At 33.9% G+C, this 52,736-nt stretch overlaps 4 protein-coding genes and 2 long non-coding RNA genes across 10 annotated transcripts; 3 read left to right on the top strand and 3 right to left on the bottom strand.

Moving 5' to 3' along the window:
- Positions 1-1,032: 1,032 nt before the first annotated feature.
- On the top strand, positions 1,033-6,579 carry LOC149491687 (uncharacterized). 5 transcript variants are annotated; one of them, XM_089717124.1, is made up of 12 exons: positions 1,033-1,112; positions 1,529-1,574; positions 1,756-1,866; positions 2,122-2,203; positions 3,112-3,208; positions 3,300-3,360; positions 3,463-3,593; positions 4,187-4,304; positions 4,926-5,052; positions 5,659-5,766; positions 5,853-5,927; positions 6,190-6,579. In XM_089717124.1, the coding sequence occupies exons 1-12, from the start codon at positions 1,069-1,071 to the stop codon at positions 6,231-6,233; spliced, it is 1,044 nt and encodes a 347-aa protein (XP_089573250.1). In that variant the 5' UTR covers positions 1,033-1,068; the 3' UTR covers positions 6,234-6,579. The 5 variants fall into 5 exon arrangements, with proteins under 5 accessions (XP_089573250.1, XP_089573251.1, XP_089573252.1 ...); XM_089717125.1 differs by having other exon boundaries at positions 4,926-5,049; XM_089717126.1 differs by having other exon boundaries at positions 3,115-3,208.
- Positions 6,580-13,371: 6,792 nt separating this feature from the next.
- LOC105643883 (F-actin-capping protein subunit beta) lies at positions 13,372-17,922 on the top strand. Its single transcript, XM_012229124.4, has 8 exons — positions 13,372-13,677; positions 14,495-14,565; positions 15,108-15,221; positions 15,570-15,652; positions 15,734-15,807; positions 15,937-16,056; positions 16,951-17,046; positions 17,541-17,922. The coding sequence occupies exons 1-8, from the start codon at positions 13,549-13,551 to the stop codon at positions 17,619-17,621; spliced, it is 768 nt and encodes a 255-aa protein (XP_012084514.1). The 5' UTR covers positions 13,372-13,548; the 3' UTR covers positions 17,622-17,922.
- A 1,160-nt stretch (positions 17,923-19,082) lies between these two features.
- LOC149491688 (uncharacterized) lies at positions 19,083-20,086 on the bottom strand. Its single transcript, XM_089717122.1, has 4 exons — positions 19,850-20,086; positions 19,711-19,751; positions 19,558-19,609; positions 19,083-19,444 (listed from the first exon to the last, which is right to left on the bottom strand). Exons 1-4 carry the CDS (start codon positions 19,865-19,867, stop codon positions 19,250-19,252), a joined length of 306 nt encoding a protein of 101 aa, XP_089573248.1. The 5' UTR covers positions 19,868-20,086; the 3' UTR covers positions 19,083-19,249.
- Positions 20,087-22,854: 2,768 nt separating this feature from the next.
- LOC149491689 (uncharacterized) lies at positions 22,855-25,441 on the bottom strand. The gene is made up of 3 exons (XR_016319312.1): positions 24,913-25,441; positions 23,993-24,058; positions 22,855-23,107 (listed from the first exon to the last, which is right to left on the bottom strand). It is a non-coding gene; the product is annotated as an uncharacterized LOC149491689 (long non-coding RNA).
- A 10,282-nt stretch (positions 25,442-35,723) lies between these two features.
- On the bottom strand, positions 35,724-37,816 carry LOC149491690 (uncharacterized). Its single transcript, XR_016319313.1, has 3 exons — positions 37,750-37,816; positions 36,860-36,925; positions 35,724-35,976 (listed from the first exon to the last, which is right to left on the bottom strand). It is a non-coding gene; the product is annotated as an uncharacterized LOC149491690 (long non-coding RNA).
- A 1,163-nt stretch (positions 37,817-38,979) lies between these two features.
- LOC149491691 (putative inactive ATP-dependent zinc metalloprotease FTSHI 4, chloroplastic) lies at positions 38,980-45,852 on the top strand. Its single transcript, XM_089717123.1, has 11 exons — positions 38,980-39,339; positions 39,425-39,680; positions 40,295-40,670; positions 41,491-41,749; positions 42,504-42,635; positions 44,728-44,802; positions 44,876-45,001; positions 45,085-45,194; positions 45,272-45,350; positions 45,475-45,612; positions 45,709-45,852. Exons 1-11 carry the CDS (start codon positions 39,088-39,090, stop codon positions 45,850-45,852), a joined length of 1,947 nt encoding a protein of 648 aa, XP_089573249.1. The 5' UTR covers positions 38,980-39,087.
- The last annotated feature ends 6,884 nt before the right edge of the window (positions 45,853-52,736 follow it).

Below are 52,736 nucleotides of genomic sequence, written 5' to 3' on the forward strand. Positions count from 1 at the left end.
TAGAATTAGGATTTGTCCTAACTAATATAAATAGGACACAACAATTAGTTTTAGGTATTGTTTTTTATCTATGAATTTAGAATTTTAATTCTAAGGGTTTCTTTGAAACCAATATGCTATTTTGTTCCAACCAAATCATCCTATTCTAGCCTAATTATTGAGAATTAATTGCTCTATATTCTCCCCTGCGTCAAGAAGTCAATAATGGATTGAAATTCCCAAGTCCATGTGAAGTATAAATTAATGTCCTAAGGAAGCATGATAAACATTTTCTAAGGCAGATCCTTAAGGTTATTGATGATTTCATCATGAATTTAAAATGCTAATAAGCAAATGAGTTTGCTAATTGAAGTCATTCATTGAACAGAAAATTCTTGCCAGTTGTCAAAAACTTTAGAATTTCTAATGCGTTTTGCCTTGCATCATTGATTTTTTCTTTTAGTTCTGATGCTATTGCTGTCTCTTTGAATTTGTGTTACTTTTAAATCTTAATTCTTTTCTATAATTGAAGTATCACTCTCTTATGGTGAAAAAAGAATTGAATTTTGTTATGACATTGTGGAAGAATGTTGCATATGTAAAAAGTATTACAATAAAAGAGAACTAATTGATTATTGCAAATATTGGTATCTAGACTCGTTTATAATCTTGACAGTGGTCACTTCTGCCACTTTGTTCATTTTACCTTGAATAGCCTTACTGTCTCTGTATTGTGTGTCCATCTTTTATCTGACATGGAATTTACAAATTTCTTCACTCTAAATTTTGTTGCCAGTGTAAACTCATGTGAAGGAGGTGATCTATGTAACTTAACCCAACTAAATTGGGATTAAGGTTGAATCAATTATTCTAACTTATACATGTAGAAAAAGTCAAATATAAGAAAAAAATAGCAGTAGAAATAGAAATATATATAGGAAGTGTTTGTGTTACTGTATGTGCTGTATTGAATTTTATTTTTTGTACTCTCCTGTATTCATGTTTGCTCCCAAATTCCATTTGATGAGCAAGTTTTCTGGATTGTGAAGTATAGGTACAGGTTATCACACAAGGACCATAAATCACCATATGAGAAGATACGTTGCTCTAAAAGTCATGTATTTTGGTCAAAGGTCTTCATCTAGCTTCATTCCTAGATTGATCGATTTATATATGCTTTTAAACTGTACTCTCTTCTCACCTGGTTAAGGATAAATTGAAACTTTAATGTGGACCTGAATTTCATTTTGTTAAATATGCAGCTGTCTGTGGTCTTACTTTTTCTTACCATTTATATGATATATAAATGTGGGAAAAATTCATATGTGAACAAGATATTCCACATGCTTAGATTTAATCCTGAAAGCTGTAGATGTGTAGGGTTTGTTTGATAAGTATTTCTTTGTTATTTCTTAAATCTGCTTTAATGTTTACATGAAATTCTTACCTTTTTGATACAGTTGTGTTTACAAATTAGAAGAATCCATGCACTTTTTACAATGGACAGTAGAAAAATGAAGAATTTGTAATGATATTTGCTGTATTACAGGTTTTATGGTTTTTCTTCAGAGGGACAAATGGATCCAACTGTTGAGGTGTGAATTTTGGTACTTTTTTACTTTTTCTTCCTTTTATTATGTTATTTCACAAATGCTTGGCTGACTAGCAGATACTCCTTTGACAACAAAATCAGCGAAATGATGGTTTTGTAAAGTAATTTTCACTGAGTAAATATAACATGTGTTTTTCTTTTCTACAATTTGACATCTCTTACAGTCTGAGATTTTCAAAGCTCTTGAAAGGACAAGGCTTTTAATTGGTGAAAAGAAGGAGATACAATACTCACGATGTGGCAGAACAGATAAAGGAGTTTCTGCTGTTGGGCAAGTAAGCATGATTATGGAGTAGGTTTGCCCCATTGAAAAACTTGTTTGCACTTAGAAAAGGGAAAAAGACAAAAAATCTTTCTGTGGCTTCACAATTTTTTATTTTTTAGTCTATGATTTTTTTTTTTTTTTTTTTTTTGACAAAAAATTTCTTTGTATTTTACTCTGTTAACATAGTTAAACGGTGAGCATAGCCCCAGAAGGATTAAAAAGAAAAAAACTTGAAAATTGACAGCATGGAAAATGTCTAATGTAGGTGATTGCTTTGTTTTTACGATCCAAACTCAAAAATGTGGGTGCAGTCGACAAATTTTCAGGGGAATCAGAAGAACATAATGGTCAGCCACATTATCCTGTTCTGGGAATTTTTAAATGGATTTGAGCATTAGCTATTTGTAATATTTGTTAAACATGGAATTTACATGTTCAAATAGTTCAATGAAAATTCACTCATAGACTCATATCCTGTAATAACAAATCCTCTTTTCGAGGCGGCAAATTTGATTTCGTGGTTTAGAAATCCTGTCATGTGTTCATGTGTTACCTGATTTTTTAAATTTCTAAATATGTTGTAGAAGGAATGAAATATGAGAGTGTAGATCAATGATATCAGTTTTTAATTTGATACAGGGTGCACGTTTGGCCTGTAGTATGCGGCGAAAGGAGAACTGGATTTCTTGTGACATAATCATGTGATTAGCTTAAGTTGTGCCCACTAAAGTGTTCATTTGAGTGTGTTGAACTTAACCAAACTGGATCCACAATTAACCAAACTTGATCCACAATTAGTCTTGATTACTTTAATGAACAAACTTGAACATCTCTATACTCAGCTTGAAAAGTCAGGGGGGACAACTTGAAAAGGATTTTAGCATAATTAATTTGGTAGCAATGTTATTGAAAACTACACTTTGCATTCATGTTTCATATATGGAAAAAATTATTGTTTCTTAGATTGTTCTCATGAACAAACTTGAGCCTGCTTGAAAAATGTGAAGTCATCCATAAAAATTGTTTAAGCTCAATTTTAAGCTTAAGCTTGTTTTGAGCTCAATTTAACTGTAAATAAACTTTGGCTTAACTCAACTTGAATACTTGATTACTGTACTGGAGTTAGTTTTGTTGGGATTATGATTTGTGCTGACGAGGCATTTTCTCAGGTGAAAAATGAATTGAATTGATCCAAGTTTTTGGACTTAACTCATAAATGTTATGCTTATTATTATTTATCCTTTTTCTTTTCAAGAAGAAGAAATTGATTATGTGAGAGTACTGAACCGAGTCCTTCCAAACGATATCCGAATTTTAGGCTGGTGTCCAGTTCCAAATGATTTTAATGCAAGGTTCTCCAAACTGGCTCTATAAATTGTTAGCTTCAAGTTTCTAACTCCTTTGTGTGTGTTATCATAATCATCTGTTTTGATTATACCACAGGTTTAGTTGTCTGAGCAGGGAGTATAAATATTTCTTTTGGGGTGACAATTTGAATCTCTTGGTATGCTGCTCTGTTTTTCCATGAAGTTTATAGCATTTGACAAATCTGTTTCTACATTTCTCACTTTTTAGCAACATCTTTCATTGTTATGTGTTTTACCAGGCTATGGAGAGTGCAAGTAAGAAATTTATAGGCGAGCATGACTTTAGAAACTTCTGTAAGATGGATGCAGCGAATGTGCACAATTACAGGCGGCATATAACCTCATTTGAAATTTTACCTTGCAATATGAGGTATCAGAATTTGTTCATTCTCAATATCATTTATCTCCTTGTTGCCATTGGTGGGGCAGGGGCCTTGAAGTTAGCTGGTCTAGGCATACGTTATGATAATGAGGCTTCATGTTCATGTATAAAAACAAATTGGCCTTCTGTTTCAAAATGTTTATCGTGTCCAGTGGAGATTGGCAGTTGTCGTATTAAGTAGGCGTAATGCATTCTTGGTTGTAACAATCGTCAATGTTTTGGTTTGTTATCAAGTGATAAATTGATTGATTGGCTTGTGAGATCTTTGGATTCAAAAATCAGAAGAAAAGGTGGAATAACTAAGCAAAAAATAAAAATAAAGACAAGAGCAAATGGGGAGCATACAACATTTACAAACTGTAAACTATGTGATTATTTCTCAGATTTCATATTAAATACTTGGTGCTGTCTATTATTATCAACAATAGATAGGTTTGTTGGATGGATGAAGAGAATATTGAGATGAACTAATTGATGGACTCATTTGATTCAGTTCAAATTTCCACGTATCACAAGAAAACCATCTGATTCTGAGATTGCTTGATGGAATCTTATGCAACCCAGGTTTATTTCATCTACAGGTTTGAAGGCAATCAACTTTGTGAAATAAAAATCAGAGGTAGTGCTTTCCTGTGGCATCAAGTCCGGTGTATGGTTGCTGTTCTATTCATGGTTGGCCAAGGTCTTGAATCCCCTGATGTACGTACTAGTTATCCTTGTGACTAAATTATTTAATCTTTTTATAGTTTCACTCCTTTAGACACAAATTCTGCACACAGATGTATAGCATGTAGCCTCTAGTTTACATTTTCTTTGGTTAAGATGTCCATGAATAACTAAAATATGAGCTTGAGACACCTTGAGTACATGTAGAAAAGCAAAGAACAAAATTACTAAAAAATAATCCCATGAAATGCATCATTTTACTTGTTTTCTGAACCATCCATATAGTTTACAATTCTCCCGCCATGCACAGAAGTTTTTACGAACATGATAGCTCTTTTATGGCAATTTTCAGGTGAGGACCATTTGGATGCAACTTACCCTGCTTGTTTGTAGACAGTAGGAAGCATGATGATCCTCTAGGTGAGCTAGAAATATGCTTGTTGCTTTTGTTGATAAACTTAAGGGATTCTTGAAGTTTGAGTTCTTTCACATTAGGAAATGTAGGAAAAAGAACTATTAAGATTTGTTTAAGAGGTCCACGAGGTGCATCATTTAGATAGTTTAAAGAATGACTGCATTGTACATTATTCCTCTGCTTGAACAAATTGATTGTGTGATATAAAAGGAACTGATTTTAAGCATCCAAATGCACAGGTAATAGATTTGTTGTTGGATGCTGATAGGACACCAAGGAAACCCCAATATCCCATGGCTCCAGAAATTCCACTGGTTCTACATTCCTGTGAATTTGAAGACCTCAGGTTTACATGTTCAACAGGTAGTAGTAACATGAAAAGTAAATTAATGCAAACATTGTTTTAATATTTGCCAAATATGCTTAACTTTGGTACTCTATTGGTTTTGTCTTAGGCTGTTCTGTGATTAGGATTAACATGTAATCTTCTATTCCCACTCAGGAGAAAATATGGACCATAATTTCCTAGTGTCTGAAGGTATTTCTGCAAAACAGGAATACTGATACAATATGGATGATTGTTCTGTTTAATGACTGACTGTTGACATTAGGCATATCAGGGGCTATTTTTGGTGCAACGATTAAAGGCTTGGGCTTTGGATCAATAATGTTGAAGTCTTAAGAGCAGCCATTTCATGCAATAATGTTGAGTCATATGACTGTCTTTAAAGTCTCTGCTGTAGGACTTCATCTCAATGGGAAAATTACTGGGAAGGAATTGAGATGAAGTAAATCATGTCTCTTGAATTTACAGCTTAGTACTAGAATTTTGTGATCTGTGGTTAGATGTTGAGACAAGTCACGCACTTGAGCTCATAATCCTTTTTTTCCAACGTGCTAGCTAAATTTGTTGTCAAATTCAGTTGCCAATTCCAAAATAGTTCTTTTAATTTTTGGCTTCATTTTTAATAGATGCTGGCCAAGCTTTGCGTACTCACTTGGAGAATGAATGTCAACTTTACCAACTCCAAGCTGCCATCTTTCATGAAGCTTTACTTAGCTGTTTGCCTTTCTCAAATGGTGCGGAAGATAATTCTTTCAGTATCTCTTTTGGAGCTATAGCATCCGAGTTATTTGATACTTAGACTATACTTCCGACTTTGCAGATAGGAGCTCATTCAATAATGGAACAGTCAAAAAGAAAGCCTCTCATATTCCTCTCATGTTGAGGCCAACTGAGCGTAAGTCTTAACCCTAACCCAATTGCATCTGTCACAGGCACTGAATGGGAGTAATCTTTCAAAACAGACAGTCACACATGAATTAATTTCTCTTTACTGTTTCGATATTTTAGCTGGTTGCCAACAAGTTTAGTTACTATTTTTGAGAGAGAAAGATATGATTCCAATATATATTGGCAATTGACTTGCATATCAAGAAAATTCTTCCACTGTCTGATATTAGGGTTTCTGCATAACTCACTAATGCTTGAACTTCTGCTAGCATCTTATGGGGAACGTCGTGCTAAACTGGAAATGCGAAGATGAAAGGCTCATGGACTTGTCAACTAGAGAATTCAAGTGTTCGATTCATGGAGATTCAGTTGCATGCGTTTTGTCAATCAGGTTTATTTCTACTGTAGTAGTGATTTGTACTCCTTACCTAGCCATGTAGCTAAGAATGTTGTTTTATAGATGTAAAATCAACTCTTTTATCCGTTTTAGCTGACAGTGTCTCTGTAATTGTGCTTTATGTTATGCACTAATTTATGACGTTGGAGAAGGAGATGAAATATGTTGCTATTGTAAACATTAAATGTTTATTGCTGATTCTAAGACAAACAAAAATGATGAAGATTTATAGTGGATTATAAAATAGAGCCATTTTGCTTAATATTCAAATTATTATTTAGAGGCGTTCGATTTGTGGAATTCATTTGGAATCCAAAATTTGTGTTTGGAATGGAAAAAAAAAAAATTTAGATTTAAATTCTACGAATTGAATTCTATGGAATTGGGTATGCCTAATTCAAATTTTACTAAAATTGATGGAATTTTGTAAATGAATTTTACAAAATTGCCCATAAAATGTTTATTGACAAAATTACCTTCACTATAAGCTCAACTATTTTTACTTTTTTTTTTCCTTTCTATTTATTTTTTCTTTTTTTGGAAATTTTCAAACTATAACAAACGTTATTTTTTTCTAATCCAATAATGATATTAATTTATATTTTTTTTCCTTTTCTTTTTGGAAAATGCCAAACTTTTTTTTAAGTCCAGTAATGACATTTTTTTCAAGTCTAGTAATAATGTTAGTTATTATTACTATGAAACTATAAAAACTAAACAATAGTAACATTCTTTTTTTTTTTCCAAATTAATTACTTAAATCAACAAAATTATTACATCCATTAAAAATAATTATTATGATGAATGTTACTACTTATACAATTAATTAATTAGCATGAAATATTAGTATACTTATTTATATGAAATTTATTATTTAGATTTTAATAAAAAAATGACAAGTTATTATATTGTACATAATAAATATAATTGGTGTTTGTTATTTATTTTTGTTAAATTATTATGTCAAGGGTGTTATAAGAAATAAAGACAAATGAATTTTCATTTAAGAATTTATTCTAAACATAATTTTGTGGAATTCAATTAAATTCTTTATTTTAAATTGTAACATACCAAACATAACAAATTCATTTGTAAATGATTTCTACAATCATGATTCATTTGTTCCAAAAGAATTGTTAGTCTCCTAGTCATACGAAATATATAAATGGGAGACTAAGGACCTGTTTGGTTTAGCTGTCACACCAGCTAATTAATGATAGCGGGTATTGATAGTTGCTGATAGCGACAATGGTTAGTTAATGGATGTTTGTATTTGATAAAATTTTGATAGCTATTATTTGACATTAAGAGTATAATTGTTTTGTTTATTATGATGTATAATGTATGTGTATAGATATATAATTTTTAAGATGAATATATTATTTTTTATTTTAATGTATTATATAAATAAAAAATGTGAATTAAATTTGTAAGACAATATTTAATATAAAACTATAGAAAATAATCACAAAAAAATATTAATTTGAAGAGAGTAAATAGTAATTTTCTCTAATATTAATTGCACTTTGGTTTGATTTTGATATTCCTATTCAACTTCAATGTTTGTTAAATCGTGTTGGTTAAGAAGAGGGAAGAAGAATGGGAAAAAATCATAAGATATACTTTCTTTGTTTGTACAGTTTGTTGGCTCATGGGCTTTTACAACCTCTAATTTTGATGATAAAAAATAATAATAAATTGAAATAATTTATTATATAGTATTTTTCTTAGAAGTCTTTTGCAGAAATTAAATCGAGAAGATCTCATTGAATTAAAGTTTCAAGGCTTTCCAAATGAAGATTAACAGGGCTACTTGAAGACAATGCAATTTGTAAATTAGCCAAATTAGTTGAGTTTAGTTCATCTTGTTGAAATTGAAAGATAAATTATGCCTATTCTAGCTAAAACCAAAATTATTTTTCTAGCCTTTTTGAATAATCTACTTAAAGAAGATATTTTTGTTAAAATAATATTTCTTGAAATTTTAAGAGGAAAAAATATATTTCAAATCTCATCTTTCATAATTTAAAAATGTTTTCTCTTTGTTAAAGAGGTTTAGTGGGAAAATAAGATCTTAAAATTCCTTGGGCTTTTAAATTTGAAAAGATCCAATTTCTATAAAAAGGACTACAATCCATATCTTTCCATTTTCCAAGCTAAAACTTTGTCGCCACTTTATTTCTTCCTCTCTTTCTCTCTGACGTTAACTTTATCTCTCTAATGGGAAGAATAGTTTTTATGGGTATAAAAGGATGGCAGAATACTTGATCTATCATGAGAGTGAAAAATTATTCTTGGATTTTATTATTTAAATCCTCTCATCTCTCTTCCTCTTGCTTTCATGATTTTTTAAAAGAGAAGAGAAAATTGATTTTTATGAGAGAAAATTTGTGTTTACTCTTTTAAATTTCTAAAACTCTCATCATAAGCCTTCATCTTATTCTTCTTCTTTATGCTTCAAATGCATTATTTCTAAGAGAAGAAGATGAATCATATTTTGAGAGAGATTTTCAAAACTGAATTGAAAAATATTTTAAAATCTCTTTCCTAAGCTTAAATGGGCATAACTCTCTTTCTATTATAGGTTTTTGTTAAGAGTAGAGGAAAAACAAAAATGAAAAAATCTTGCGAGAATAAAGCTTGTGTTATTTGAGTAATCAAGCACCTCTCTTTGAGTAAGAACAAGTCTTGTAAGTTTTCTAATTCTTGATAACAACTAACGGGGTTAAGTTTTTATCTAGTTCTTTGCCAAAAACTAGAAAGGTTAGTTCTAGGTGTTGAACTATGTCATTATATTTGACTTTGCTTTTGCCCTTGCTTTTGCCCTTGAAAAGAGTATGATAGTGGAGAGTCTCAAGAGAGCTTCTTGAGGAGTGGATGTAGGCATGATAAGAGCCAAACCACTATAAAATTGATTGCGTTGTTTTCTCCTCTTTCATCTCTTGATTATTATATTCTCACACACTCACTTGATTATCTATTTATGCTTGATGAATCAACTCTGTTGTTTGTGCTGTACTGAATTTATTTGACTTTTGAGATTGCTTAACTTAGTTATTGAATTGCAGTATCTCTGCAGACTAATTTCAGTGAGCTATATTCAGTAATTGATTCTGCTATTTGTTCTAATCTTTATGATAAATCAAATTGAATGTTTTAACTGCTTTATGCATTATTATTATCTAATTTAAGTTGGTATATTTATTGCTTCTGCTGTGATTGTTATATTCTTAAAAAGGATTAATTTTTTAAAATATCAATTCACCCACCCTGGATATTTGCCTATTGGGATCTACACAGTTAAATTTGACCGTTTTTGAACTTTTACAAGAATTAAAAAAAAAATTGAATTATCTTAATTTTAGAAAAAAAAAAGTAAGGGTTAAATTACTCAATTAATGCTTGTTTGATTGAGTTAAAATTCAGTGTAAATATCCAAACAAGGTAAGGGGCTTTTGACAAAAATATTGTTCTCCATAAAATTATTCCCAATCTAATGTCATTTCAAAACTATTTACCAATCCAATGTTTGTCCTGATATAAAGTGAGGGTGTTGCACTAAAACCACCAAATGAGTTGGTAGGTGGTTTTAATGCAACAGAGAAAGTAACTCATATTGACAAGCAGTCAGCAAAAAGTAGTTATATGAATAAACAATAATCTTTATTTTGTATTGAGACCACCAATCTAATTGGTGGTTTCAATACAAAATGAAAATTTTAAGTTGTCAATTTGCCTTTTCACTAAAACACACAATTCGTTTGGTGGTTTTAGTGCAACTATGGGAAGTGACCACTTACAAGCAAAAAGTACATGGCGAAATAGTATTTTATTAATGGTCCACCAGATTAATTAGTGGTTTCAATAAAAAAATACTTATTCACTCAAATATTTTTTCACCAAAACAAACATATAATCTGGTGGTTTTGGTGCAATACATTTGATATGTGCAACGAACTAGACGTTGGATTTCATTTCAAGGTGCAAAAATTAGAGCTGTGGTAATTATTCAATATCTTTTTATCTTATCTTATAATTTCTTAATCTAATTGAATAATAAATTTTGCTCTTATTTGCATAGTATTTTTTTAATACATGTGAATGGCCTCCAATATATATATATCACAGTTCAACATCACCAACATGTAGAAATCCATCATTCCGTCGAAGATTATTTAGCCTATTCAGTGCAATGAATGAAGAAATTCATACCGAAACTCATCCTATGCTTCAACCTACCCCTCCATCGCGCTAATATGCCAACACATTATCTTTTGCACCACAACCTAAATGGAGTGTGCCATCTGCAGCATTAGAAATGCCGTTGCATTCATTACACTCCGATGATGGCAACCTAGTAAACCCATACTTCTTTTTCCAAAATAGGCGACGCAACGTCGTTTTGATATACAGTACCTGCTTTCAATACTTCTGTGGTGTATTTCGGCACACGTGATGAATTTACATCTCATGCTAGACACTCATTTAATGATTTCTTTGAGATGATGATGGTACCCGAGCAAAAGACTCATCTGACATTTTCTAGCCCACAACAACCACAAAAACCACTAGATCATACGCGTGTTTTGATGAAAAAATATTTTGAGTAGACAATTATTTTTTTATTAAAACCACTAATTAATTTAGTGGACTCTTAACAACACACTATTTTCCTATGTACTTTTTGCTGACTAATTGTCGCATCCTATAGTTGCACTAAAACCACCAAACGAATTGTGTGTTTTAGTGAAAAAGCAAATTGACAACTTAAAATTTTCATTTTGTATTGAAACCACCAATTAGATTGATGGTCTCAATACAAAATAAAAATTATTGTTTATTCATATAACTATTTTTTGTTGGCTGCTTGTTAGTACGAGTTACTTTTTCTATTGCATTGAAACCACCAACTCAATTGGTGGTTTTAGTGCAACACTCTCTCTCTATGTCAAGACGAACATTAGATTGATAAATAATTTTAAATGGCTTAAGATTGGGAAATAATTTTATGAAGAGCATTATTTTTGTGAAAAGTCCAAGGTAAAGTTGGAATAAAATAATTAATGTTATTTTAATTTTTTAATATTCTGATTGGTATAAATAGATTCAAAATCTAGAATGCATTTTATAAATGAATTTTTCATTACTAAAATACTCTTAATATAATAATTTTAGAAGGTTAGGAGCATGAAGAGTTTTGTAATAAATTTTTTGGTTGTTTAAGTTTGTAGAATTCATTTGGAAATTCCACTTTATTTTTGTATAATTTGGTTTTTTTTTTTTTGACTGAAATTTGGTTTAATTATATTCAAGTCTATAAAATTAAATTTGTAGAATTGAATTCTTCATTTTTCTTGTCACACCAAATATAAAAATTTGAATTTATAAATGAATTTCATAAATTCATTCGTTACAAACAAATGATAAATGTATTGTCTAAAAAAAAAAGTCATAAAAAACTATCAAATTTAACAAAATGTACGGAGTATTATATCAAAGTACATATTGCTGGAAAGGGGAGCAAACAAAGTAAAATTCGTGAAGGATGGTTAGCTGCCTCAAACCAGCGTCTTACTTATTTGGATTCTGGTTGAAGGTGTACTGTTATACTAGCCTCAAATATTAAATTAGTCAAAATCATGTTTCAAAATTTGATCTTGGGTGCTTCAGGTTCACTATTTTGACTCTGCAAGCTGTCAAGGACAGAAAAATTTATTTGACATCCTCAACGTGCCTGATTACGATTGCAATTATGTTTGCAAGACGAGGACTAATGCAGGAGGTCGAAAATTTGATCAGATAGAAAGTTGATAATTTTTTTTAATTTAAAATTTAACTTGAGCATTTGAAAAAGGAAAATGAAAAATGGCAAAAAAAAAAATAATAATAATAATGAATCAACTACATAACATGGCATAAATCTACTTATCATTTTGTAAGACATTTCGATTAGGTCCCACCATTGTGGCACCTAATTTTATACCTAATTGGGTCTAACTTTGCATATTTAAAGCAAAGATTTCTTGAAAGAAAAAATGAAAAGAAACTATACCAATTTAGGCTTAACGGTCATATCATATGATCCACTCGTATGGGCTGCAAGTGGGCCCAAGTTTAGCAAATGGAAATTCGCTAAACGATAAATACGTTCTATTGACAAATAATTATGATATTTAATAAAATAATTTTATAAATTAAAGCGTTTAACCAAAAAAAAATTTTGAGAGCAGCGATGAACTTTTCTAACTAGATGAAGTAACTATAAAATACCTGAAAAAACTCAAACCCAAAAGTACAACTTATTTTTGGTTGAGCATTTGATTGTCGTTTCTTCAAATCAACTTCTCAATGTATCCATAGATGTGGCAAAAGCAGGAACGAGAGGTTAGAAAGGTCCCCATTGGTAACATGCACCGCAACTCATGACCACTCAAAATTATTCAAATTATCTTGCTATGCAAATTATTACTATGATATGATGACCCACCACAAAAAAACACATGGAGTGGAAAAAGAAACAAATAGAAAAGATTTTTGTAACTCAAGTCACAATGATCACAGTCTATCATTCGAAATTTGAAAAAGTTGTGCTCTAGTTGTTATGATATTAAGTTTTCATTTTTGAATTTCCTTCGCCTTTTAAGAAAAATAAATTATTTTATTAATGTTGTATTTCAAAAGAGAATTTTACTTTTACAATTTTTTTCAAATTCATAAAAAAACCTTAATGGATTGAAATAATACTGCGGACTATACAATAGAATAGCTCTTTTCTTAATTCATTAAATTAGTAAAAACTCTTTTAATCGAAAGGAAAAATCACAATAAAAATAGCTTGTTCCGTAGCTCATAATAGATAGGCCGAAATACAATTTTAGTTTTTCCCCTCCTTTTCAGAAAAGAAAAAATAAAAATAAAAATAAAAATAAAAACAAATATACCAATAAAGAAGGAAAAACCAAAAACAAAAAAAAAAAATCAAATCAAATCATTATGTCACAGCATTACAATCTGTACCGCGAAGCAGCAGAAAATAAACTAAATGGAAAATTAGAAATACAGAAGAAGGGGGTGGGGGCTTCATTAATGCAGTAGCGGTTCCCGCGAGGGAAACTCGGATCAAACAACGCGCCTCTTTCATCTCCTTTTTTGTTTTTGATTTTGGAAGGAAATTGAATCCCTCCTTTTGTTTTTATTGCAAAAGGAAAAGAAAGGAAACGAACGGAAAGTTATGGAGGCAGCCATGGGATTGTTGAGAAGAATCCATCCAAGGCAAACGGAGACCGCTCTTTCCGCTCTCCTCAGCCTCCTTCCTCACCACTCCTCCGATCTCCTCTCTCAAGTCGATCAGCCGCTCCAGGTATTTTTTTTTTTTACATTTTTAAACTACATTTTTTTTTTGTTGGGGATATGGTCTGTTAATTGGTGCCTAGGCTGTATGTTTGGTTCAATTGTTTTCTATTTGTCTTTTTTCATTTAGGTTTTGTCATTATTTATGTTTGTTTGGTTGCTGAGAAAATGGAGAAAATGTGAAGAAGATAGGACTTGGTGGAAAATTTTGAAACTGCTTTAATGTGCTCGTGTAAGTTCAGAAGAAAGGAGAGCTAATATGCGTAGAAATTTGGAGAAGGAAAAATTTTATGAAAACTATTAATTCAGTTTAACTAAGAAGGTAAAATGAAGTTGGCAGAAAGAATTTTCATTTGTGAAATCTTGATTTTGGAAAAAAATCGTACAGAATTGGATCCATTTTCTTATACTGGATCTTAACATGGAAAAAAAAAAATAGTCCAATTGGAAGATTGCATTCAGTCTCAAAACTATAGTTGTCTTCCTGAGAAATATTGAGGATTGAAACCTCCAATTTCACTCCTTTTCAGTTTATAGACACTCTAAGAAATGATAAATTTGAATTCTTATCTATTTCCTTCAATGAATGATTTACTTCGTGTTCTTGGAGAGTATGTTCTGGTGATACAAACTTAGGACTCTCCATACCTCAAAAAGACAATGATATGAATTAGTTTTACTATTTATAGTGCTTTAAGTATGGTGTTTGGTTTTCTATTGAGAAACACTATATACACAATCTGCAATGAGTACAGAGATTATGTTCTGTACTTGTAATGTGTTTGTATAATCTCAAATATATTAAGGCATGAAACTTTTGGAAGCAGGTGTTATGTGATGTGGACAGTGGAAAGGAGTTCATATTGTGTGAATACAACAGAGATGCTGACTCTTACAGGTAAGCACTTTACCATTCTTATAATTGTACCAGGATAGATTAATAATGTAATATGCCTAAGAGGAGGTAACCTTAACTGATTATGTTGTCGTTTTAGAGATGATCTTTCATGAATTCATAGATGTGTGTATAGGATTTGTGAATATTTGCTGCTTCAAGGACTTCTGTTGCTGGAAATCATGGAAAGCACTGTTGGATTTTTAACAAAAGAAGCAATTATTACGCACTAGTGCTTTGCAATTTGCATGACCGTAACTTTTGCACATATATACTTTATGGTTTACACCATGCGCGCGCGTGTATGTAGTTTATTTTGCTGATATTTAAGTATACTTGTGAAGTTGGTACTGGTTTTGCTGGTGTCATTTGTATGGCATATGTTTTCCCATGTTATAGGGCCATAATTTCAAGTTGTATCGCATCACAGGGCATTGATTCTTTTGGGGTGTGTTTGTGATCCATGCTTATGCTTGTGTATGTATTTGTGTTCTCGAATTGAAATCAACCTTAAGTTTCGATCAGTTTCGCTTTTCTTCTTGTAGATCACCTTGGTCAAATAAATATCATCCTCCGCTGGAAGATGCACTCTATCCATCTATAGCGTTGAGGAAACTGGAATTGGAAGCAAATGAAGTCTTTTCCGTCTATCGTGACCAGTGAGGTCCTTTACTTACCTCGTCTTTAGTTAATTTTTTGTTTTTTCCAGTTGCAATTTTCATATAGAAGAGTTTCTAACTATAGAACTTCTTTTGACTTGTTCTTTTTCAATCGATTTTGTAGTTAACACAATAATTTAGTGTAGAGGAAAATCCTATATATGCCTTTTCTGACTGTTGCCAGTTTTCATTGTTTGATCTTGGAATAAAAATATGTGCTCTTTCCTTTTCACTCAAATGTTTTTCAAATGGATGCTCCTACTTTTCCCAGTGAAGTTTTTTCTGTGTCTGTTATATATTCAATGCTGCCAAAAGGTTTAGCAGTCTGATCAACTAGTAAGCTGGTAGGTATTATGAAGGTGGCATCTCATCTGTTTACATGTGGGAAGATGATAATGAAGGTTTGGTGGCATGCTTTTTGATTAAGAAAGGTGAGCATTTCTTCCTAAATTAGCACTCAGAAAACAAAGTTTAATGTCTCTGACCGGATTGCCACTACTTTGAGGATTAAGATGGCTCAAAGACTGGGCATGGCAGAAGGGGTTATCTGCAAGAGGGAGCATGGGATGCCATTCATGTTATTGAGGTAAGCTCCTAGCAGGGGCTAGAATACATGAGATGCCCCACCTTCCTTCGTGTTCTTTCCAAAATTTCTTTATATGTAACCGTATTGCTCATTATTCTCCTATGCCTGCAACTTTTTTTTGTTGGTTAGGTGGGGCAACAGGAGGAAGGAATAACTCGTTATTGTTTGACAAGTACTATTATGCTGTCTTTAACTACAGATGATGAGTCATCTGGCACATTCAGTCTCTCAGGTTCTCTTAGACGACAGGTAATTTATCTATCATATCTTGTCTCCTTACTTCATTCCTCTCCTCTCTCAGCTTAGAAGAGAGAGGTTTTCCTTTCAAGTGTTGATCAATTGATGAAACTCTTTCCGAACAAGTTGTGTGGAGAAAATATTTTTGAGAAATGACACTTTTCCTGATAATGGGAAATTCATATTTTGCTATTGAGTGCTAACAACTCCTTTGGATGGTTGGGTTAATAGACGTTAGATTTTTGGGAGAGGTTTGTTTTTTTTTCCCCTTGTGATAAACAGGATTCATTATGCCTCTGGTGTGTGAACTTTGTATCCATTGGATGGTTGAGTCTTGCCTTTTTTTACCCATTAAATTTTGATGAGCTTGAGGTGATGGATAGAAGTTACCCATTCATTCCTCGTAAGCAATAGACTTTGGCATGTTCCAGGTGGAGTTTATTTTCTCAATTACAAATGATGGGTCACGAAGTGTCTTGTTCTTCATGAAAACTGAATATTGCTTCCTACTTTAATGGGCACTATTACAATCAGTTGTTTGCATCGCTGATTGTGTGAACTTAGGAGTGTCAGCTCATATGCAAGTTCTATAGTGTCCTCCACAATACCCATGGTATGTAATAGATGATTCATGAACTTAGGAGTGTCAGCTCATATGCGAGTTCTATAGTGTCCTCCACAATACCCATGGTATGTAATAGATGATTCATGGGAAATGATTTAAAATGCATAAGAAAGCTATATTTTGAGTAAATTCCAACTTTGTGGTAAAGTAGCAATGCGTCCTTTTATAATTTCAAGTAATTGCAGCTATCCTTTTGTATGGAGGTGGATTTGTATGTGCATGTGCCCATGTACATTGCTTTTAATTCAACTCAGCAGTTGATTTGCCATTGTCTTCTGTAGATGAACATGGACCTCTCAACTGCAGAAGGTCATCTTTGTAACATGGGAAGGATGATAGAAGAAATGGAGGGTAAGCTGAGGAACTCATTAGATCAGGTATGTTGCTCCTACCATTAACTTCATTAACTTGTGAAATTACTGTACAGTGAGTTATCCAACTAGTTACCAGTTCTGGTCATTGGCACTGTAGCATATTGGTCAAGTACTTCATAGAGCATGGCCTGAAGGCCGTGTTTGGCCTGCCAGAACTGGAAAGGGAATGCAAATCTTGGACTATAGTATGATTTTTTTCTATTGGCTTGGTTCGCAAGAACATTGATTTTTTTTTTTTTTTTTTTTATGTTTTAATAACTCTAAATTTTATTGAAATAATGTACACTTTTTGGCAAAATTCATAATCTAAACAATGCATTTTTTAGTTGAGAAATAAACCTGCAATAGGATTCTTTGAACTTAGATATCCATTTCCTTTCCCATTCCCATTCCCATTCCAATTTGAAGATGAACCATACAAATCCCAAATTTTCCCGTTCTTCAGGATGTCAAGTTGACATATTTGGAGCCTCAGTAATTGAACCATCTTATTACAGGTTTATTTTGGGAAGACTAAAGAGATGGTTTGCACTTTACGACCACCATCTGAAGTCGTGATGAGACTAACGAACAGCTGATCATAAGGCCGATGGTAACTGAAGATAAATTCGTTCTATCTCGATAACTTGCATTACAGTGTGATTTGTGGAGGATATATGTAGATTTCTCATCTCTTTCACCTTTACTTGAATCATCATGTAAACTTTGTGCGGAGTTTGTCGTTTCATTGTAAACCGAGTTTGTTCCTTTTGCACAGGAGACTGATCCTTTTTGTGTTTTTGCCAAGACATCATTTGGATCAGTTTTCATGTACTGTTTCTCTATTTGAAACATTGTTGGATATACGGTTGGGTTGAGTTAGATTTTGAACAATTTCAATTTGGGGTTCTGCATCGGTTTACTTGGACTTTTCTGAGTTTTAACTGGTTTCCTTGGTGTCTGGTAAAATTAAGATTATTCACGACGCTTAAAGCATCTTGAATACAACCATGAATTGTGGCTGATATGTTTTAATAAATAGAAATTGTGGATGGTGATATGACTCGATGTGTATTAGTAAATGTTATATTTTAAAAATGGTTCTCTAATACATGAAGAGGAAATCACTTTCAGGGTAAGAAAAAATTTGAGCGAAAATAAAAGAAAAGGCATAAAGGATAAAATAGAAAGTGTGATAAACAATGTCTCTTTTTTTTTACACATCAGACTCTCTGAAAATAGAGAGTGATAAATAAAGTATTTTTTTTCCTTTTTGATACATCAGATTGTAGAAGATTTTTGTTTTTAACTTTTTAATTTTTTAAATTTGGAAAATAAATTAACGTAATCAACAGTTATATTGAAGATGCCCTTAGATTTCATTTGATGGGGTCTTTTGGAAGTTTTTGAAGGTAAGAAAAGATTAAATTATTAGATTGAGAAGAAAGTTAAAGGTACTTCTATGGTTTTTTGAGGGTTAAAAACCTTTAAATTTCGTCAGATCTCAACTTACCAAATTTTGAAGTTGAGAAAGGTTTAAATTTGTTGCTTTTCATCAAATTTAATTTAAAAAGAATTATCTTAATATTCATAAATACATATTTTCTTAAAAACAAGGTTTAATCAATTTATATATTTATAACTTTTATGGGAGTCTTTTTGTAATCTCTTGTATTATCTTACTTTTAAATACTTTCAAATTTAATAATATAATCCTATAATCATCTCCAAAAAAAAAAAAAAAATCCTATTAAACATTGATTTACTTTCCTTTCAAATTATTAAAAACTTCATTATCATGTGGCGTGATATTAAGTTTTATGATCAATGCACATGATATTTGAAAAAAATAAGAACAAAAATAATATCTATACTTAAAAATAATAAAAATATTTAAAATGGAAAAAGAAAATCAGAAGCCCAAAACTAAAAGCTCTCAACCAGAACCAAACCCCAAACCAAGGCTTTTGAATTTCCATGTCTACGCCTTTTGCTGCAAAATCTGATCCAAAATCTAATTGATCTCCATCCATACAAATGGAAAAATAAAGAGTACCAAGTTATGTGATAAAAAGAATTAGGTGAACTCATCATATCCGATGATAAATGGCATCTCAAAAAAATCTTCGAATGCAAATACAAATGCAATTTGGAATTGCAGAGCATATAATGATAAGGTCATCCCAAAAGGCCAAAACCAATCACCAATCCCTAATATTAGCAATATTTAAAGCCAAAATCTATATGGGCTGCTACGATAATAAGAGCATCTTTGAAGTATTGGATACATCTTATGAAAATGATCAAGTTTTCTTGATATCAAGTTCTTCACTACCATACGCTGCTGCTTCTTCCTCTGCTGAATGTGCGTGTGCGTCTCCCACACTATCCTCTTCTGTCTCCCTGTCATCACTATCCTCATCTACAATGGTGGTAAGGCACTTTAGATAAATCCAAATTAAAATAACATATTGAATATTCCACTCCAGTCCAGTAGATATAACATGGCTATACGTGCAAATCATAAGCACTTACCATCATTTGAGCTGGCAGCTGCCCTGACCAAGCCTTCACGAACACTCGTAGCCTGAAATAAGGAGAAACAAGTGGCAATAATATAGTGTGTGTCCAGGAATTATTAGAGAAGTGAAAACATCAAAACATCTTCAAGATGATTCCGCTACTTACTGAGAAGTCAAAATCAAATTCCATACCAGGCGGTGCTCGAACTAACACCAAAGGAAAAAAAGGTAAAGGTTGTTAGTCCAAGGATCATTCAAGAATACATGATAATTTGAGTTGAGACTCACGTCTCTTTGCAACTTACTCTTCTTCTTGGACTCATTTACCCCAATCAACAGTTAAAAACACAGGAGGTTTTCCCTTCTGTTTCAGCAATCTGCTCCACCATTTTCTTTCTGCCCTCTTCACAAGGTAGCAGATATTTCTCAAACCAATATTAGCCTTGCTCTCTTGCAAATCTCGTAAAGTCATAATGGTACCCTCCATATGAACTAAACAATGCACATGAAAGACCGAGTGCAGAAATGCAATAAGAAAGAAACTTACTCCACATTAACCTTGTCTAAAAGATCAAGCTCAACTTCATAAGGTATCTTATCAACTCCACTGGTCGCAGAGAAGGAAAATTTTCCTTCAGGCTCCAGTTTAAGTTTCACATCCTGTGCGTCAGGCAGCTCAGCAGTGATCAACAGCTTATCAGACATCTGGGCCCATTTCATAGAAGGATGTCGACTGAAAATCGGATGTTCAACAGAAGTTTTAAATACAAAGACAAAAAAAAAAAAAATATATATATATATATATATATATATATATATATATATATATAGCACAGAGACTGATCAGCAGTATCAGATTAAATGTTTCAATATCCTATACATGGTTAAAGAGCACGATGACATTGAAGAAAATAGAAAAAAGCAACATTTCTCTTATTGTTTATAAGAGAAACAAAGTCATTAAGTTTGCCAAGCAGCTGTTTCACTAGAATCAACACTCATCCTACTGAAGCTTCATATCATCTAAAACTCCTCCACATCTATGGTTGAAGGTTCAATTTAACAACTTACATGAAAGAATATTTATGAATTTGTGCCCAATCTTAACAAAACAAGGATTTAACATCACTGTTTGTGTTCCAAATTTTTCTTTTTCAAACATAAAGGTGAGTTGCGAGAAGTTAGAAACATGAAGGCAGGAAAGAAAGGATGCCATGGAGTTGGACTATAATAGTTAGCTGGGTGTAGCAATGACATTTTGATATAGGTACGCAAACAAAATCAGAGATGTACAATACCAAGAAACCTATTACTGATGGGTAACAATCCTGTTACTTGTGAAATATCTTGAATCCTGCCTTGCGTTCTTAAATTCCAAACGATTCCATCTCTATTTACGTTAGTTACTACATGATGCAATAAAATTATTCACAAACTATGCATGTACAGTCAAATGTTCAACACTCAGCCTCAGAAAATAGCATTTACTCAATAACATGAAAAACAGGACCTACAGCCGTTGCATGTGCTACCGAATAGGTAAAACATAGGATGACAATTTACGGGCTAAGTATATGAGTAACAGTTATAATTTCTCGTCAACCGTTAATTTTGCAACATTCAAATCCAAGAATGAACAACAAACATTATTTGCATATAAATCATATGCCATTATAAAGAATTACAAGAACCAAAAGCAAAAATTGGACAAAAAATCTTATGGCTCTCATCTCATGCCAACAAGAGATGTCGCAAAGAGGAATGCTATTTGATCCATACAATTGGACTCGCATGAATCAAAGGAATTAATGTGCATTGCAAATCACCACTCACGCTCTCTTTTCATTTCCTTTGGTTACCAACCATGGGTGTTGATGATCAGTGTACTTTCCTTTTATTCATGTGACTATAATTTGTCACAATGGCAATAACATATATTGGTGGGTAAAAAAAAGTAGCATCACTCCGTTGCAAAAAAAAAAAAAAAAAAAAAAAAAAAGTCTAAAGTCAGCTCTGCGCAAAATTTTTCACAAATTTTCACTCTCTAAAACCTCGTTGCTTCTCTTTCTTTCTTCCATTTTCTCAGCAACCAAATGGAAAACAAGGGAAACTAAAACCAAAAACCCTAGTCCTCTGTTTGGTTACAAAGAAATCAGCGGGGAAAACCGAAAAAGAAAACGTAAATTAAACACGAACAAGCAACCTGAACACAAAAACACGATAATAGCCTTTAGACATCTACTATTAGTACACTCCAGCTTCCATTTTGTTTTTTCACAACATTTCGTCTCTAACAAAATATATGTATTAAAAAATACAAATGAAGCATATTTCTTTTCTTTTCTCTCATTCCGAGTAACCAAAGATAAAAACGAAAAAGAAAAAGGAAAAAAAAAAAACTCCATAGCACAACAAGATTTAGGGTTTGACTCTTGAAGCAGAAGTTCTAAGGCAATCAACCGAAATGTAAAAGAAAAAAGGACAAAAGTATCACGACAGAGAAAACCTCATTTTAGCGTCCCTGAACTTGCTTCGCAGTCGCTGCAGAGAAGAAAGACGAGAGAATGTGTATACAGCTATACTACAGCACAAAAAGATTTTTGGCGTTGAATATTATATTCTTCTTTATTGAGAGGTCAAAGGGAAATGTAGTGGGTCTGGATGCTTCCTTTTCAAGTACCGGTAGCCACGTGGCTTTTTAGGGGTGGATATAATTTGGTCCAAACCAAAAAAACTGAAACGAACCGATTGGTTCAGTTTTGCAAGTTATTGCTTTGGTTTCGGATTTTATAGAAAAATGAAGATTTTTTGGGTTGAAGGCAAAATTGAAAATCTAAAATCCTAATGCTTTGATTGGTGTAATTGTATTCAAATATGAAATTCATTTGTGAATAAATTTTTATAATTTATATGATTAATTTAAAATATATAATTCAATTGACTTCTATGTAATCATGTATGAAATAAATTTATAATTAAGTTTATAATTGAAAATTTATTTACTTTTGTTTCCTAAAATATTTTTGAAATAGTAATTTCACAAAAATAAATAATAAATACCAATTATCTTTATATTTTTATTAAAATAAATATATAAAACAAAATTAATATTAATAAAATTATTGTATTTAATGTAGTGATAAATGTATATTTAATTTGAATATCTCTGCCAATAAAAAAAATGCTAAAAATATTGTCACGACCCATTTCCGTGGGCCGGACCGGCACTAGGGCCCAGGTAAGCTTAAGGCCCCCGAGGCCCGTAGTAAGCCTAAATCTCAATTAACACATAGTATCTAACCAGGGCCTATTCACAATAAATTATAATCACATTATGGGCTTACTGGCTCACCTGCAGCTAATTACATAATATTTAATTTATAGTGTAGTGCTAACAATAAATCCAATAGTAATACACAACCCTATAACTGCGGAGTTCAATAATAATCTGATAATAGAGTAACTTATACATCCAAAATTAGACAACAGAAATGTAAAGTTTACATTTATAACTCTGCGGAGAAGATTGCAGAGCTTCAGTCGAATCAGCTGCTTCCTAGTACCTGGGAGGTTTGGAGAGAAGGGGGTGAGTTTTACAACTCAGTGAATAATAATAAATAATACACACCACATACAGTCAAGCAAAATGCACCCTAGTATACTGAATGAACACACAACAGTCAATCATATGACATTACATCAGCACCTACAAACAATATCACCTTCAAATAATCACATCACGTGGAAATTAGTCAGTGGAGTCACCGAACCCCCGATGAGCCGTCCTCCCACATGGCTCATCCTCTCACATGTGCACCAGGGAGCCGATCCCCCATACTGGCCGACCGGTCTAATCCTCACTTGACCAGCCCTCTCATTGTTTTTCCATTATCTCTTTTCTTTTCCATACCAACAGGAGGCAACCCGGTCGTCTCCATCAAATCTAGATCATCAGGCGCTCACAACAGGAGGCCACCCTGCGGGCTGCGATCAAATCTAGATTATCCGGTGCGCCCAATAAAGAAGCCAACCTGTGGTTAACAGTAACGGTAACGGTAGGTGCACACGGGGGCGCCGATCTCCCATTTACCCGGCTAACAGAAACAGAATCAGGATCCATATAACAGAATCAGAATATAACAGAAATCAGAATCAGGATCCGTATAACAGAAACAGTCTCACAAACCCATGGTGACCCACTTCATCCCAATTCCACACAAACAAGGCACAGTATATGCACAGCACAAGTAATCAAACAATTCTTTCAACGTATTACACCAATTTCATCCAAATGCACAATTATATATAAGTATAATTATAATGATCGTAACATAATATATATGAGAAAATACTTGTAATATATTGTAAATATGTAAATAAAAATATAATGTTTATGAATAAATGTTATGCAAATGCAGTGTTGATATAAATTATTTATTATTACTCACAGTGATGGAGAGCGAAATTCTAGCTTTGATGTTGTCCTGGAGGAGCACTAGATGGACCCGGGCGATCTAAGCAAAGTAAGAATGACACAAAAAGAATAACTCTATCAGACAAAATATTTCTTTACCCTTCTAATAATTTTATTTTATATTCTAAATTTTTCTACGTAATTAATCTCGATTATTTAATTTCTTTTCTGTAATAAATTTTTATTTCCTCTATCTAACTCTATTTCATTTATTTTCTTCTAAAATCTATTTTATTTCCTACCGAAATCTATTTTAATTTCCACCGAAATTTATTTTATTTTTTTACTGAAATTTATTTTATTTTCTACCGAAATTTCGACAGCATCTCCCCTAAAATTGGACTATCCACCTAGTAAATATCAACAATTATTTAATTAATTCCAAACCACACAGCCCATCCGTCGGGCATGCAAGCAATGCAAGTTGCCCGGCCGCCAGCCAAAGAGGAAGAGCAAAATGACAGTCAACCGGAACATCAACCGACAGCCAGAAGGTAGAAAGGAAAAGTGACAGACAATAGAAGCGACCGGCAAGCCACACGGAAATGCCAGAAAGGGATGGATTACCAAAATTTCCTAATAAATTATTTAATACTGAATTTAATTTTTAACTAACTATTATTTTTATTAATCAATAATTACTTCATATTAATTAATCAATAACTATTTTGAATTCATTTAAACTAACTAAACAACTAAAATTACTAACTAAATATTTTATTTATCAATAAATTAATACTATTTAAATTAATTACTCAAGATTACTAAAATCAATTACTAAAATCAAGTTAATCAACTAAAATTGTTAGAATTAAACTAACTAAAATGACTAAATTTAATTAACTATCATTAATAAAATTAAATTAACGAAAATGTAGTTAAATTAATTTATACCCCAAATATAATTTTTTTTTTTTGTCGAATTTTTGCTAGATCGGAAATTTGCTCGTGTTGGATCGGAGCTACGCACGCCAGAAGTGGTCCGATCCGACTGACAGTGGCAAGGGAAGGCGAAGGTGGCACGATCTGGTGGTGTTTCTGCGACAGGGAGCTGCAGCGGTGGCTGGGTGATCTGGCAGAGGGCGGAGGTGCGGCTGGCGGTGAGGCTTGAAGCTGGTGCTGCTGCTGTAGGCGCGACAGACCTGGCAGAGGGCCGACTGTGGCGCGCGGAGGAGCTACGGGACGTGCTGGCGCGCGATGGAGGCGGTGCGACTGCAACTGGCGCGCGGTGGTGATCGGCCGACGTTGCTGGAGTTGCTGGCAGTGACGCAGACACAGTTGCAGGGAAGAAGAAAGGGAAAGAAAGAAAGAAAAAGGAAAGAAAGAAAGAAAGAAAGAAGAAGAAGAAGAAGAAGAAGAAGAAGAGAGGGAGGAGGAGGCGCGGTGGCTGTGTTGGTGGAGTGGAGGTGGGGCGCTGGTGAGGATGAGAAGTAGAGGTGCAGCGCTGGAGATAAAAAGAAAAGAAATAGATGTTTTCTAGATGGTTTGGGTCGAACCGGTTCGATTCGGTTCGATTCGACCCAAATCTTTGATTTTCAATTGGTTTTCGGCTTTTTTCAATCGGTTTTCGATTCGATTTCTCACAGTGTTCGCAATAAAATATTAAAATAAATTTCCAAGCTGTCGGTTTATTAAATTTAATTGGAAAATCTTTGAAAATAAAAATTCGGGTTGTTTCAGTCTTCCCCCCTTTAAAAAAAATTCGTCCTCGAATTTTCTAAGTGACAAGAAACAAGGATGCAACAGTTGTTTACGACAATAGTGGCTGTACTTCTCACATAATGCTGCAACTGCTAAAAGTTATGACATTCATATTAAGTATTCTTATGAGCAGTTAGATATCTACCTTATCACCATAGTTAATTTAAACTTGAGTTGTACTATATCTACAAGTCATCAAATCAAGTAAAATATTCATAACCCAAGGCACAGATTTGACTCTAGTAGCCACCGTTATGCATAAGAATGTAAGTTCCACATAGCCTCTGCTCAAGTGAGGATTATTAATCTCGTTAGCTATATATCATGTGACCTACATTGATGTATCGTCATTTATTCTCTCACTAGCTATCATAGGCAATGATCATCACTCCATAAGAAACTCATTATACCAACCCAGTATTTAATCTTACTGATATAAGAATCAGCATACTCAATCCAATTTACTACTATCTCAAGTTGGACTCCTTATTTTAAAATTCAAAACCTATAGGCTGACTCATCCATTTTCCATCAATTCCAATTCCATATATTTGCCCTCATAATCATTGAAGTTGTTCATAATAAATAAGATGATGGCTGCCAAATCAAGAAAGTTTTCGATTCTTATCAAATTCTGCCATTAAGTACTATGTGATCATTTCCAATTAAAGAGAACAAATTCTTGCCACTACTACAAGCTTATTTCAAACAAAATCATGACACTTCTCTAGCTAATTGCTATCAACTGATAGGAGATCTTGGCTTCTATCCCAAGCACATCACCTATTTAACAACTTAACCATTTTCCAACGAAAGATATACAATCTCTTTTCAAATCCTACTAATAAGAATCCCCTAAAAACAAGTAGCACATCAACTATAAAGAGAATTTAAATTCACCATCAAATCCCTATTTTAGTTTTTAACTTCTCTATTCCTCTTTCCAATTTGTCATACCATACCATTTCTTAACTAACTGTGACAAGAATTTATGCAACTAGCCAAGTTAGCTGTTGTCATGCCAGATAATTCTTCATTTATTTTCTAGAATTTGTAATCGCCAATCTATGATACTCACTTCCATAAAGAGATCCAGCCTACAATCAAGATGTAAAATTCTCCAAAACCGTAGTTTATATTCAATTTATCTATTTCATCTATCCTTAATCAATCTTTTAGAACTAAGTTAACGTATTTAGAAATCAAGAATCCTAAACAAGTAGTGCCCTTTTTTTTTTTTGCTCAAGCTAAGTAAGAGATTAAGGATGTTAAAACCTATAATCCAACTCCTAATTAAACTATGTCCTTTGTTTTATGCCGATGAATATTCAAATAATAATATCATTAGGTTATTCTTTTATTCTTTTTTTTTTTTTTTTCCAAGTCTATCTTAATGTCTATCACCTGCAAAATTGTAAAATTTATATCTCATACGATGTAGGAATATTTTCAACCTTAATTATGTTCTCTCTATGTTCTTTACTCTAAATAAGGTTAATACCTCATTGAATTCTTCAAAATGGACCCTAACAAATTAAGTAGTCTCTTAAGCCACAAGATATGTCACATCAGCCATTTATAACACAATAATATTCATTCAATCATAATTGCCACCAATTACTAAGAACTTCAGAATAGCTTTACATTGACTCCAATAATATCTTAATGACTCTCATCCTAATTGATATCTCAATAATTCCATGAGCAATTTTCATTTATTAATGATCTGATCGACACCCATGAGTTAGCATTCCAATAATCTTAAACCATACCGTTATCACATCCAATAATCCTATAGTTTATATTTTCAGTTTTCAAATACTACCATGTATTCTCCTCGCTAAAATTGTTAAACTATCCCAAATTCACCTATTTATTCTTATACCAAGTTTCACTGTTCCAAACAATAGTAAATTCAACTTAGCTAGCTTACTAATGAAATAAAATAATTTAATTACATCCATGTTCTACTAAGGACATAAATATAACTAACCTTCTTTATCCAATAAAACAAGTATCTTGCACGAATTGCACTAATTAATAGAAAGTCCTTATGTTATATGCTTTCCACAAACAAGTTACATGTATTCACATTCATTGTCATCTTAAGCTAAGTCCCATGATCTTTTATCAACTCTTATTCCCAGTTATTACTATTAATAACACTTATCACACTATATTTATAAGCTCAATGTGTGGATTCAATTAATATAACTCATAAAACTATTTTCTAACCAAATGCCATCAAGTTACAGAATGTGAGAATTTTCTTATCTCTTTCTCTCAAGTAGAAAGTCTTTCTTAATATCCATATAATAACAGGACTAGATCCATCCTAACTCATCTAATTCATTAGTATAACATCAATTCAATAATTGGACAGTTATCTCTCCATGTCGATGTCATTCATCAATACACTTAATCATCATAGCCACTATTTACATTAATTTCCTTATAGAGTCGTTTCTCGGATCATAGAATCTCCTATTAAACAAAAATCATTGTTTGTAATTTATATACCATCGAGTGTGCAACAACTATTTTAAACATCAAATGACTAAATACCATTAGCTTTAATTCTTATTTATACCATATTAAACCATAAGATGCACAATCCACACAATATCCATCACTAAATACATAAAGATTAGAGTACTTTATCTCTTACTAAGAATCACAATTTACGTTTCTTATAACCACAATAATTTATATTATTCCCTATATTCACACACCAAAGAAATAGTTGCTAAATACAATAATACACTTTACTCTACCAAGTAGTTATTACTCATAAATAAAACTCACTTCATATAGTAATTCCACCAATATTATTTATTATGAAAATACTCATCACCAATTATTATAGCAAATCACACCAAATCCTTCAATATTCAAACCTTATAAAATCATGTATATCCATTCCATCTAGAAAATACCATCTCAATAATTATAAGCAATTCTACTAACCAACATCATGTAAATTTCATCAAATACATATACTAATTCAATACTCTAGTTAAATGGATTCTAATGTCCTCAAATTCAACTCATTTAGTTCTCTTATTAAATAATTAGCAACTCATTCTCAATTCCGCAGGCACACGTATACAAACATTCATGCAGTCTTCAATATATATTCCATATTCAACACGTATTAAATAAAAATAATATACTTTCATCATTTAACTTTAACTTATTAATCATATATAACTTATCTTCTTACCTACTTAAATTATATATGAATATTATTTAATCCATAGAAAGATTTTTTTGCTTAAACCATCCCTTAGCATCAGTAACTAAATCACATTTCTAAAGAACAAGGATACAGATTTTAATCATAAACAACTTGACTTTATCCTAGCTGCGAATAACGCTGAATGGGAAGCAAGGAAAACTATGTCAAGACATGACAGGAATTACTCCGCAGTTACTTCTAAACTTATAAACCTATGCTCTGATACCACCTTTGTCACGACCCATTTCCGTGGGCCGGACCGGCACTAGGGCCCAGGTAAGCTTAAGGCCCCCGAGGCCCGTAGTAAGCCTAAATCTCAATTAACACATAGTATCTAACCAGGGCCTATTCACAATAAATTATAATCACATTATGGGCTTACTGGCTCACCTGCAGCTAATTACATAATATTTAATTTATAGTGTAGTGCTAACAATAAATCCAATAGTAATACACAACCCTATAACTGCGGAGTTCAATAATAATCTGATAATAGAGTAACTTATACATCCAAAATTAGACAACAGAAATGTAAAGTTTACATTTATAACTCTGCGGAGAAGATTGCAGAGCTTCAGTCGAATCAGCTGCTTTCCTAGTACCTGGGAGGTTTGGAGAGAAGGGGGTGAGTTTTACAACTCAGTGAATAATAATAATAATTACACACCACATACAGTCAAGCAAAATGCACCCTAGTATACTGAAGAACAACAACAGTCAATCATATGACATTACATCAGCAACCTACAAACAATATCACCTTAAATAATCACATCACGTGGAAATTAGTCAGTGGAGTCACCGAAACCCCGATGAGCCGTCCTCCCACATGGCTCATCCTCCACATGTGCACCAGGGAGTCGATCCCCCATACTGGCCGACCGGTTCTAATCCTCACTTGACCAGCCCTCTCATTGTTTTTTCCATTATCTCTTTTCTTTTCCATCCCAACAGGAGGCAACCTGGTCGTCTCCATCAAATCTAGACTCATCAGGCGCTCACAACAGGAGGCCACCCTGCGGGCTGCGATCAAATCTAGATTATCCGGTGCGCCCAATAAAGAAGCCAACCTGTGGGTTAACAGTAACGGTAACGGTAGGTGCACACGGGGGCGCGATCTCCCATTTACCGGCTAACAGAAACAGAATCAGGATCATATAACAGAATCAGAATATAACAGAAATCAGAATCAGGATCCGTATAACAGAAACAGTTCCACAAACCCATGGTGACCCACTTCATCCCAATTCCAACAAACAAGGCACAGTATATGCACAGCACAAGTAATCAAACCATTCTTTCAACGTATTACACCAATTTCATCCAAATGCACAATTATATATAAGTATAATTATAATGATCGTAACATAATATATATGAGAAAATACTTGTAATATATTGTAAATCTGTAAATAAAATATAATGTTTATGAATAAATGTTATGCAAATAGCGTGTTGATATACATTATTTATTATTACTCACAGTGATGAGAGGCGAAATTCTAGCTTTGATGTTGTCCTGGAGGAGCACTAGATGGACCCGGGCGATCTAAGCAAAGTAAGAATGACACAAAAAGAATAACTCTATCAGACAAAATATTTCTTTACCCTTCTAATAATTTTATTTTATATTCTAAATTTTTCTACGTAATTTAATCTCGATATTTAATTTCTTTTCTGTAATAAATTTTTATTTCTCTATCTAACTCTATTTCATTTATTTTCTTCTAAAATCTATTTTATTTCCTACCGAAATCTATTTTAATTTCCACCGAAATTTATTTTATTTTTTACTGAAATTTATTTTATTTTCTACCGAAATTTCGACAGCATCTCCCCTAAAAATTGGACTATCCACCTGTTAAAATATCAACAATTTATTTAATAATTCCAAACCACACAGCCCATCCGTCGGGCATTCAATCAATGCAATTTTCCCGTCCTCCATCCAAATAGTAATATCAAAATTACATTCAACCTAACATCAACCTACATCCAAATAAAAAAATACATACAATAAATCTACCTTCAATCCACACTTAAATTCCATAAATTTTATTATTACCAAAATTTCCTAATAAAAATACTGAATTTAATTTTAACTAACTATTATTTATTAATCAATAATTACGTCATATTAATTAACAATAACTATTTTGAATTCATTGTAACCTAACTAAACAACTAAAATTATAAACTAAATATTTTATTATCAATAATTAATACTATTAAATTTAATTACTCAAGATACTAAAATCAATTACTAAAATCAAGTTAATCAACTAAAATTGTAGAATTAAACTAACTAAAATGACTAAATTTAATTAAACTATCATTAATAAAATTAAATTAACGAAAATGTAGTAAATTAATTATACCCCAAATATAATTTTTTTTTTGTCGAATTTTGCTAGATCGGAAATTTGCTCGGTTGGATCGGAGCTACGCACGCCAGAAGTGGTCCGATCCGACTGACAGTGGCAAGGGACGGCGACGGTGGCACGATCTGGTGGTTGTTTCTGCGACAGGGAGCTGCAGCGGTGGCTGGGTGATCTGGCAGAGGGCGGAGGTGCGGCTGGCGGTTGAGGCTTGAAGCTGGTGCTGCTGCTGTAGGCGCGACAGACCCTGGCAGAGGGCGACTGTGGCGCGCGGAGGAGCTACGGGACGTGCTGGCGCGCGATGGAGGCGGTGCGACTGCAACTGGCGCGCGGTGGTGATCGGCCGACGTTGCTGGAGTTGCTGGCAGTGACGCAGACACAGTTGCAGGGAAGAAGAAAGGGAAAGAAAGAAAGAAAAAGGAAAGCAAGAAAGAAAGGAAAGAAGAAGAAGAAGAAGAAAGAAGAAGAAGAAGAGGAGGGAGGAGGAGGCGCGGTGGCTGTGTTGGTGGCGTGGAGGTGGGGCGCTGGTGAGGATGAGAAGTAGAGGTGCAGCGCTGGAGATAAAAGAAAAGGAAATAGATGTTTCTAGATGGTTTTGGGTCGAACCGGTTCCGATTCGGTTCGATTCGACCCAAATCTTTGATTTTCAATTGGTTTTCGGCTTTTTTCAATCGGTTTTCGATTCGATTTCTCACAGTGTTCGCAATAAAATATTAAAATAAATTTCAAGCTGTCGGTTTATTAAATTTAATTGGAAAATCTTTGAAAATAAAAATTCGGGTTGTTTCAGTCTTCCCCCCTTTAAAAAAATTCGTCCTTGAATTTTCTAAGTGACAAGAAACAAGGATGCAACAGTTGTTTACGACAATAGTGGCTGTACTTCTCACATAATGCTGCAACTGCTAAAAGTTATGACATTCATATTAAGTATTCTTATGAGCAGTTAGATATCTACCTTATCACCATAGTTAATTTAAACTTGAGTTGTACTATATCTACAAGTCATCAAATCAAGTAAAATATTCATAACCCAAGGCACAGATTTGACTCTAGTAGCCACCGTTATGCATAAGAATGTAAGTTCCACATAGCCTCTGCTCAAGTGAGGATATTAATCTCGTTAGCTATATATCATGTGACCTACATTGATGTATCGTCATTTATTCTCTCACTAGCTATCATAGGCAATGATCATCACTCCATAAGAAACTCATATACCAACCCAGTATTTAATCTTACTGATATAAGAATCAGCATACTCAATCCAATTTACTACTATCTCAAGTTGGACTCCTTATTTTAAAATTCAAAACCTATAGGCTGACTCATCCATTTTCCATCAATTCCAATTCCATATATTTGCCCTCATAATCATTGAAGTTGTTCATAATTAAATAAGATGATGGCTGCCAAATCAAGAAAGTTTTCGATTCTTATCAAATTCTGCCATTAAGTTACTATGTGATCATTTCCAATTAAAGAGAACAAATTCTTGCCACTACTACAAGCTTATTTCAAACAAAATCATGACACTTCTCTAGCTAATTGCTATCAACTGATAGGAGATCTTGGCTTTCTATCCCAAGCACATCACCTATTAACAACTTAACCATTTTCCAACGAAAGATATACAATCTCTTTTCAAATCCTACTAATAAGAATCCCCTAAAAACAAGTAGCACATCAACTATAAAGAGAATTTAAATTCACCATCAAATCCCTATTTTAGTTTTTAACTCTCTATTCCTCTTTCCAATTTGTCATACCATACCATTTCTTAACTAACTGTGACAAGAATTTATGCAACTAGCCAAGTTAGCTGTTGTCATGCCAGATAATTCTTCATTTATTTTCTAGAATTTGTAATCGCCAATCTATGATACTCACTTCCATAAGAGATCCAGCCTACAATCAAGATGTAAAATTCTCCAAACCGTAGTTTATATTCAATTTATCTATTTCATCTATCCTTAATCAATCTTTTAGAACTAAGTTAACGTATTTAGAATCAAGAATCCTAACAAGTAGTGCCCTTTTTTTTTTTGCTCAAGCTAAGTAAGAGATTAAGGATGTTAAAACCTATAATCAACTCCTAATTAAACTATGTCCTTTGTTTTATGCCGATGAATATTCAAATAATAATATCATTAGGTATTCTTTTATTCTTTTTTTTTTTTTTTTCCAAGTCTATCTTAATGTCTATCACCTGCAAAATTTGTAAATTTATATCTCATACGATGTAGGAATATTTTCAACCTTAATTATGTTCTCTCTATGTTCTTTACTCTAAATAAGGTTAATACCTCATTGAATTCTTCAAAATGGACCTAACAAATTAAGTAGTCTCTTAAGCCACAAGATATGTCACATCAGCCATTTATAACACAATAATATTCATTCAATCATAATTGCCACCAATTACTAAGAACTTCAGAATAGCTTTACATTGACTCCACTAATATCTTAATGACTCTCATCCTAATTGATATCTCAATAATTCCATGAGCAATTTTCATTTATTAATGATCTGATCGACACCCATGAGTTAGCATTCCAATAATCTAAACCATACCGTTATCACATCCAATAATCCTATAGTTTATATTTTCAGTTTTCAAATACTACCATGTATTCTCCTCGCTAAATTGTTAAACTATCCCAAATTCACCTATTTATTCTTATACCAAGTTTCACTGTTCCAACAAATAGTAAATTCAAACTTAGCTAGCTTACTAATGAAATAAAATAATTTAATTACATCCATGTTCTACTAAGGACATAAATATAACTAACCTTCTTTATCCAATAAAACAAGTATCTTGCACGAATTGCACTAATTAATAGAAAGTCCTTTATGTTTATATGCTTCCACAAACAAGTTACACGTATTCACATTCATTGTCATCTTAAGCTAAGTCCATGATCTTTTATCAACTCTTCATTCCCAGTTCTTACTATTAATAACACTTATCACACTATATTTATAAGCTCAATGTGTGGATTCAATTAATATAAACTCATAAAACTATTTTCTAACCAAATGCCATCAAGTTACAGAAGTGAGAATTTTCTTATCTCTTTCTCTCAAGTAGAAAGTCTTTCTTATATCCATATATAACAGGACTAGATCCATCCTAACTCATCTAATTCATTAGTATAACATCAATTCAATAATGGACAGTTATCTCTCATGTCCGATGTCATTCATCAATACACTATCATCATAGCCCTACTACTTTACATAATTCCTCTAGAGTCGTTTCTCGGATCATAGACATCTCCTATTAAACAAAAATCATTGTTGTAATTATATACCATCGAGTGTGCAACAACTATTTTAAACATCAAATGACTAAATACCATTAGCTTTAATTCTTATTTTATACCATATTAAACCATAAGATGCCACAATCCACACAATATCCATCACTAAATACATAAAGCTTAGAGTACTTTATCTCTTACTAAGAATCACAATTACGTTTCTTATAACCACAATAATTTATATTATTCCCCTATATTCAACCCCAAAGAAATAGTTGCTAAATACAATAATCCACTTTACTCTACCAAGGAGTCATTACTCATAAATAAAACTCACTTCATATAGTAATTCCACCAATTATTATTTTATTAGGAAAAATACTCATCACCATATTATTATAGCAAATCACACCAAATCCTTCAATATTCAAACCTTATAAAATCATGTATATCCATTCCATCTAGAAAATACTCATCTCAATAATTATAAGCAATTCTACTAACCAACATCATGTAAATTTCATCAAATACATATACTAATTCAATACTCTAGTTAAATGGATTCTAATGTCCTCAAATTCAAATCATTTAGTTCTCTTATTAAATAATTAGCAACTCATTCTCAATTCCGCAGGCACACGTATACAAACATTCATGCAGTCTTCAATATATATTCCATATTCAACACGTATTAAATAAAAATAATATACTTTCATCATTTAACTTTAACTTATTAATCATATATAACTTATCTTCTTACCTACTTAAATTATATATGAATATTATTTAATCCATAGAAAGATTTTTTTGCTTAAACCATCCCTTAGCATCAGTAACTAAATCACATTTCTAAAGAACAAGGATACAGATTTTAATCATTAAACAACTTGACTTTATCCTAGCTGCGAATAACGCTGAATGGGAAGCAAGGAAAACTATGTCAAGACATGACAGGAATTACTCCGCAGTTACTTCTAAACTTATAAACCTATGCTCTGATACCACCTTTGTCACGACCCATTTCCGTGGGCCGGACCGGCACTAGGGCCCAGGTAAGCTTAAGGCCCCCGAGGCCCGTAGTAAGCCTAAATCTCAATTAACACATAGTATCTAACCAGGGCCTATTCACAATAAATTATAATCACATTATGGGCTTACTGGCTCACCTGCAGCTAATTACATAATATTTAATTTATAGTGTAGTGCTAACAATAAATCCAATAGTAATACACAACCCTATAACTGCGGAGTTCAATAATAATCTGATAATAGAGTAACTTATACATCCAAAATTAGACAACAGAAATGTAAAGTTTACATTTATAACTCTGCGGAGAAGATTGCAGAGCTTCAGTCGAATCAGCTGCTTCCTAGTACCTGGGAGGTTTGGAGAGAAGGGGGTGAGTTTTACAACTCAGTGAATTAATAAATAATACACACCACATACAGTCAAGCAAAATGCACCCTAGTATACTGAATGAACACACAACAGTCAATCATATGACATTACATCAGCACCTACAAACAATATCACCTTCAAATAATCACATCACGTGGAAATTAGTCAGTGGAGTCACCGAACCCCCGATGAGCCGTCCTCCCACATGGCTCATCCTCTCACATGTGCACCAGGGAGCCGATCCCCCATACTGGCCGACCGGTCTAATCCTCACTTGACCAGCCCTCTCATTGTTTTTCCATTATCTCTTTTCTTTTCCATACCAACAGGAGGCAACCCGGTCGTCTCCATCAAATCTAGATCATCAGGCGCTCACAACAGGAGGCCACCCTGCGGGCTGCGATCAAATCTAGATTATCCGGTGCGCCCAATAAAGAAGCCAACCTGTGGTTAACAGTAACGGTAACGGTAGGTGCACACGGGGGCGCCGATCTCCCATTTACCCGGCTAACAGAAACAGAATCAGGATCCATATAACAGAATCAGAATATAACAGAAATCAGAATCAGGATCCGTATAACAGAAACAGTCTCACAAACCCATGGTGACCCACTTCATCCCAATTCCACACAAACAAGGCACAGTATATGCACAGCACAAGTAATCAAACAATTCTTTCAACGTATTACACCAATTTCATCCAAATGCACAATTATATATAAGTATAATTATAATGATCGTAACATAATATATATGATAAAATACTTGTAATATATTGTAAATATGTAAATAAAAATATAATGTTTATGAATAAATGTTATGCAAATGCAGTGTTGATATACATTATTTATTATTACTCACAGTGATGGAGAGCGAAATTCTAGCTTTGATGTTGTCCTGGAGGAGCACTAGATGGACCCGGGCGATCTAAGCAAAGTAAGAATGACACAAAAAGAATAACTCTATCAGACAAAATATTTTTTACCCTTCTAATAATTTTATTTTATATTCTAAATTTTTCTACGTAATTTAATCTCGATATTTAATTTCTTTTCTGTAATAAATTTTATTTCTCTATCTAACTCTATTTCATTTATTTTCTTCTAAAATCTATTTATTTCCTACCGAAATCTATTTTAATTTCCACCGAAATTTATTTTATTTTTTTACTGAAATTTATTTATTTTCTACCGAAATTTCGACAGCATCTCCCCTAAAATTGGACTATCCACCTGTTAAAATATCAACAATTTATTTAATAATTCCAAACCACACAGCCCATCCGTCGGGCATTCAATCAATGCAATTTTTCCCGTCCTCCATCCAAATAGGTATATCATTCAACCGGAACAAACCGACAGCCAGAAGGGAGAAAGGAAAAGGACAGACAATAGAAGCGACCGGCAAGCCACACGGAAAGGCCATAAAAGGAGGAGGACCAAAAGGGCCGAAGAAATATTAAGACTGAATTAAGGGGAACTAACTATATTATTAATCAAGAATGACTCAGATAAGGTAAGCAATAACATGAACAGAAAAACTAACAAAAAACTAAAATTACTAACTAAATATTTTATTTATCAATAAATTAATACTATTTAAATTATATTACTCAAGATTACTAAAATCAATTACTAAAATCAAGTTAATCAACTAAAATTGTTAGAATTAAACTAACTAAAATGACTAAATTTAATTAACTATCTATAATAAAATTAAATTAACGAAAATGTAGTTAAATTAATTTATACCCCAAATATAATTTTTTTTTTGTCGAATTTTTGCTAGATCGGAAATTTGCTCGTGTTGGATCGGAGTAGCACGCCAGAAGTGGTCCGATCGACGACTCCGATCCGACTGACAGGCAAGGGAAGGCGAAGGTGGCACGATCTGGTGGTGTTTCTGCGACAGGGAGCTGCAGCGGTGGCTGGGTGATCTGGCAGAGGGCGGAGGTGCGGCTGGCGGTGAGGCTTGAAGCTGGTGCTGCTGCTGTAGGCGCGACAGACCTGGCAGAGGGCCGACTGTGGCGCGCGGAGGAGCTACGGGACGTGCTGGCGCGCGATGGAGGCGGTGCGACTGCAACTGGCGCGCGGTGGTGATCGGCCGACGTTGCTGGAGTTGCTGGCAGTGACGCAGACACAGTTGCAGGGAAGAAGAAAGGGAAAGAAAGAAAGAAAAAAAGGAAAGAAAGAAAGAAAGAAAGAAGAAGAAGAAGAAGAAGAAGAAGAAGAGAGGGAGGAGGAGGCGCGGTGGCTTGTTGGTGGAGTGGAGGTGGGGCGCTGGTGAGGATGAGAAGTAGAGGTGCAGCGCTGGAGATAAAAAGAAAAGAAATAGATGTTTCTAGATGGTTTGGGTCGAACCGGTTCGATTCGGTTCGATTCGACCCAAATCTTTGATTTTCAATTGGTTTTCGGCTTTTTCAATCGGTTTTCGATTCGATTTCTCACAGTGTTCGCAATAAAATATTAAAATAAATTTCCAAGCTGTCGGTTTATTAAATTTAATTGGAAAATCTTTGAAAATAAAAATTCGGGTTGTTTCACAAAATAATAATTTATAATTTTTATTAATGAAAATTAAAAATATTTTTAACACTAAATGTGTAGTTAAATATATTCAAATTTTTAAATGGATAATTATAATTGGATTTGATACTAATTTGGGTATTAAAAATAAATTTCTAGCCGAAACGGAATTGGATATTTAATTTACAATTGAATTCAAGTTCGGCTTCTTAATTTTAGGTGGATACCTTACCCGTTCGGATCGATCCAGGTGGCATACCCACTGACTTGAATGACATGTATTTGGCATACCCACTGACTTGAATGACATGTATCATGCTGCAAAGAGACGGCGTCGTCCAATGGTTTATCATCGTCGTTTCCACTCGTCATCATCAAAAACCCAAAACCATAAACCTCACTGGACTTTGGAAGCAGAGGCTTGTATCAAATGAATTAGAAACCCAAACATTTCCTCTTCAAATCCTGCGGTGGAAAGTGACAGAACGAACATAAAGAAATTATTTTCCTTTCCTTTCTTTTCCATTCCCGTTCTTTTCATAACATGATATAAAGCAGAAGGAAATGGAATCCCTCACTTCTAAACCTCCTCTTAATTCCATTGGGTTTCCAAAACCCTTTGTTGGCAACTTTCCATACTCTCTCTCTTATCCCAAAACACTCAAATGCGCCTTTAAAACTAGAAAATTAAGCTCTCAAAATGGCTCAATTCCATTCGTAAACCGTAAAACATTCACAATTACTGCTTTTGCTAACTCGGTTTTGGCGTCTCCTAACTCAGAAGAAGAAGACCCCGAGTCGGCTAAGCTATTCGAGGTATTATGTTTATTAATCTTTTTTTTTTTTTTTCGTTTTTTAGTTCTTAAGAGTGTGAAGATGAATTTTCTTTTCTTTTTTATAGAAATTGAAACAGAAAGAGAGACAAAGAGTCAATGAATTGGAAGAGTTAGAGAGGAAGGCAGATGTGCAATTGGAGAGGCAGCTTGTAATGGCATCGAATTGGAGCAGGGCATTGTTGACTATGCGTGGAAAGTTGAAAGGAACAGAGTGGGATCCTGAAAACTCTCATAGAATTGATTTTAGTCAGTTTTGGAGGCTTCTTAATTCAAATAATGTTCAGTTTATGGAGTACTCGAATTATGGGCAGACAGTATCAGGTATGCATTTGGTTGTTATGCTGTTTGTATATTAATTTGACGATATTACTTCTTATAATTGGTCGAATAGTATAGATACACGTGGGTTTCAATTTTGGATAGAAGAACTGCATACAAATTGATATACAGCTTACAAATTGATACTTTGTCCAACTAAAATTCCTCGGATATGAAATTATGGAATTGGTTCGGAGAGATTGCCCCCCCCCCCCCCTCTCCTCTCTCTCTCTCTCTCTCTTTTTGTTTTTAGATAAGAAAAGAATTTCTATTTTCAAAATCAGTCCTTTACTCAATATTTCTAATGCTTTAGCTGTTTGAAGTCAATTATATCCTTTTTTGGCTCAGCCTTGGAGTGGAGTAATCATTTAGTTACTGTTTAGTTAGGATCGTTACTACTTTTTTTGTTATGTATAGTTCAATTGCATCTTTAAAGTCGGTTGTTATTGTTACTGGAGCAAGCCATTGGTCCGTACTTCACTTGGCTTAACCACTGAAAAGTACATTGTTGTTTTTTTTTATTTACTAATTGTTCTCTATGCTGGCAAATGTTGTAAAACTTACATAATTTTGTTTCATTGTCATCTTTTGCTGAAAGTTCTGGTCTATTTCTGCAGTGATTCTGCCATATTACAAGGATGGTAAAATGGAGGGAGCAAAAGGAAATTCTAAGAAGGAAATTATATTTCGGCGCCATGTGGTTGACCGCATGCCAATTGATGGTTGGAATGATGTTTGGCAAAAGTTACATCAGCAAATAGTAAATGTAGATGTCCTTAATGTGGATACGGTTCCTGCAGAAGTGTACAGTACTGTTGCAACTGCAGTCATTTGGTCTATGCGACTTGCTTTATCTGTTGCATTGTATATCTGGATTGATAATATGATGAGACCAATTTATGCAAGGTTAATACCTTGTGATATGGGAAAGCCCAGCCAAACAATTCAGCAACCACTCAAACGCCGTGCACTTGGTTCACTTGGCAAGAGTCGGTAAGTTGAATGTTGATTGCCTGGGGAATTGCTGTTGGATGCTTTTACTATATTTAAATGGCTGATGTCCTCTCTCTTTCTCTCTGTTTATCTAACTTTGGAATGAGAAACATTATGCTTAGTAGTTGATTGATTCTTTTAGACAGAAGACGAGCTCACATTTTTCAACTACAGAGGAGACGTCAAAAAATTATAGAGGTGTTAGAGTTGCCAATTTTCATAGAACATTGGACTCTACTTGTACTTTTAATTAGGAATGTTATCCACTGATCATATTTTTTTTTTACTTTGTTGCACTCCATAAGGGTCATACTTGCTTCTTGTCAAATCCAATGTATTTGTTTCTACATTTATTTTCTTCTTTCTTAGTCTCTCTCCCCCGGCCCAAGAAAAATGCGTAAGGCTAATTCTGTTTTTGTATAACTGATTCCAAGTTGATTGTGTTCCATTTGCCTTCTTACAAGTTACATTCTAATCTCCATTGACTTTTAGACTTGTGCTATGTTTGGCAAACAGTAATGCAATCTAATGATGATTACATCGCATCAATTTCTTTATAACATTAAAAAGAAATTCCTGCAATGTGATTACTATTACCTTGCATTACGGCTTACCAAACATAACCTTAGTAGTTCAGTATATCCAATTTTAATTGATTTTGAACTTTTGACCAGTTATATATATAGTGTTTTGGTATTCAAAATTGTTAGATGTTGCAATCGGATAGTAACTACCACTGATGATTTTTTCCATCGACAATAGTTGGAGTATTTTTACAATCACAAACATCAATGCTAATTTTGGACTGCCTTTCCACCAGGGCAAAGTTTATATCAGCAGAAGAAAGTACTGGTGTTACGTTTGATGATTTTGCTGGCCAGGAATATATAAAAAGGGAACTACAGGAGATTGTACGAATTTTGAAGAATGATGAAGAGTTTAAAGACAAGGGTATCTATTGTCCAAAAGGTGTGCTTCTTCATGGGCCTCCTGGAACTGGTAAAACTTTGCTAGCTAAAGCTATTGCTGGGGAAGCAGGACTGCCTTTTTTTGCAGCAAATGGCACAGATTTTGTAGAGGTGAGGACTAATTTTCCTTTGGAAGATCCAATAAAGAAAAATGATTACAAATAATAGTGGAAGATTAGTTGCTTCCAAAACTTTATTCAATGAACTTCATTGAAAATTCAGTTGCTCTCATTTAAATAATATGAAGGCCATTTTTGAATATCAATAGATAAAGAAGAGTTTAAAAGAAAGATTTTCTCTTATTTCTTCCTTGATTTATGTGTTTAACATCAACCTTATACACACACACACAAGTCTAACTCTAAATAGGAAAATACAGAAAAAGGAAACTACAATGATCCCTCCTAAATAAGCTATACAATATATTTCCTGATTATACAACTCAACACTCTCCCTCAAGTTGGTCCATAGATGTTGCACATGACCAACTTGCAATCAATTATGAAATTGTTTGCTGTTAAGTTTGAGGTAGGGGCTGCACGATCATGGCAATATGTTCTGTTGACGCCTAAGGCAAGCACAACCAAATGCCTTGTTAATTCGTAAATTAGTACAAGCATGAGTCCCCAACCTTACTAATTGAACTGCTTTTTTATTAAGCTTCTTTTGTCTTCTTTTTTATGTTAACTGGTTATTTTAGTCTTTTCAGTTCATGATAATTAGAATGCTTGCTTTAGGTGCCACATGGCTATCTTGCTGATTTTCACTGTAATTAAACGATTTTCTTCATCTCTGCTGACTCATGAATTATTCAGAATACCTAGAACTTGAAGAAACCTGCCTAACTTAAAAGGTGACTTTCTAGATGTTTGTAGGTGTGGCGGCATCTCGTGTGAAGGATCTTTTTGCCAGTGCCAGATCTTTTGCTCCTTCCATCATCTTTATTGATGAAATTGATGCTATTGGCAGCAAGCGTGGGGGACCTGACATTGGCGGGGTAAGATATGTGTTTGCTTCTATCTATTAAGTTCTAGTGCAGGAAATTAAACAGTGCAAAATTGTAAATATTATGGCAATTACAAAGGTGTGTTATTCGAAAGGAGCTCTGATTCATATAAAGTCATTATGGATTTCATTGGAACAAGAAGAAATAGCATAGCAAAATGCAGTCCAAAGTGGCACCATTCTAGACAGTTTCGTTGTTTAAAGTTGCATTGCTTGGTTAGTTCTTGTTTGAATCTATTAATTGCATTGCATGCTGTGACAACAATTATGTGACAAAAGAAAATGTAGTTTGTGAATTTTAATCTTTGATCTTCATGTAGGGTATATTATCTTTGATTTATTTAATTCTTTTGTTGTGTGGAATATGAAATGTTGATGGAGGAGCATAGTAGTTAACCTCTTGGCAACCTTATTTATATGCTGGCAACTTCATATGAACTGGGAAATTCATTTTGTAGCAGTTCCTCAGTGATGATGACAACACTGCATGCAAGTGATAACTAAGGAAAAATTAGAGAGGGTCTGAGAGGAGGATTGTGCAATCTTAGAAGGTTAGATGTTGCTTGAAAAGTGATGAAAAGGAACACAGCTGCGCTCACACTAGAGAATATAATGCCATAGGTAGTAGACTAAAGCAATGGTGACTCAAGGTGGACACAGTAATGCATGTGTGGGGCAATATTTAGAGAGAGAGTTTGAAATCACTGATGACAAAATATACTGCAAATTAAAGGTATAACAGATGCTTACATGGAGAAGGGAGTGACAACTGCCTAATAAAAATGAAATAGTGCCATGTGTAAATTTAGATAGGGATTAATGGAGATGTGCCATGTTCTAAGAAAAAATGGTTAACATTTAATTAATGTAGCAAGAGAGATGAACCAAGGATGAATTTTCCATAATGACACCAATTCAAGCCCATTGAAACATTGTCTAACTATAAAATTAGTTCTGGTATCCCATTAGTTATTAAAAAGATCCATTTATTATTCATGTTTATTTTATTTGGATTTCCAAATGATTGACATTATTTTGTTGGATGAGTATTATTTTTAGCTTTACATATACAACTTTAGATAAATTTTTAGCCATCAAAAATTGGTGATGCTGGATGGTAAGCTACTTTACTTGCATGGACATATGATAGTAGGCATGGCCGGTTCAAAATTTTTAAAATGTTGAACCTGAACCGGCCCTTGAACCACCGGTTCAGGTCTAGTTCCACTCTGGACCGGTTCTAGTGCTGTTCCAATGAACTGACAGTTCCGATTACGGTTTCTAGCAATATATGTTTTTTTTTTTTTTTTTTTTTTTTTTTAACAGATAGTTCTAATGTTACATCTTTCTTTCATAAATATTAATATGAGTTTAAAAAATATTGATAAATTTTATTTTAAATAAATTTTGGAATGCTCATACTCATATAAGAATAAAGTTAATTCATTTAAATAATCAAATAAATTATCATTTTATTTTGTTTAAATATTATTAATTAAATAAATTATAAGAAAATTTTAAAAAATGCTTCAAAAGAATGTAATTTTAAACTTAGTAAACAATTAAAAGGGTAAAAAAAAAAGTTAAAAATAATATAATTTTAGACTAAATATTTCTCTCTTTTTTACCATTTTACTTTAGATTTTTAACTTTTAAAGTGAAGTATATTTAAAAAAAAAAAAATCTTAAGTAAAGTATATCATATAGTAAAATATTATTGAGACTTTTAGAGAAGTATAAAATAGGCTAAGTGATTATCATTTTGAAAATAAAAATAGAAAATTTTCGGTTCGAATCGGACCGAAACCACCAAGTAACGCTGGTTCTGGGCCGGTTTAGGTTCATATTTTACATTCACATGAACCTTAACCAGCCCTTGAACCGCCGGTTTTGGTTTGAAATTTTGAACACCGGTTTTGATCCAGTTCCAGTTCGTCTACAGTACGGTTCGGTTCCGGTTAGAACTAAACGGGTGGCCATGCCTACATGATAGTTAAGTTTATGCATGGAATATTATTTTTAAATACGGACCAACTATGAAAATTTAGTTGCTATAGAGCTTGAAGATGTGATTTATTGTATAGGGTGGTGCTGAGAGGGAGCAAGGCCTTCTTCAGATACTGACTGAGATGGATGGATTTAAAGAATTTACATCTCAGGTATGCTCCATCATATTTTGGTGCATTGAGGGGATTGGATTTTTTAATCAACTGCTAACCTTTGGCTTGTCAGGTGTTAATTATAGGTGCAACCAATAGACTTGACATTCTTGATCCTGCCCTCTTGAGAAAGGGTCGTTTTGACAAGATTATAAGAGTTGGTTTGCCATCTAAGGATGGTAGACTAGCAATATTAAAGGTATTTTTTTTAAATGTAGCTGGTATTCAAAAATTCTAGTTCAACTTTACATTATAATCATCATTGAGATTTAACTTCTGCAGGTGCATGCTAGAAATAAATTTTTCCGTTCAGAGGAGGAAAAGCTAGCTTTACTGCAGGAAATTGCAGAGATGACAGAAGATTTTACCGGAGCTGAGCTGCAGAATATACTGTATTTACTGACTGATCAATAACCCCCTTTGATTTTCATTTGTACAAAGTGGCTAATGTTTCCTGAATTGATTATAGGAATGAAGCTGGAATTTTAACAGCCAGGAAGGATTTAGATTACATTGGACGAGAAGAACTTCTAGAGGCTTTGAAGAGGGTTAGTGCTGCCTTACCTTCCTCCCTGTATCTGTGGCACAATTTTTTTTTTCTTTTATGTGAAAATTAAAACCTTTTTTACAGTATGATTGTTTTCTCAATGCATTTAATACTTGATTATGCAGCAAAAAGGAACTTTTGAAACGGGCCAGGAAGATAGTACTGATATTCCAGAGGAATTGAAATTAAGATTGGCTTACCGAGAAGCAGCTGTTGCTGTCCTTGCGTGCTATTTTCCTGATCCCTACCACCCCTTCACAGAGGTCACTGAAAGGATACATTTGAATGCTTTGATGCTCTATTGTTTGGTTAAGTGTTGAAGTACATGCCACTCACTTGTTTAAATGTGTATTCTGCAGACAGACATAAATTCTATACATAGCCAGCCAAATATGCGCTATGCAGAAATTGCGGGCAGAGTTTTCGCAAGGAAATCAGATTACGTGAATGCTGTAGTGCGTGCATGTGCCCGTAAGTTAAATAAATCTTATTCTTACACATAAACTTTGTTATGGATTGAGAAGAATTTGTGTTGCATTTGATACATAATTTATCAATGAATTACTTAGGTTTATATACGAGAAATTTCTAGGCTATTTAGGACTATAAATCATTAACTAATTAGGAATACTAATTTTCCTTAACATTCCTCCTCAAGTTGGAGCATAGAATATAATCAACATGAGCCCCATGCAAAGCTTTTGCGAAAATATCAGCCAACTGGTAGCCAATTTTAGCGTAACCTGTGGTGATAAATTTTTCTTGAATATTGTCACAAGCAAAGTGACAATTGCAATCATGAAATACTGGGTTAGCAGCAATATGAAGGTGCAACTTGATTATCACACCATACTTTAGTAGGTACTGAAGACTTAAGACCAACTTCATTCAACAGTCAATGCACCCATGCTGATAGAGCAAGGAATGGGAACAGAATTTCCAAACAGAGATTTCAGAAAAATAACAGAAAAACAAATAGAATGAGAACTTGAATGGATTTCTTTTGATTGATAACTCAAGGATGAAAAATAGGCCAGTAATATCTCTGGATTAAAAAATCAAATGAAGGAAATAGCACGAAAGATGAAATAAACTTGACTAGCAATAATCAAGCAGGAACTGAAGTTTCTTTACAGATATCACAATCTGCCAAAAATATAAATATTCCCAAAAGATGTCTCACAACAAAATCCTCATGATGTTATATAGCACTGGTATCACCATTGTTGTAATAACAATGCCACCTGGAGCTCTCTCATTGCTTGAATCTCTGTGCATAAACCTCATACGCTTCTCCTTGTCTGCTGTCACAAATTTGGGCCTTATTGAATAAACTTTGAAAGGCTTGGTAGTGGTAATTGGCTGCTCATTCCTATTACATACACAGATTGTGCCATGGCTCTATACTTTGATTCTGCACTGGACCAAGAAAGCACATTTTGTTTCTTACTTCTCCATGAAACCAAATTTCCTCCAACAAAAGCACAATATCCAGTTGTAGATCTTCTATCAATTTTAGAACCTACTCAATCTGCATCTGAATAATACTCAATTTTAAAATGTTCATGATTTGAATATAACAAACCTTGTCCTGGAGCTCCGTTTAAATAGCACAAGATCTATTCTAGAGCTGTCCAATGATTTACAACACGCTGAATATGCAATATCCGGACGAGTCACTGTAAGATAGTTTAATTTACCAACCAGTCTTCTATACTTCTTAGGATCTTTAAAACAATTCACCATCCTCTTTTATGAGTTGTATATTGGGTGCTATGGGTTCACTGACTTAAGATCTAATTTCCTGTTTCTATCAACAAGTCAAGAACATATTTTCTTTGGGACAAAAGAATATCTTTCTTGCACCTTATTATTTCAATACCCAAGAAATACTTCAACAAACCCAAATCTTTTGTCTGAAATTGGGAGTGAAGAAAGGATTTTAGGGATGCTATGCCTGTATTGTCACTATCAGTAATAACAATATCATCACATATACTACTAAGAATTATGCCATTCTTAGAATTCCTATAGAATATTGAATGATCACATTTACTTTTCTGCATTCCAAATACTTAAACCGCTTTACTAAATCTACCTCAAAGCACGAGGACTCTGTTTTAACCCATATAATGATTTGCGAAGATGACAAACTTTCGCATACTCCCCTTGAGCAACAATCCTAGGTGGTTGCTCCATATAAACTTCCTCATGCAAATCACCTTGCAGAAAAGCATTCTTGATGTCAAGTTGATACGAAGGCCAGTTACAAGTTTCTGCTAGAGAGATAAAGATACGAATCGAAGCAATCTTTGGTAATGGAGAGGAAGTATCTGAATAATCCACACCATAAGTCTAAGCATACCTTTGGCTACAAGAAGAGAGTTGTAACGAGCTATAGAGCCATCGGGATTTAACCTTCACAACAAATACCCATTTACATCCAATAGTAGCTTTTCCAACAAGCAAAGTTATCAAATCCCAAGTACCATTGACATCCAAAGCCCCCATTTCTTCTTCCATAGCAGCTCGCCAACCAGGATATGATAATGCTTCATGAATAGTTTTAGGAAATGAAACAGAATCTAAAGACAATAAATGAGCTAGAAGAAGAATAAGAAATGTGGTCATACAAAACAAAGAACAAATAGGATAGGTACACTTACATTTACCTTTTCTAAGAACAATAGGAAGATCAATGCTGGGATCAAGAGGATTCGGAATGGTAGGAGCTGGATCCGGTGATGAAGAGTCTGGCGTCAGGCATGAGTCGAGAGCCTCTAACCTACGAGAATAAACATGAATAATTGGAGGAGGTTAGTAGGTGCTGGTGCTAGTGTAGGTGCAGATGGAGATTTTGCAGAAGGATTGAGTGAAATAACAGGTTGAGATGCGGTATAGACCAGAAGATTCTCCTTCTCTTTTTGACTATCATACATAGGAGAGGAAGGAAAGAAAGGTGTAGACTCAAAGAAAGTGACATCAGCAAATACAAGATAACGATTAAGCGTTGAAGAAAACACTTGTAACCCTTTTGAAGTCTAGAATATCCTAAAAAGACACATTTAAGGGATTTTGGATCAAGTTTGGTAATATGTGGACGAACATCACGAACAAAACAAGTACATCGAAAAATATGGGGATCAATAGGAAGCAGGAGTTTTGACAGTGTTAAGAACTAGTTGTAAATATAGTTCTGTTAGGAGTTAGATTCCTAATAGGTTCATAGTATCCTGTATATGTATATATATGTGTCCCTATTGATGAAAATATAACAACAATATTTTCCACGTTGAATTACATGGTATTAGAGCCTGGGGCTTGTTAAGTTTTCTTTTTTTTTTCTCTGCTCTTTTGTGTTGAAACTACAGGCAAAGTGTTTTTTTGGTGACTGTCAGTCTAGGTCACCCACTTAGGTTAGTGTTTTTGTCTCACCGTCACCCAAGGAAGAAGAGCAGGCCGCCGATCAACTCTCCCTCCCAATCCGGTCATCGGAATCCTCGCGAGTGGGCTTCATGCGCCACTCATATTTTTTTCGCTATTCTTCACGCGCCAGTGCGTGTGGGCACGTCCGGCCATCTCCTGTCACCGGCTCTCAGTTTCTGGCTTCGATTCTGCCAGTACAGTGCAACCCAGTGTGTTGCATCGACCCTCTTCGACTTTTGTGGTGTTTTTCATGTTGCAACTTTGCTGCCGCTTTGCTGGGTACAGTCTGAATTTGTGAATTTATATTCTGCTGCTGCCTATTTGCTATTCTTCTATCAAGTTACCAAGAATCGTAGTTTTCCTTTGCTGTGCTACATTTGTTTTTGAGCGTTTAGTCACAAATCATGACGACTACTCTATCGGAGATTTTCGAATAGAAACTTGTCATCACTGATGTGGTGTAGTTACGGAAGAAAATAACAGAACACAAACTTACTGGCTCCAATTTTCTGGCATGGAGTAAAATAGTTCGTATATATTTTCGTAGTTTGGATAAGGATGACCACTTGACCAATGATCCACATGAAGGAGATGTTAGGAAATCTGGCTTAGAGAGGATGCTCTGTTATTTTTACAGCTTTGGAATTTGATTGACAATGAGGTAATTGGTTTAATTAATCATTGTGAGTTTGTTAAGGAGTTGATGGATTATCTTGAATTTTTGTACTCGGGAAAAGGTAATCGATCTCGTATGTATGAGGTCTACAAAGGATTTTATCGGGCCGACCAGCAAGATAAGCCCCTCACAGCTTATTTCATGGAATTTAAGAAGATTTACGAGGAACTTAATGTTTTATTGCCTTTTAGCCCCGATGTTAAGGTTCAACAGACTCAGTGAGAACAAATGGCTGTAATGAGTTTTCTTGCAGGTCTTGCTCCGATTTTTGAAACTGCCAAATCACAGTTTCTTTCAGGCAATGACGTTACCACTCTTTAGGAGACTTTCGCTAGATTACTATGTACTAAAGGTTCTCATACCGCATCCCTTATGATAATAGCGCCCTTGTGAGTCGTAATCAGATAGTTACGCAGCCAAGAAACAGAGGAAGGAAGGAAATAATTGTTGTAATGGAGCAATTTATCGGGAGGCGAGCATTCTTATTTACCTTTATTGCCATGAAAATGGTCACACTAAACGGTATTGTAAAAAACTGATAAATAAGCCGCCAAGGGCAATTATGGCCACTCAAGATTCTGCAGTTACTTCTTCTGTCAACACCATAACAATTTCTACTGCGGAGTATGCTGAGCTCTCTAGATACCATTCTTCTAAGTCTACTAATTTCTCAGTTGCTGCTGTTGCCAAATCAGGTACTCCTACTACATGTCTTATGTCTACCTCATCAGAGTGGGTCCTTGATTCTGGTTGCACAGATCATATGACTGGTAACCCTAGTCTCCTATCCTTAGTAAAAGAATCTGAACAATTTAATCGTCATGTTACTCTAGTTGATGAGTCCACATCTTCTGTCCAGTGTATTGGCACAGCCAATCCCATCCCATCTCTTCCGTTGTCTTTTGTTTTTTGTTTGCCTCGTTTTTCGTTCAATATATACCTGTTAGCAAAATTACTCATCTACTAAATTGTTGTCTTAAATTTTATCAACATCTTATGTTGATACTCAAAATGGGGATGCAGAAAGAAAAAGTCGACATCTTTTTGAGGTTGCTAGGGCACTTCTATTTCGAATGAAAGACCCTAAACATTTTTGGGCGGATGCTGTCTCTACTGCATGTTTTTTGATTAATCGCATGCCTTCTGTGCTTAATGGTGCAATTCCTTATAGTGTCTTGTTTTTGTTATGATTGTTATGATTAGCTGTTGTATTTAACTGTAATTAGCTGTCATTAGTGGTACTTAGCTGTGTTATGATTAGCTGTTGTTAGTTGTCATTAGTTGTACTTAGCCGTGTTATGATTAGCTGTTGTATTTAGCTGTAATTAGCTGTCATTAATTGTACATATGTAGTACTATTTATATCCTCAATTCTTGAGGGAATAATTAAGTTAATATTTCCTCTCATTCTTCTTCTTCATATGGTATCAGAGCCAAAGAAGGGCTGATTTTGCTTCTGCACTTTCTGCCTCTGTATTTTCTGCATTCTCTGCACTTTCTGCCCCTGCACTTTCTGCTTCTATATTTTCTGCATTTCCTGCACTTTCTGCTTCTGCACTTTCTGCAAAGGGCTTGAATACATTCTTCTTCTTTTCTCTTTCTCTTTTCTAAGGGATTTCCAATTACCCTATTATTCTCTCTCTTCTATAGTAACTGTTCTGCTACTGAATATGGCTGAATCAGGTCTAATTAAGTCTCTTCTTCCTAATTCTACTAGTATTACTACTGTAAAACTTCAAGGCAGTAGCAATTACATTTCTTGGTTCAATTCTATTGAACTATGGTTCTTAGGCCAAGTATATGATGATCATCCTATTAAGAATGCTACTGATATCGTTGCAACCGATAGGACAGCATGGATTCGAATTGATGCTCAGTTGTGTAGCCTATTATGGCATACTCTTGATCCCAAATTACTTCCTCTTTTTCAGTCCTGTAAAACCTATTGTAAGGTCTGGACAAAAGCCAAAACATTGTTTACCAATGATATACAACGAATTTACAATGTTGTCTCTAATATTGTCCATTTGCAGCAAAATCAAATGGATATGGCTAGTTACATTGGGCAAGTTGAGACATTGAAAGATGAGTTTGTTTCCATTATGCCTTTCACAGAGAATATTGCTGAACAAGAAAAACAAAGAGACATGTTTTTTATGGTCTTGGCTCTAATCGGCCTTCGACCCGATCTTAGCTCTGTTCGAGATCAAATTTTGACTAGTTCCTTTGTTCTTACCTTAGAAGATATCTCTGCTCGACTTCTTCGTATTTCCACCACTTCAGCTGCACCTCCTAACATTGAAGCTTCTACTTTTGCCATCTAGAATAGTAATCAAAAATAGAAAGGTAATAGGTATAAGTATAAGGTTCACTGCACTTATTGTGATAAACCAGGACATACTCGTGAAACCTGTTGGAAATTACATGGTAAACCGTCTCAGAATCAATCTACTGGTACTAGACGACCTGCAGCTCATATGGTTCAGAGTAATGGAGCTGGAATTCTTCCTTTGCCTAGTACATCAAGCAACTGCATCACTCTGACAGGATTAGAATATGAAGAATATGCCCAATTCCAGGCAGCCAAACAACAAGCTCAACAACAGTCATCTAGTCTACAACACTCTAGCACTTTAGTTGCTTGTTTGTCTCAGTCCTCAATTGGTACTCCTTGGATACTTGATTCCGGCGCTTCTGATCACATTTCTGGTAATGAAACATTGTTCTCTACTCTCATTCCTACTCTAGACTCATCCACAGTCACCTTAGCTAATGGTTCAGAAACTATAGTTAAAGGCATTGAGACCGTTCAACTTATTCCATCAATAACTTTACAATCTGTCTTATACACCCCTGGCTGTCCTTATAATTTAATTTCCGTTAGCAAAATCACCGAACTGCTTGATTGCATTGTCTTTTTTATAGCTAACTATGGTGTTGTGCAGGATCGGCGTACGGGGAAAACGATTGGAATAGGATATAAGTCACATGGCTTGTATTACATATGCCCTCTGAAAGCCACTATTACATTAGCTTCTACTGCTTCCGCTAAGCTTCTACACAATCGTTTTGGTCATCCTAGTCTTCTTAAACTTAAACATTTAGTTCCTAGCTTATCTCATTAAGTGTTTTGGAATGTGAATCTTGTCAACTTGGAAAACAATCTTGTGTTTTATTTCCTAAGATTGTCAATAATAAAGCTTTGGCTATGTTTGATATTGTTCATTCAGACATTTGGGGTCCTAGTCGTGTTCTTTCTTTGGCAGCTATCTATCAATGGCCTCT

Source organism: Jatropha curcas, unplaced genomic scaffold (genome assembly GCF_041381405.1).
Source record: "Jatropha curcas cultivar XTBG-Jc1 unplaced genomic scaffold, XTBG_Jcur_1.0 HiC_scaffold_855_pilon, whole genome shotgun sequence".
Classification (NCBI taxonomy): Eukaryota; Viridiplantae; Streptophyta; class Magnoliopsida; order Malpighiales; family Euphorbiaceae; genus Jatropha; species Jatropha curcas.

Excerpts from the sequence above, each read along its gene's own strand:
- LOC149491687 (XM_089717124.1), top strand. The coding sequence starts at position 1,069 with ATGAGAAGATACGTTGCTCTAAAAGTCATGTATTTTGGTCAAAG. Across the intron at positions 3,209-3,299 it reads CCAAATGATTTTAATGCAAG|GTTTAGTTGTCTGAGCAGGG; the intron begins GTTCTCCAAACT and ends ATTATACCACAG. Across the intron at positions 3,594-4,186 it reads ATTTTACCTTGCAATATGAG|GTTTGAAGGCAATCAACTTT; the intron begins GTATCAGAATTT and ends TTTCATCTACAG.
- LOC105643883 (XM_012229124.4), top strand. The coding sequence starts at position 13,549 with ATGGAGGCAGCCATGGGATTGTTGAGAAGAATCCATCCAAGGCAAACG. Across the intron at positions 15,653-15,733 it reads ATGCTTTTTGATTAAGAAAG|ATGGCTCAAAGACTGGGCAT; the intron begins GTGAGCATTTCT and ends TTGAGGATTAAG. Across the intron at positions 16,057-16,950 it reads CAGGTTCTCTTAGACGACAG|ATGAACATGGACCTCTCAAC; the intron begins GTAATTTATCTA and ends TGTCTTCTGTAG.
- LOC149491688 (XM_089717122.1), bottom strand. Across the intron at positions 19,610-19,710 it reads AATTTGATTTTGACTTCTCA|GCTACGAGTGTTCGTGAAGG; the intron begins GTAAGTAGCGGA and ends TCCTTATTTCAG. Across the intron at positions 19,445-19,557 it reads AGCTGCCAGCTCAAATGATG|ATGAGGATAGTGATGACAGG; the intron begins GTAAGTGCTTAT and ends CCACCATTGTAG.
- LOC149491691 (XM_089717123.1), top strand. The coding sequence starts at position 39,088 with ATGGAATCCCTCACTTCTAAACCTCCTCTTAATTCCATTGGGTTTCCA. Across the intron at positions 39,681-40,294 it reads TTATGGGCAGACAGTATCAG|TGATTCTGCCATATTACAAG; the intron begins GTATGCATTTGG and ends CTATTTCTGCAG. Across the intron at positions 41,750-42,503 it reads ATGGCACAGATTTTGTAGAG|ATGTTTGTAGGTGTGGCGGC; the intron begins GTGAGGACTAAT and ends GTGACTTTCTAG.